Below are 72,089 nucleotides of genomic sequence, written 5' to 3' on the forward strand. Positions count from 1 at the left end.
ATTCCGATTGCCTGGAAGAAATTAAAAAATGTATTAGATATACATATGAGTACTTTGACATTGCTGATTCAGTTTGGTGGGAGTCATTTTTCAATAACCAAAGTGATATCATTTCAACAACAACAAATGAAGATATACCTTTGAAAAATCCATTTATTTGGCCACAAAATGTGTTGAATGAACATGAGGAAATAAACATTGTTGAACAGAAACAATCTCAAGGTATTATTAATTCTTCACAGGCAGAGGAAAGAGAGATGTATATTGGTTCCAGAAGATCTCGTGCACAACGTGAAGCCATGGAAGACCTTTATAGGGGTTCAGTGCATGATATTAGTGAGGGTTGCATGATTGCAGTGCTAGTAGATGGAGATCCCAATGGCTATCCATTCTAGGTTGCTAAAGTTATAAAGGTCTTTACAGAAAATGAGGATGTTACAAGTGTTGAAGTACATTGGTATGCCACAAATACACACCCATTCAATGGTGTGTATAAGCCTGAGATGGCAGTTGACAAAAAAATGGCGGAAAGAGAAAAAGAAATGGTACAAATATAAATCATCGCCGCACAGACATATTAAAATTGGAGGATGTTGACATACTTTTTTATGACTTCAATTTAACAAAGAGAGGAACTCTTCGCTTCAAGACGATAGAGATTCTGAAAAGGTTGTTACCAGAAGGAACAATGTTGAGATGGGAGTCTGTTGAAACTAGTCATAGATCTAGAATAATTTTGAAACCTGAAGTGTTGGGCATGCATGTGGACTCAAATGGGGCACTAGTTGATGAAAGAGAAGGATATGGAACATCTTCGTTAGCATCCAGTCACTCATCTGAAGATGTGAATTCTTAAGGTGTGCAAGAAAATATGAGTGATTTTGAATAATTGTTTAAGACAATTTATATAATTGATGTATGCATCGTATCTTGAAATAAAATTAGTGATTTCCATATGGTGTTAAATGAGAAGTTATGAGGCATTTTTATGTTGTTGGATTATATGTCTTAATTATGATAATTTTTATTGTTTAAAATATCTACAATGCAATATTAAATTAGAGATATAATGTATGTTTTATTCAATATACAAATAATGACTTTTGAATTCATTTAGTGATGTAATTTGTTCATAATGTCATGGTTTTTTAATTTTATAGTTGAAAAAAATTCAACTTCTTTTGTATCTAGCATATATGGTTGAAAACATGTTGAATTTATACTTAGGAAAGAAAAATGATATTCTACCAAAAACATTAATGTGTTTTTTTCCTCATAAACAACTTTGTTTGGCACATAAAAATTTGGTTTTACTGGCATTTTTTAAAAATTTTGAAAATTGATCCTAAAAAAAAAATCGTTGTTCCAGTATCATCACTTTCGTTTTGAAGCTATATTTTGCAAAAAAAATTCGTAGTAAATTTCGTAGTCACTGCCATTTTTAAAACATGTTCAAAATTGACCCCTAATAAATAAAATCATCGTTCCATTATACACACTTTTCATTTTTAGTACTGTTTTTGATGTTTTTTCGGGGTTTTTTGGCCAGAGTTCCCATTTTGAGTTTATAGTTCCCATTTCAAAGTTTACATAGTTACATTCAAACAACAATTCCATGGTCATTCTGGAGGAAGACATGGGCAGCCTATGAGAGCATTCATGCGACAAAGAAGGTAGAGGAAACTTGCGATGGGACTTGCAACCGAGACAGGTGTACTTGCCTGAAGTGTTGGATGAAGATGGTCCATAGGAGCTTATGATGACTTAGAGGAAGTTGGAACTGATGAAGACTTGATGCTATGATGGTCTTGGAGTATCTGATTGAATGAGGAGCTAAGGTCAGATTTTGACTTGAATTTGATGCAATATGGGACGTATACCTTGGGCACAATATGGGATGTGTTCGTGAGGAGTGACTTGATGGATGTGGTAGAGACACTACACCTTGGAGTTGGATGGTGGGTGCAGTGATGTAGGTGCCTTGGTGATTTGAAATGGGGCCTAAAGGCTTCTTTGTCATGCTTACAAGAACCTCTCCCACTCCAAAGCTTATATATTCCCCAGATCTATGCTTATGATTGATAATTGCGGAATTAAAAGTGCTTGAAATAGGTGTATGCTTGTGTTTGCCTTTAACTATTAAGTGATTTAAGTTGATTTGCTTAAACTGATATAAAAACATATAACAATAAATAATGCAAATAATAACCAATACACATAACATAAATATAATTAGGAGTTCACCCAAACCTCTTGGGCTACGTCTCTGTGAGCTCTAGTCAACACGACTAGGCTCTTTGGGATTATGACTTCAATTCTTTTACAAGTGCTACACTTAACTCCATTGGGTTACAACTGAACCAATGGGCTCAGAATGCCATCTCACCCCTGGCTGTCCTTACTCTGCAGACAGATCTAAGCTTCTCTGGACTAGACTCCTTCAATTAGTGCTCTGAGCTATATTGAGCTCTAGCTTGCACCAACTCCCTCAGAACTCTCTTAACTCTCTCTGGAACTCCTTCGTCTGCCTTCAACACACTTTGAACATCAACAATAGCTTGATCATTTGATCTCTTTGCTATTTTGAAACTTCATTATCGCTCTATGGCTCTTAGAAGTCTTCAAGATTTTCTGAACTCCATCTCAATGGATTTAGCGATCCCCTACAGTCACCTCGACTATTGGAACCTTGAGAATGAATGTTGGCTCTATTCTCTGCAACTGCCTCCAACCTATGGCGGCCTCTACTTCTGCTCTCGGCTCTGGCTCTTGGCTTTGGCTCTCATCTTTGGCTCTCACGAGCTTCTGGGTTCACTCGACCTCCAAGCGATCCTCTATCAATTGAGCTCTCTGGTTTCGCTCGACCTCCAAGCGACTTCAAGATCTCCTTGTCAATTGTGCTCTTTGGGTTTTGTGAGGCATCCTTCCGGCTCTGTGTTGTGTGTGGAGCATGATTGTTCAGAGGTCTTTGTTTCAGCCGGATGTATACCCCAGGAAGTTTGTACACCCCTCCACGAGGGGGGGTGCGGGGGGGACTTGTCCCCCCCGCAGGGGTCCGGGGGGGCCGATCCCCCCGGCTGGGGGGTCTGGGGGCTAGCGGTCCCCCGGTGGGGGCTCGAGGGCAGCGCCCTCGAAGCTAAAAACAAATGTAAAATTGCCTTGTAAAAGTATAGTAATTTCTAGTCAATCTGGGCCGTTCATTAGGCAGATGATCTGATGGTAGAACTTATGTTTAGTTTAGGGTTTTTTGCCCTAGAAGGCAACCCCCTCTCTTTGTATGAGGGCATTGTATTTGAGGCTGAGATATAGATGTGTATTCTGTGAGCGAGAAACAGAGAGGTGAGACTATGAGAGAAAACAGAGGATATTACAACGGATTTGTTGTAGGTTGTGTCTCTTCATTTTGCTGGATAATAGAAAGGAAGGACTGGCTGTTCGGGGTGGACATAGCCCAAACTGGGTGAACCACGTATATCTGTGTCTCTCTTGTTTTGTGCGTTTTCTGTGTTTATATTTCTGCAATATTTTATGTGTTCCATTGCTCCGTAATATATAATTTTCTAACAACTGGTATCAGAGCCGAAGGTCTATTTGGCTGATAAACTCGCAAGAAAGAAGGGTTCCTGGTTCGAGTGGGAGCAATGGCGGAAGATGGTAAGTTTAGGGTCGAGAAATTTAATGGCCAAAACTTCTCGCTGTGGAAGATGCAGATGGAAGATTATTTGTATCAGAAAGATCTATACCTACCATTGGGCGGAAAAACAAAGATGCCGACGGGTATGAAAGATGAAGAATGGAACCTTCTCGATAGAAAGGCACTCAGAACAATACGGTTGTGCCTTTCTGCGTCAGTCGCCTTCAACATTTTGAAGGAAACCACAACAGAGGGTTTGATGCAGACGTTGTCGAAACTATATGAAAAACCCTCGGCCTCAAACAAGGTATTTCTTATGAAACAGTTATTTAATATGAATATGTCGGAAGGTGGATCTGTTGCAAACCATTTAAATGATTTTAATATAGTTACAAGTCAATTAAGTTCTGTAGGGGTAAACTTTGATGATGAAGTTAGAGCTCTGTTATTCTTGTGCTCATTACCAGAAAGTTGGAATGGTTTGGTAATGGCCATTAGTAACTCCGTTTCTGGATCTAGTACTTTAAAGTTTGATGATGTTGTCGGTGCTATCCTTAGCGAGGAAATGCGACGGAAAAGCTCCGGTGAGACATCGGGAAATGCTTTGAGTGCAGAGTCTAGAGGAGAAAAATGGAAAGAGGAAAGAGCTTAGGATATCGTAGTAAATCAAGGAAAGGAAGATCCAAGTCCAGATCGGGGATAGTGTGTTGGAAATGTGGAAAGAAAGGACACCTAAAGAAAGACTGTAGATCTCGAAAGGGAAAAGAAGGAGATGCACAACAAGAAAACAATCATGAAGCAAATGTGACAGGTGAGGTGTTACAAGATGCTTTGATTCTTTCTTTCGAAAATATTACTGATTCCTGGGTAGTAGATTCAGGGGCTTCATTCCATGCTACACCTGATAAGAAATACTTTCATGACTATGTTCAAGGAGATTTTGGACAAGTTCGTCTGGGTGATGATAAACCCTGTAAAATCGTTGGAATGGGTAAGGTTCTTGTAAAACAACAGAATGGAAACCAATGGCTATTAAAGGAGGTAAGGCATGTTCCAGATCTAAAGAAAAATCGGATTTCAATGGGGCAATTAGGCGGTGAAGGTTGTGTGACAACTTTCACAGATAAAGCTTGGAAGGTCACCAAAGGAGCCCTAGTAATAGCAAAAGGCGAAAAGGTTGGTACATTGTATTTATGCAATGGTATTTCTAACTCTGTTAATGCTTTAACTTCCAAAGGAGTAGATGCAACATTATGGCATCATAGGCTCGAACACATGAGTGAAAAGGGGATGAAGATTCTTCACTCAAGGAATTTGTTGTGGGGTTTGAAGAATGTTGATTTGGACTTCTGTGAGAACTGCATTTATGGAAAACAGAAGAGAGTCAGATTTCTCAGAGTTGGGAAAGAAAAGAAGAACGAAAAATTAGAGCTTGTGCATACAGACGTATGGGGACCTACTCAGGTATCATCTCTCAGTGGCTCTCGTTATTATGTTACTTTTATTGATGATGCAACTAGAAAAACTTGGATTTATTGTATTAAGAATAAATCTGATGTATTTGATACTTTCAAGAAATGGAAAGCTTTGGTTGAGATTGAGTCAGGAAAGAAATTGAAGTGTCTTAGATTAGACAATGGAGGTGAATATTGCAGCAAAGAGTTGGATAGGTACTGTTCAGAGCATGGAATTCGCAGAGAGAAGACAGTTCCAAGAACACCACAAGAAAATGGTGTGTCAGAAAGGATGAACAGAACAATCATGCAGCGTGCAAGATGCATGAGATTGCATGCAGGATTGCCTTTACAGTTTTGGGCAGATGTTGTAGATACTGTTGTTTATCTAATAAACAGAGGGCCTTCAAGTTCCTTGGATGGTGGTGTTCCAGAGGATTCAGCATGGACAGGTAAAAAGGTAAACTACTCTATTTTAAAGCCTTTTGGTTGTGAGGCCTTTGCCCATATTGATAAAGAAAATAGAACAAAGCTTGAGGCGAAGTCAAAGAAATGTACCTTTATTGGATATGGTGTTAATGATTTTGGTTATTGCTTATATGATTATGAAAATCACAAAATCATTAGGAGCAGAGATGTAATATTCAATGAAAAGGTCTTGTATAAGAATCAGTTGCAGGAAAAGAAGAAAAAAAATGAAAACAAGGAATACACAGTTCTTGATGACATCACTGAAAAGGTAAAGGTGCCTGAAAATAATAATAATCAACAACAACAACCACCACAACAGCAACAGGCACCCCAAACACCTGAAAGTGGTGTTAGAAGATCTACCAGGATAAGTAGACCCCCTGAACGATACTCTCCTTCATTATATTATTTATTATTGACTAATTCTGGTGAACCCGAATATTATGAAGAAGCAATGCAGGTTGAAAGCAGGAAGAAGTGGGAGGTAGCCATGGAAGAAGAGATGGACTCCTTAATGCATAACCAGACTTGGGATTTAGTCAGGTTGCCTGCAGGAAAAACTACATTGAAGAATAAATGGGTTTATAGGCTGAAGGAAGAAGATGGAGGAAAACAGAGGTACAAAGCTAGACTTGTGGTGAAGGGGTTTGCACAGAACAAAGGTATTGATTTGATGAAATATTTTCTCCTGTTGTTAAAATGACTTCAATCAAAACTATTTTAAGTCTTGTAGCAGCTGAAGATTTGCATCTTGAGCAGTTAGATGTAAAGACGACCTTTCTCCATGGGGATTTGGAGGAAGAGATATGTATGCAGCATCCACAAGGATATGAGGTGAAAGGGGAGGAGAAACTAGTGTGCAGGTTGAAGAAGAGCTTATATGGCTTAAAACAGGCTCCAAGGCAGTGGTATCTAAAATTTGACAAGTTTATGTCTGAACAAGGTTATACTAGATGTCACTCTGATGATTGTGTTTATCTGAAAAAGCAAAATGATGGCAGCTATATTATATTGTTATCGTATGTGGATGACATGCTTGTCGCAGGATCTAACATGCAGGAAATAAATGTACTCAAAAGAAAAATTGCAAATTCATTTGCAATGAAGGATTTGGGAGCTGCAAAACAAATCCCTGGTATGAGAATAACTAGAGACAGGAAAAATCACAAATTAACATTGTCTCAGAATGAGTACATACAAAAGGTGTTGAAAAGATTTAATATGCAAAATGCAAAACCAGTTAGTACACCTTTTGCTAGCCATTTCAAACTTAGCAAGGAAATGTGCCCAAAGATCCAAGAAGACATGGATTATATGTCTAAAGTTGATCCAGGTGGATATTGGTGGCCACCTGCGAAGTCCACCTGGAACCCCACCATTGTTTCTCTCAGCATTTTCAGTTTCCTTAATTGTAGCACAACTTACTATTTTTAGCAGTTTTTCGGGTCCTGAACTTCTGGAGCCGTTTTGAGGCCCTAAACGACGTTTTTTTGGGAAATCTGGGGGCAACATGGGTCCATAGACCGATGTTGCCCTTCCCAAAGTGGTAGTGCTCGGATAGATCTTTCTAACGAGCTATTGTACGCGTCAAACGGAGATCGTATGCCAAAGTTACGACCTCGGGAAGTTGATGTACCAATTTACCCAAACGGGGCCCACAGTTTGGCGTTTCATCTCCTAGGGTTAGGTTTTGGAATGTTAAGGGTTTTCCATTGTTTCTAAACAATAAATAGGCCTTCGAGCCTCATTGTAACATAGTTCAGAGGCATGTAGCCACCACATCTCTTCTCAGAGATAAGCTACCATTGCCCTAGCTGGTTTATTTCCATTTCTGTTGTAAGCATATTTCAGTATTTTCCATTAATGAAATGAAGTATTATTTCCGCTGCATCTTTGTGTATATGGTTATCTCTGTAATCTGTTGCGTTCCTGTTTAAATCCGGATCAGTGGTATCAGAGCAGTCTGCTTTTTCTCTGTTTTTCTTTGCATGTCCCCAACAAGGTCGAGATATAAGGAGTTAGGGCTTGAACTGGTCGAACCTTTGCAAGACCAGCCTCAGAAATCCCGACGGCCTCCCATGGCGGATGAGAAGAAAGACGAGGGGGCAGGAGATCCCATCAAAATCTTGCTCGAAGAAGCCCTCGAGCGACAACGGAATGCAATGATGGACAACTTTGCCCAGATCCTTCAGCGGCTACCCAGAAGCGACGCATCAGCTTCCAGCAGCTACTCTGGAAACGCCACGCCCTTTAAGGTACAAGTTAGTTTTGAAATCCCCATATTCGAGGGTTAGATAGACGCAGATGCTGTAGATAAGTGGTTAAATCTGCTAGAGGGTTATTTTTCTGTTCATGAATTTTCGAGTCGAGAAAAGATTGTTTTCGCTCTTCTCAAAGCAGCCCCCCACGTCAAGGACTGGTGGGAAACCTACTGCGAGCAGAAGGATGAAAGTACTGGCTCACTATTTTCAGCGGCACCCACCTAGAATTCATTCCGGGATGCCATCAAGGAGCAGTACTACCCTGTCGGAAGCTATGAGGATGAATACATAAAGTGGACCACGCTGCGGCAGGGAATGGACCAAGACGTGCCGGAGTTCACCAATCTTTTCCATACCCTTCGCACAAAGTTGGGTATCAAGGATTCAGAGCAACATTTGATACTCAAATATCGTGGCTGCCTGCACAAGTACATCCAGGAAGAAATACAATTCCTAAACATTTCCTCGTTCGGCGCAGCATACCGATATGCCGTCAAGGTCGAGCAGAAGTTTAAACAAAAGAAGCGAGACTTTGGATCTGCGAATCCAAAGCAGGGGAAAGGTGCACCTAAACCACAGAACAAAGGACAAAGCCAAGGCGGGACAGCCCAAGACAACTCCCTGAAGCTGCAAGTAAAGAACAACACCGTGAAGCCGAAAAAGGACACGTGAAAATGGTGTGAGTTCCATAAGAGCTCCACCCACAACACAAGTGAGTGTCGGGCCAAGCAGTCACTGGTGGCTGAGCTAAAGGTTTCAGAATCAGATGCATGTTCCGACTCTGAGTCAGAACCCGATAAGGGGAATGACAAAGGGAAGCAGATCATTGATGCAGATCCCAACGCCACTGTTGCTACCGCCAAGATCCAGAAAAATGAACCCGAAGATCCAGAGGAGGAGGAGCGTCTCTTCCACTCCCAGATGTGGGTAAAGGGCTCCCCGATACAGTTCATTGTTGATAGCGGGAGTCAAAAGAACCTCATTTCGACAGAGGTCGTGAAGCGGTTGGGCTTACTAACCACAACACATCCACAACCATACACCATTGGGTGGCTTCACCAAGGACGAGATCTTCGCGTGAGCCAGCAGTGTCGCCTTCCATACAACATCAAGCCCTTCACGGATGAGGTATTGTGTGACATTGCTCCCCTTGAAGTTTGTGATGTGTTATTAGGACAACCATACTTGTGGAAGCGACATGCTGTGTATGAATCAAGGCCCCGTGCTGTTATTATTACATTGGGAAATAAGTTGTACAGGATACCAGAGGTAGCACCACCTACCGCCATCTCTTTGATTACTGCAAAACAATGCAGTAAGATCATTTCCAAAACTAGGAAATTTGTTTTCCTGATGATACGCCCTCAAGGAAAGAAGAAGACGGTGGCCGCGGCCTCTAGACGGGGTCCCTCTGCACGACAACTACAGATGGACAAGGTTGTGGAGGAGTACGAAGACATCTTCACCTCCCCTGCAGGGGTCCCTCTGCACTGTCAGGTCAAGCACTCCATCGATCTGACCCCAGGTGCGCCGCTACCCAATGGACCAATTTATCGGCGCTCCGTTCTGGAGAACAATGAAATCAAGAGGCAGATTCAGGAGCTCCTGCAGAAAGGTCACATCCGTCCGAGTTCATCGCCTTGTGGGAGCCCGATCGTGTTGGTAGAGAAGAAGGATGGGACGTGGAGACTCTGTATTGACTATCGGGCGCTGAACAAGATCACTGTCCGTAATAGGTACCCCCCGCGGATTGATGACCTCCTGGACCAACTAAAGGGGGCGAAATATTTCAGCAATATCGATCTGAAGTCAGAATATCACCAGGTACCAATCGAACCCTCTGATGTGTGGAAGACTACCTTCAAATCCAAGGAGGGCCTTTTCGAATGGTTGGTTATGCCTTTCGGATTGACGAATGCTCCTGCAACCTTCACGAGGCTAATGGATGACATCTTGCGGCCATTCACCAACTCTTTTGTAGTAGTATACTTGGATGACATTCTGATCTTCAGCCAGAGTTGGGAAGAGCACCTCCACCACATCCGACAGGTTCTCCAAACACTGCAAAAACACAAGCTATGTGCCAATTTGGAGAAATGCACTTTTGGCATGACCCATGTTCATTGATGAACAGGGGGTGCATGTCGATCCAGCCAAGATCCAAGTCATTCGGGATTGGCCATCTCCAACCACTCTAACAGAGCTTCGCAGCTTTTTGGGTCTTGCCAACTTCTACTGTAGGTTCGTGTTGGGGTTTTCTCATATTACTTGGCCCTTGAGTCATGTCACCAAGGGAGGGGCGAAAGCAAAATTCTTTTGGTCTGAATCTCAATAGAAGGCGTTCATGGAGTTGAAGGATCGCCTCTGCACGGCACCAGTGCTCGCGTTACCAGATTTACAACAACCATTTGAGGTCGAGACAGATGCCTCTGACTATGCTATTGGGGCAGTCCTTACTCCACATGGACATCTAGTGGCATATCGCAGTGAAACACTTTCAGACACAGTCCGGAAGTACCCCACTTATGATAAAGAGATTTATTCCATTGTACAGGCCTGCCGACAATGGAAGCATTACATTTTGGGGAAGGAAACGGTAATCCACACAGACCATTGACCCTTGCAGTTCATACAGACCCAAGGGAAATTGCAGAATGATCGTCATCAGAAGTAGTCGACATACCTGCAACAGTTCCACTTGAATATCAAGCATAAGAAGGGCAGCACCAAGAATGTAGCAGATTGCCTCAGTCGACCACCGATCATGGCGTTAACCACCGTGCTCAACTCTTGTGGGCACGAGACCTCTGATTGGCCACTTCTCTACAAAAGCGACCCAGAATTCGGCCACACATACCAGACACTCTTGGAGGGTCGGCATGTTCCAGATTTTCACCTCCAGGATACCCTGTTATGCCACTTGGGTCACCTTTGTGTTCCTTCAAGCAAGCGTGCCAAGATGATTTGGGAAGCACACTACAGTCAGGCTGTTGGGCATTTCGGGGTCGAGAAAACAGTGGCAGTATTGCAAAATTATTTCTATTGGCCGAATCTTCGACAGGATGTTGGGAAGTACATCAGATCATGTACTGCCTGTGCCATTGCCAAACCGACCATCAAGAAGAACGGCCTCTATACCCCGTTGCCTACCCCTAGTCGACCTTGGGAATCCATCTCCATGGATTACATGTTAGGCCTTCCTTCCACTAAGCATGGAAATGACTGTGTTTTTGTGGTCGTCGACAGGTTCTCAAAGATGGCCATTATGGCGGCCTGCAAGAAGAATATCTCAGCAGAAGCCACTGCTAAACTCTTCTTTGAACGAGTGTGGGTGCACTTTGGGATCCCACAGTCTATCATCTCAGATCGAGACAGTCGGTTTCTCAGCACATTTTGGTCCAGTCTCTGGTCAATGCTGGACACCAAACTCACGAAGTCCACAGCCTTCCATCCTCAAACTGATGGCCAGACAGAGGTTGTCAATAGGATGATTGTGCACATTCTGCGCATGTATAACACAAAGCATCCATGCACATGGGACGAGAGCCTCCCCTATGTTCAACACAGCTACAACCGAGCTCTTCACAGCTCCACTGGCCATAGCCCTTTTCAGGTGGGTTTGGGATTCCAACCACTATGCCCCATTGATGTGGCCATGCCACTTGCAGCTAATCACATAAATTCAGCTCATGTCCAGTTCGAAACAGATAAGGCCACCAGCTTCATTGAGCGCATCCAACATATTCCCCAGAAGGTCCATGACATTCTAGAGAAATCAAATGCCAAGTACAAGCAGCAACATGATCAACATCGGGTGCCACACAAGTTTCAGGTGGGCGACAAAGTCTTGTTGCATTTGCAAAATGAAGGCCTTACTGGAGCCTATCGGAAACTAAGACCACTCCGATATGGTCTGTACACCATTACTAAAGCTATGGGAGACAATGCATTTGAGCTCAGCATTCCCCCATTCCTTGGCCTGCACCCAGTGTTCAATGTGGACCGCCTTCGGCCATACTTTCCACCATTGCTAGACACATCCGACATTGCAGAACAACTCACACCCACAGAATTAAATCTAGATTGCATGGAACAAGCTGCAACTGATCAGATCAGGGACACAAAGATCAAGAACACTCACCAACAGAATATCCAACTGTATCGAGTTGTCAAAGCAGGCCAACTCCTTCAGCAGGGCAAGTGGCTCACCAAGGAACAAGTTCAGCAAAAGTTTCCTCATCTCATGGAGGAACTCAACGCAATGGGGACCATTGCTTCCTAAGGGGGGAGGAATGATCCAGGTGGATATTGGTGGCCACCTGCCAAGTCCACCTGGACCCCCACCATTGTTTCTCTCAGCATTTTCAGTTTCCTTAATTGTAGCACAACTTACTATTTTTAGCAGTTTTTCGGGTCCTGAACTTCTGGAGCCGTTTTGAGGCCCTAAACGACATTTTTTGGGAAATCTGGGGGCAACATGGGTGCATGGACCGATGTTTCCCTTCCCAAAGTGGTAGTGCTCGGATAGATCTTTCTAACGAGCTATTGTACGCGTCAAACAGAGATCGTATGCCAAAGTTACGACCTCGGGAAGTTGATGTACCAATTTACCCAAACGGGGCCCACAGTTTGGCGTTTCATCTCCTAGGGTTAGGTTTTGGAATGTTAAGGGTTTTCCATTGTTTCTCAACAATAAATAGGCCTTCGAGCCTCATTGTAACACAGTTCAGAGGCATGTAGCCACCACATCTCTTCTCAGAGATAAGCTACCATCGCCCTAGCTGGTTTATTTCCATTTCTGGTTGTAAGCATATTTCAGTATTTTCCATTAATGAAATGAAATATTATTTCCACTGCATCTTTGTGTATATGGTTATCTCTGTAATCTGTTGCGTTCCTGTTTAAATCCGGATCAAAAGTTCCATATGCATCAACAGTTGGAAGCTTAATGTATGCAATGGTCTGCACAAGGCCTGATATTGCACATACAGTTGGAGTTGTAAGCAGGTACATGAACAATCCAGGAAAGGAACATTGGATGGCAGTGAAATGGATTCTCAAATATTTTAGAGGTACCACAAATCAAGCATTATGTTTTGGTGGTTCAAACATTTCTCTACAGGGATATGTTGATGCTGATATGGCAGGTGACAGAGATAATAGGAGGAGCACTACAGGATATGTATTTATTGTTGGAGGAACAACTGTCAGTTGGGTTTCAAAAATCCAAAGTGTTGTTTCACTTTCAACAACAGAAGCAGAGTATGTTGCTGCTACAAAGGCTAGTAAAGAAATGATTTGGTTACAAAGGTTTATGGGTGAATTGGGTAAGGAGAATGATATGGGCACGTTATACAGTGATAGCCAAAGTGCCATTCATCTTGCAAAGAACTCAACATTTCATTCTAGGACTAAACACATACAGCTCAAGTACCATTTCATACGATCAGTGTTGGAAGATGGAGAGTTGAAGTTGGAAAAGATACACACTAGCCAGAATCCTGCAGATATGCTAACAAAAGTTGTAACCAGGGAGAAACTAAGAATATGCTCAGTTTCAATTGGTCTTCAGGGATGACGATGAAGATGAGAAATAGCCAGGTCCAAAGAGGAGTCATTTTCCAACAAATGAAGCAGCGGTGGAGTTTCTACAATCATTCTCCAAGTGGGAGATTGTTGTGTGTGGAGCATGATTGTTCAGAGGTCTTTGTTTCAGCCGTATGTATACCCCAGGAAGTTTGTACACCCCTCCACGCGGGGGGGTGCGGGGGGGACTTGTCCCCCCGCGGGGGTCCGGGGGGGCCGATCCCCCCGGCTGGGGGGTCCGGGGGCCAGCAGTCCCCCGGCGGGGGCTGCCCCCGAAGCTAAAAACAAATGTAAAATTGCCTTGTAAAAGTATAGTAATTTCTAGTCAATCTGGGCCGTTCATTAGGTAGATGATCTGACGGTAGAACTTATGTTTAGTTTAGGATTTTTTGCCCTAGAAGGCAACCCCCTCTCTTTGTATGAGGGCATTGTATTTGAGGCTGAGATATAGATGTGTATTCTGTGAGCGAGAAACAGAGAGGTGAGACTGTGAGAGAAAACAAAGGATATTAGAGCGGATTTGCTGTAGGTTGTGTCTCTTCATTTTGCTGGATAATAGAAAGGAAGGACTGGCTGTTCGGGGTGGATGTAGCCCAAACTGGGTGAACCACGTATATCTGTGTCTTGTTTTGTGCGTTTTCTGTGTTTATATTTCTGCAATATTTTATGTCTTCCATTGCTCCGTAATATATAATTTTCTAACACTCTGTGACTTCCTGTCTGTTTCTCTGTGTGTAATCATTCCTCTGCCTCTGCGTTTCTTCGACTGACCCTCTAGCTCTCTAGCTCTATGGCTCTGTAACTGGCCATCTGGCTTGCTGGCTCTATGGCTATGCATATTACATAACACATCATTGTTACAGAAATGCCCTCTTATAGCGTGGCATAGGTGTGATGGCTATTTCCAAATGGAAATGAACCAGCAGGCACTTTCCAGGACGAAATCCACGAAATAATGCATTCCTGTTCGTAATGGAAATACATAGGAAAAATCATGAAAACAAATCATGAGCCTTTAACCCGGACTTCAAATAATATGTAGCCGTGTTTATAAACCCTTCGGGTTCGTACCTTTATCACAATATTGCAATCGCATAGGCCAAAAAACCAAATACCCGGAAAATACAAAGAAAATCCACAAATCTGGATTTCAAATATTATGAAATCGCATCCATAACCTTATCAGGTCCAACATTTATCGCATGTCGCAATCGCACGTTTCATTAGCATGGCTCCTTTGTGCCGTTCGCCGATCAAATATCGCAATCGCATGTCGTAAGTCACAATGACCCTTGTATCGAGGATTCGCCGATCGCCGATCACCGACCGCTCTATCGGCGCTATCGCTATCGGCCAATCACATTGGCGTATGCCACATGTAACGACCCCCTTGGTATTTGTGCAACCCGATTGCCGATCGCTGATATCGCAATCGCTAATCACACATGTAAACAGCCCGGGGTTCCGATATCGCATGACGCCTTCCTCTAATGCAATATGTCGAAGATCGCTAACCGGGGATCCTTAAGGACTGTTGCTCCACCCTTTAACATTGTGATGCGATATTTGCATATAAAGCCTTACACCCCTTTTAATAAGGATTTGTCTCCTTTTTCTAAGGATAATGGGAAAACTTCTTTTTGCGATAGCTCCTTCATCCGGAGTTCATTTTCGCCCATTCAAATTGCAGTGGATTCAGATTGAAAAGATCTATGCAATGAGACTATTCCCAAGAGCATCCTTTGACTTTCGTTTTTCCTCTGTGAGGAAAATTCATAGACTTAGAATTCTATTACTAGATCCATTTTGGATCACTTGGTGGGAGCACTTACACATGGGTTGAGTTGATGAGACTTAGTCATTTTGATGGACATGGAGGCTGTTGGTCTATGACCATGGGTAGCAAATGGACAAGACTGTGAGAGACTTTACCATTTAACAACGTTGATGGATAACATATCACAGATGAGATGGAGTTTCAATATGAACTTGGATATGGCACACTAACCGTTGATTGAAGGATTAATGCATAGAGATGGGAAGAGTTCTTGATCGAAGTTGGAAGTGTGAAAAAGTGTTGGAAAAACAACTAACTAGGGCATGAGGAGGTGCATTCTCATGGGTTGGATGCAATGGTTGGATTAGCTGCCCAACTAGTTCAAGTCATGGGGGCATGCATTGCGCTGAAATATGTTGGAGTTGAGTTGGAGTATGGTAGAAGTAGTAGTTGAAACGATGCATTGAAACTAAGTGGAAGGAACAACCTTTTGTGAGTTAGAGCAATGTGGATGATTGCAACGATATGTAGCTGATGAACATGAGATTGACGAGTCTTACCCATATAGAGTATTAAGCCTTGATAGAGGTTCGTATGATGAAGGCACATAACTCATGTAATAGGGACGATTAACGTTGGAGTTGGTGGAAGTTTTTGATAGTTTGTTTTGGCGATGAAGTTTGCTGAGATGGTGTTGTTGAGAGGTACAACCTTTTTAGAGTGGGGGACACTACTAAATTTGGGCAAAAATTTCGACAACAGAATTTCAGAGAATGGCTAAAAAAAAAAAAGTATCAGAAGTTAAATGATTTTTTTTGTTTTTAAATATTGACTACCATCGAATATCTGACGACATCTATTTTCCAGTTGAATATTCGACAATTATCCTATCTCATTGATAACTTGCCAATTTTCTATAATCCCCCTCGTCGTTGAATATCCGACCTACATTCTTTTACCGTCAGATATCCGATGATGTATTTGATAGGCCTCCAAATTAAACACAAATTAAGGCCCATATAACCTTTCTTAGACACATGAAGGCTATATTAAACCTATCCTTCTACACTTAATAATGTTTTTCTCAGCTTTAATATGTTCTTAGGAAGGTTTAGAGATAATTGCATATTATGTGCCTAATATTATTTCTTTTTGCAGAATATTGAGAGAATATCGAGTAAATTATGAATGAGATAACATAGGGACTTTCTCCCGACTACAAGATGGACCAATATTGGATAATAAATGAACAATATATTATGAAATTAGTGTACAAATTCTAGAGCTCCAGTGATTGAGAAAATCTAGGAATGTGTTCCCTGTCATTTAATGAAGATTCCTAGTGTTGGGAACTAGATCCACTTTTTAATGGATTTTGTAGGGGAAAACTCCCTTCTTTCAAGGAGGATTCTTCCCCATCAATTTGTATAAGTACCAATATGAATTTTCCTCTAGGGATAGGTATATCTTAGTCTTCTTGTGGAGAAAATTTGTTATTTAACAACTCCTCTTTCATTTCTAGCATGGATGTACTTGGATTGATTCAAACAATGAAGCTTGGTTTCCTTCATACGACCCTGAGCATCCTTGGGCTTGGCCATCCCAGGAGCCTCAGATCCCTCTTGTACAATTTCTTTATTTCCTTTGAATGTTTTTTTCACTTGCATCTCTTATTTCTGCATTTACTATTCGTGCTTCTTTTATTGTAGTTCATATTGGTTAAATGATTGAAGTGAGTTGTTTTTCATGTTATTTATAGAGTCGAAAGAATTATCCATCCTTATAAAAACTTTGAAAAGTTATATTCAAGATTGAGCTACTTGGATTGGTTTACTAGTTCACAAATCTAAAATTTATGAAAGTGTCTTGTAGCAAAATAATAATAATTATCTGCTATTTTTTAGAATGTGTTAATGAGTTTCATTTGAGTTTATTACACTCGTATTAAGTCCTAAAAACATTCAAGTTAATAAGAAAATTTACCCCATAGAATTTTCACTTGATTAGGTTAGGCATTTTGTAGGTTAACTAGCTCACTAATTCTTGAATTTCTGGTTTTTAGAGTAGTAATTTTCTGTTACTTTTTAGCACATGTTAACAAGGGTACTTTTGAGTGATTCCACTTGGAGTGGGATCCTAGGACATCCTACTTATTAAAAAAAAATTTGCCATCTCATTTACATTTGATTTTCTTGAGCATTCGACAAACTATCTCACTCCCGTAGCAATCTTATCACTCTTGTAGCAAACCTGTAGCAATTTGTTTTCAAGATTTTCCTTGCTTAGATTCACTCCAAATTCATGGTAGAAGTATATTTATAGCCTATTAAGGCGCTAAGGCCACTTTGGTTGAGCCGAGGCTTGGTTAGGCCACCATTTATCTCTTGTATTGCTTGCTTCTTGAATGTTGATTTTTGCAACTAGTCTAAATTCCTTTTGCACAATTTATTTTATGCAAAGTGTGATTTCCTTTTTGCAAGGGTACTCTAGGAATTTCCTTTCCTGAAAAATAGAATAGATCTCCTTTAAGTGTCATTTAATTTCAAACAAGATAGATTATATTTTCTTAGTTTCCATTATGATTTACATTTTTTGCAATTAGAATAGATCTCCTTCCCGCCATTTATTTTCCAAGTAGAATAGATTTTCTTATTGTTATTTAATTTTTTGCAACTTAGGATTGGCGACTTACCTAGATCTTTATTCATTTGAATTTGTTTCATTTCCTTCTTTCACTTGCATCAATGGGAGTCAGACTATGAAGAGGAAGGTGTCTGTTGCACATACAATGCTGACCCCTTTAAGTTTTTACAAACCCTTATTTGATCATTTAAGTTAATAGCCTTAGGAGTTGCAAAGTTCTTGTTGCAATACTAAAGCTCATCACTTTTTGGCACCATTGTAGGGGAAGGTGTCAAAGAAAGAACTCTCTTGTTCTTTGAATGATTCCTTCCTTCTTTTCTGCATTCATATTTTCTGCAAAAACAAAAAATTGCATTAGGCATCTCTCATTTTATTAGCATTCTTATTCAAGTTTTTTTTTTATAAAAAAAGAAGAAATTATATTCTTCTATACCACAAACCTCCCCACTTGATCATATGCAAGTAGAATAATATGTGCAGAGAAGTTAGAAGGATGCAGGAAGCAACCCTACTTTGACAACTCATGTCAAAAAGATATGAACTACCTCTCCGCTTTCAATACAAGCTATAATGCACACTTTCAACCTTGGTATCCACCTAGCACCCCACCTTGGTCTCCATGGTCTTATCCTTCCAAATGAGGTGATCCATATTCATGGTCTTATCCTCCTCAATATGTCATTCCTCCATTTTATACATATCAACACCAACCTCCTCAATGGGGTGATCCATATTTCCCTAAATATCATCCATATCCTCCATACCAAACTCAATTCTATTCATGCCATCCACCTCCACCACAACCACATCCTTAATCACAAACATTTCAAATACCCACTCCCACTCAACTAAATACACAACCATTTCCAAACCCATGCAATAAAGTAACTCAACCCACTTATAATGTTGAGATACAAGATATCCAAACAAATCCTCTTTATCAAAATGACATTAATCTTGGATCGTAAAGAGTATTGCAAAGAAGAAATTATCTTGATCTTATTGAAGAACAACATCCAAAAGAATAAGATTCAGAGGATACTAAAGAATCACGGACCACATTTGATGGAGAGAAACCATTAAGGTCTAAGATTGAATAATTTCTACAATGCTTATCACCAAATCCTTTATGTGTTCAAGGGGTTAATAAACATATAGTAGAATATTCGAATGACACAGAAAAATAATACATGAAGAATGATCTAGATGAGCAAGCAAACTAAGGGCATCAAAGCTACATTGAGGCTTGGTTCCAGAAAATCAATAAGATGGAGCATCACTCTCTTCTTCAACAGTGCTTGATATCATAAAAGTCAAAGTAGTTGGTCTATAATATTCAGGTACATATCAAAGCATATCTTTGGCGCCCACACATGACTTTATATATCATCTTTTTATTAACATGGATCCATTGGAAGTATTCCTATAATTGAAAGATTTTTTTTTTTTTTCCAAGGAGAGTAGGATAGAGGAATAAAAGAAAAAAAGGAAAAAGAGGAAAATAAAATAAAAGAAGAAAAATAAAATCTCAGGTGAAAAGCTCCTTTAAGGAGCCTGATATTGGCTCATTTAATTAAAAACCTCCATGAGGTGGTCAATGGGTTGGAAAAAAAGAGAAAACAAAAAAAATCCTAGGTGAAAACTTCCTTTGAGGCGCTTAAGCATACCTACTAGTTGAAAACCTCATTGAGGTAGCTAGTAGGCCTAAGAAAAGAAATGAAAAAAATGAAAAAATGAAAAAAAAAATTCCTTGCTCCATGTATCTCTCTCTGATGAATGAAAGTGCTCTCCAACCTCTACAAGCAATAATAACAAGTAAGCACCATAAGAAAAAGTTGGTCAAAAATCTAGTGAAAGGAAATCAAACTTAGGATTTCTCCTCCTTTTCATAGATGCTCCAACAAGACCAAGGCCATGTCAATCCATCACCCTCATCCATTTCCAATATCCAACCATCATTTCCAAGCCTTTTCCATTCATTTTCCTCATTATCCTAAAATTCCATAGGAAGGTTTTGTTTTACTATAGGACTAGCAAAATACAAAGGGCATAAATTGTATTTACCATATCTAAAAAACCATGCATCATTTTGTTGAGTTGTTTCATGGGGAGATGTATAAGGATGATGGTAACATGCTCAAGGAATTTCAACAAATTTTAGTGCACATGTTTCGAGAAATTGGCCTCCATCACCTACAACCATTTTTATTTTTTCTCGAGATTCATGCATTTGTTGGCCAAGATTTTTCATGGGGAGATGCATAAGGATGGTGGAAACATGCTCAAAAAAATTCAGGTCAATCAAATCTACCATTTGATAGATATGGATAAAACAATTTTTATATAAGAGTGTTCTAGAATTGTAACAGGAGTGACTTGAATTGCTACATGACTGTGATCAACATAGAAAAATGGTTCAGATCATATGTTTTTCATCTAAGAACAAGAGGAGGGGGCTACCATAACCTCATCATTCATTTTCCACACCACTTGACCTCTTCTCCACTCTCGTTTCCACCTCTGTGCATAAAAAACTCCACTTTTCACCCCTTCTCCCATCTCTTCTACCACAGAAAAGGCCTCTGATCCTTGTCAACAGATTACTCATGAATTATTAGTATTTTTAAAGGTAGAACCTAAAACAAATTATGATCCTAGAAGGGTCTATGTGACTGCTACAAGAAGAAACACAATCCTATAATAGTATGCACATCCCCTGTCAGACCATATCTAGAGCATCAAATTTATAATTCAGTCACCATGAGAACTTAATGATTGCAATTTTGATCCTCCAGTAGCCACATGACGCCATATTAGCTTTTATGGGATTCTTGATCACTCAACAAATAGCATCATATAATTGAAAGAGCATATGCATGAAGGAAAAACCTACATCATAAAGCATCAGTCAACAAGAGAACATAAAATAATACATATCATTCTCAATAAATTGTAGAAGACATGCACAAAAACCTTCATTTTGATTAGAAATGACATATTATAAACTACAACAATCAAATCAAGAGAATCTCATGGGAAACAAAATAATAACAGTAAGAAAACCTAGAGGACCTCCAATAGATTATCAGGTGCAACTTCAGGATCATCAAAGGAAACCTCCACAACTACAACAACATCCTACACAAAAAAATCTCATGGTAAGGCACAAGTATGCAACTCTCTAACCTCACCCTTCGAAAATATTTTAGCTTGAAAAACATTGCAAGTATATGAAGGAAAATGTTTTTTTTTTTAATAGACAAAATTAGTAGCAAAGCAACCTCGGCCTTATCTAGCAGTTAACTTCATTGTTTCACCAAGACACCCACATGTGTGGGAGAGAAAAATGAAAAAAGTGAAAAGGACTTGAGAAACTAGGTTGTTATCATTTAGTCATGATGGAGGACAAGGAGTGTGAAGGGGTAAGTGAGGGCCAACTCAGTTAACTCAAAGCACTCTGAGTCTATTTTGCATGCAATGTTTAAAGTGCAATACTACTACTACTACTACTACTAATAATAATAATGATAAAAGGTGGATCCACCACCTCTTGGCATGCAAATATTAGTTTCTACAGGATTGAGGTTGTGCGCTACAAGATCAAAACAAGATGCTACAGGACCATAACAAAATTTCAAGAGGAGTACCAACAATGCTATAGGAGTACCAACAGTGCTACAGGAAGCTAACAAAGTGCTACAAGAGGGAAAATTTCACCCATAGGGAGGTCCACCACTAGATCAGTCACATCTAAAAGGCTCAAAGCACAAACTACCATGATACAGGAAAAAATAGAGGAGCTACACACAAAAAAATGGTTGCTACAAGAAGAAAAATAATTGCTACAGGAGCAACATGGACTGCTACAAGAGCAACAGGGAATGCTACAAGAAGGGGCATCCACATCAAAAGGGGAAGAAGAAGACCTCCAAGACCTCGAGGAACCTGATTCACAACTGGACCTTGGATCATACTACAAATTTGTTGAGGGTGGGAGAATTATACCCACCAAATCTTCAATACCACTCTTCTTTGAGCTAGAAAGGGAAAGAGGCAAAGCTCACATATGGATGCAAATTGCAAAATCGACCTCATGGAGGAAAAAGTGCAACAAATGGGTAAGGAATTGGCTAACTTGAGGCTAAAAGAATTAGTCATGAAGGAGAAGATTCAGTTAGAAAACAAGAGGCTTAGAGAGCAACTACAAGAAAAGGAGGCACAACTTGCGACCTTGGCAAGTTTATCCATGAAGGCCATCCTGTTAGACTCCGTCTTGTCAGTCTTCCATCAAAGTCAAATTCATCAAAATTTATCTCTCATCATTTGCAGTCATTTGGATCAAAAGGAGTTATTTTAAACTTGCACAGGTATTTTGCGCTGATCTGAGAGGGCACCTCAAAACTACATTAAATGTGTTGGGTCCTGTTGTGGGAACTAATTTATTAGCTGTAGAAAATGGACTGAACCACAAAGTATTTTGGTGCTTGTTTTTTGTCTTTCTCGCTGATGCCACTAGGGAGAATAGATGGTTGGTAGCATTAATGGCAGAGTTTGGGAATGATAGCAAGGACATGCTTCTTGACATTGAAATGATACATTGAGAGATTCTATGGCAAGTTGCATTCATTCAGGATTCAAAGGCAGTAATATGTCAAACTCAAGCTGTTGGACCACCTCCTGATGATTCAGCGCCCCTTCTATTGATGAGATATTTTCCACTTGCATGAAATTGCTCCAGGCTAAGGTTATATTATTTCTTGTAGAGAAATTCAAGCATTGTACTTTGGATCATGTAAAGGATGATAGTATGTTGTCCCTCATATCTCATGTTTTGGCTCTAATTTTACATGAAGACAATGCAGCTTGTGAAGTAGGTGCTGACAATGGCCTTGTTAGTGTTTTATTGGATATCTTGTTCAGCTTTTGCCTGCAGGTATCAAAAAGTGAGGGCTAGCCAGATTTTAAGTATGTGACACCCATGCTACTAGTTCTTGATAATTTGCTACAGTTGAAGCAAAAAGTTGATTCTAAATTCTGAACTGTCCAAGAAAAAGATGGTGATGCTGAGAATCCTAAGAACTTGTAATCTCCTTCAGCAAAATCGTACAGAGCACATGTTGAATGTCCCTGATGGGTATATAACTATCGAAGAACAAAAAAAATAGGGACGAAGCCGTGTTTTCATAACAGTGGACAATGATTGAGAGTGGGCGCGCTACCCATAGAGTGGGCGCGCTACCCATATAAGGCGTGCTACTCGTTGGGTAGGAGCGCTACCCATACAGTGACAGAGCTGAAATTTTTGTGTCTTTGTGTCTAATTTCATGCTAAATAGTGGTGGGTGTGGTTACGAAGGTCCTCAACAATCAACAGTATATAATATACTTGCAGACAAGAGGAGATGGTATTTAATCATGCCAAATTGTGGCTCCATCTCGAATTCATAGAAAACAAATGGGTTGAAGTGTCAAAGGGCTGCATGAATTACAAATAGGTATTTTATAAACCAGATCACGGGTTTCCTTAAAAATTATAATCATCTGTTGAATGCAAATTAGTTATGTTGGACGAACGTTGGAGGCGGTAGCTATAGCTGGCTCACGAAACGTGGCCCAAGAGCATCTCCTTCAGCACGGTTTGGCATGGATATAGGTGGCACACTCTGCAAAGTTGTCTACTTTGAGCCAGCTAGAGAATTGATTTCTCCAGGTGTGAATTTTGGCCAGACTAGGAATGATACCAAATCTGAGAAACTCTGTGAAAATGACACTACCAAAATGGACAAAAGCAGAGGCAGGGCCAGTGCATTTGGTAAATCATCTAAAGATATGTTTACAGAGCCACCTTTAGGGAAAGGAGAAAAATCCCATAAGGAGATCGGTGCTTGCCGTACCCAACCTCGTACCAGAATTGAGACACAATCTGATTGCTCTTTCGAAATGAACCCTGATTCGAGCAAATTACTGGAGCCGTTGCAAAATTCAGAATATACAGATTCTAATATGCAGGATGGAAGATATGGAAAAACCTCGCCAGGATGTATTGATTTTAATAGTATTAAAGCTTCTTTTTATGCGCTTACAGAAGAACGGACGAATGAAGGAACACATTTTGCTAGCTATCCAGTAAGGAACGTCCGCAAAATATGGCTATCTAATCATGCTCTTATTCTTCTGCCAGGTCGTGGAATGTTTCATTTCAAATGTTTTGAGACTTGGAGAATGGAGGAATTTTTTGAGACTCACGCGGGAACACTATCTTGTTGATCAGGATAGAGCCATTGGAGCAACTGGTGGCGGAGCTTGCAAATTTCTTGCCAGGTTTTCTGAAATTGCTGGCTTGCGGCTAAAGCACAATGATGAATTGAAGAGCTTGGTGCGGGGGATTGATTTTTTGGTCAAGATTGCTCAACATGAAAGCTTTGAGTATCCTATAGGTTCATATAGAGCAGGACGCATACAGCGGCCTTGGAAGTCATCTGAGAACTGTAGTGATGAAGACGACAATGATTTCTGTCCAAGGGAGAAGGGTAAGCAACATGGTGATGATGAGAGTTTTTTCAACAGTAATTGTAAGGAGGATACCATTGGAGGATGTAATGGTACAAAGAATATGAGCACTACGACTGTTTCAAAGAGTCCTCTTCTTGAAAAAGATGTCAATGCTGTAGTATTAGATGGAAGCCAGAGTTTGTACCCATATCTTGTGGTAAACATTGGATCAGGTGTTGACATTTTAAGAGTTGATTCTCCTGATCAGTTTGAGCGTGTTGGTGGAATAAGCCTTGGTGGAAGCACGTTTTTGGGGCTTGTATCAGCATTGACAGGATGTAACAGCTTTGAGGAAGCCCTTAATCTTGCTACACGAGGAGACTCAACACAGATTGATATGCTAGTTGGGGATATTTATGGTGGTGATTATACAGAGATGGGTCTAGCAGCAACCACAGTGGCCAGCTCATTCGGGAAGCTTGTCGAACCAAGGAAAAGGGATGCTGCAATGCAAACACCAGAGCATCTAGCAAAAGCATCATTGCTAATGATTACAAATAACATTGGCTCAATTGCCATGTTTCATGCTCGTGCAACAGGAGTTGATCATGTTTTGTTTACAGGCAGTTTTCTGCATGGTAATAAGGTAGCTATGAGGCTTTTGGTAGTTGCCATGCAGTTTTGGTCCAAAGGCCTGATTAAGGCAATATTCTTACGACATGAAGGACATGCTGGAGCAATTGGGGCAATGCTACATGATTTAGATCCAACTCCCAGGCACAAATTCAGCAACCGAAAATCAAATTGCAGATCTTCAGGGAGATAGTACACGGTCGGCAATAAAATTCCAAATATTTAGACAGACAGTTGGGGATTATTTCCAGAATTAAAGCCACCGTCCTTGCATTCAAAAGCAGGTGGAAGTCTATGACAAATGGTAGCTTTGAAGATGCCTATTTCAAAAGAGTTTTGACCAGCAACCTTCACAACTCGAGACATTTTGCAATCTGATCCAGATTTGGTTTATTTTTTGGAATTTTAATTAGTTTTAATTCCTAGAAGTTAGTTTTTTGTTCCTAGAAGCTAGTAACAACTTGAGCATGTAATTGGTAGTTAAGCAATACTTTGTACTTTGGGGGGAGAGAGTTCTGAGAGCGGTGCGTGGAGAAAAATAGAGTTTCATTGTACAGTTTTGACAGGGATTCAATAAAAAAAAAATACAGCTCTGACTCCTGAGATTCTTGTGGTATGACATTTGACATATGTTGCTTCTCTGTCTCATACGTTCCTTGTTATGTTTACTGTTTCATTTCATAATCATTTCTATTGAATACTTTTAAGTGAGAAGGCAGCATTCAATTTATTTGCTCTGTCTTGAGGAAGTGTTCATATTTAATGTTTTCTTCTGTTTGACAAGGATCCATCTTCTATGCTCTTGTCGACTTCTCAGCAGTCTTGCCATTCCATTTATCTCAATTTAATTGTTAAAGTTCTTGCCTACCTTGCCTCAGGAGATAATCTGTGTTTTTGATTACATTTCCCTGTTCAAGCTGTTCTTTGCCCCATGTAGCCCAGAAAACCCAATCATTCATTAAAACCCCTTTTCATATCTCTTTACTAGCCTAAAATCAATATTCTTTATCGGTCATCTCAGCCCCTTTGAAAACTTGTCTGCCGAGATAGACCCGGAGAGAGCCCTCTCCTGTCCTCGTAGGGCTAGCTACGAGGCTGAGCGTGGTTTGATGTGGCCTCGAGTTTTGCCTTCCTCAGCCTGAGGCAGTTTCGAGCGTTAACATAGTGGCGACCATACTGGGTGTTATCACTGAAAAGTCTGTTGCCAATTTTTTTTTTGCCTAGCTTAAAGACAGGGTGTTTTCGCAGCGCATAAATCCGTTAGCAGTTTCGCAGCGCCATCTGTTTTAGTGATTTCGTAGCGAAAACACTGACCTTGCACTGGCTGCGCTACGAAATTGGGAAATGACAAATATTTAAGGTGAATTGATGGAAACACTGCAGGAAACGAGGTTTGTCAAGCTGTTATATGTGGGCCTGTACTCCATTGAAGGAAGAGGATTATATGACCTTGGCAGTCTTTATGCGATTGGTATTGCCTTGTTCCTTTATGTCCTTATCTGATCCAAATCAAATGAATCTCGGACTAGCAGATTGAGACAGGGGCATGGAATGGAAGATATTTCAAATTCCAAGAAAAGGTTGCGCCTGAGTGATGCATTAATAAATATATATATGTGTGTGAAAAGGGGATAGCGGTAATATAAATCATTATGAAGTCGAATGGAGGTCAAGGTTGCCGTTGTCTGCATATGCTTTGAAGGGGAACATTCCAGTGGTAGTTTTACTTTGCGCTCACAGCTGTTGTGCCATTCTATATACATTTTCAGGATAAAAAACCCCTTGTCTTTGCAGCTCCTTATGACACATGGCAAGATTCTGAAGGAGGAGTATTCTTTTCATTTACTATTTTGACTACACGTTCCTCTAAGGCATTGGCGTGGCTTCATGATTGAATGCCTGTTATATTGGGGACGGAGGGCGCAATTGATGACTTGTGGAATGACCTTTCTGGCTTTACATTTGAAATAATTACTCAGCTATACGAAAGAATGGATTACAGGGTTTGTATCCAGTTTATGGGCCAACAGGGCGGCTTGCCAAAAGATGGATTTGTTCACATATGTTTTCTAGAATTTTGGCAGGTGAAGCGGTGGAGCTATTAGTTAAATATCTGTTTGTCAGGCCATTCCCATTCTCTCCTCCTTGTTCACGAGTGACAGGCTTCTTAAGATTTTTGCGCCCTGTTGCTTATCATGACTGGGCCTTATCTCCTTTAGTTGTTGATGTCAACGGAGTCTTAACAATGAAGGAAGCTCCCTTTTCAAAGGATTGCGGCCTAAAAGAGAACATCCAATGCAGAACCTTCAGATTGTCAAACAGTTAGAGCAGAATCAATGCGTGCCAATGGTTTTATCCCGGCAAAGATGGTTCGTGTGAAACTGCTGCATCAATTCTTGTGGGGTTATGTGAGCAGCTTACTAGATTGGAATGCTGCTCTGTACTCAGGAAAATATGGTTACGACATAAAGAATCCTAACAGCACATGTAAATTGTTTTCTTTGGATACTGTCATTAAAGCGATGCCATTGGAATTGTTTCTGCAAGTCATTGGGTCTGTGAAGAAAATTGCAGATTTGGTTGAAAGTTGTAAGCATCGAGTTTGCCTACGTGACCTCCCAGATGAGGAATTTAACAGTCTTATGGAGATGCATGCAACTGGTTGTCTCTCTTGGCTCATTGATGTAATAAGGCGCTTAAAGTTACTCCGCCTTGTGATGGTCAGATGAAGTGGAATAGAGGATGTTAACACAGTCCCACAAGCTGTTCTGACATATGCTATGGAGCTCAAACCTTACATTGAAGAGCCTGCACCTCGTGCAATTCCTTCATTGACAGTCAATGTCTTTGACCTACAATCAAGGGTGCGGCATGATTTTGTCTTCTCTAGCAGGGAGGCAGTGGATGCCTACTGGAAAACTCTTGAATATTGTTTCTGTGCTGCAGAGCCAGCTGTTGCATCACGTGCTTTTCCTGGATATACTGTACCTGAGATTTTTGTACAGCGTTCATGGACATCTGTTCGGGTTATGAGTGTTGAGCAACGCACAGAGTTACTCAAACGTGTTGCAAATGATGATCTCCAAAAGCGTATGCCATTCAAGGAGTGTGTCAAGATTGCCAAGGATCTAAACCTTACATTGGAACAGGTTCTGAGGGTATCTTATGAGGAAAATAGGAAAGCTCGTCTATTGCAGAAGGAGGCAATAAAGCCTTCTGATCCTAGGGATGGAATGCAAACAAGCATCAATAATCAACGGGTTAGTCCTTTGAAGAGAAAGAGACTTTCTCAGGAGGACACTTCTGAATATGGTAATATAGAAGTTCAATTGAAAAAACCATCTGTTCAGAAGGATAGTTTTTGTGAAGGTGCTGGAAAAGATTTGGATTTCTACAAGAATAACCAAGCTGTGAGAGAAGAACAAAATAATTACAAGAAACCGCATTGTGAGAGAAATATGGGAGAAAGTAGCAAGAATGCAGAGAAATGATGAGAATGTGTATGATGCAATTACACAGCAGTTTCGTAGCGCGCTACGAAACTGCTGTAGCTGCATGTTACAGTTCAGTTAACCTATTATGATTGACAAATCAGCCAATCGATTGAAAGGTGTTGTCTTCGCACATGGAAAAATGGCCAGCACATCGAAGACGTGGCAGCCTATGCTATTTTGAGTAATCAAAGATAAAAGGCACGTTTCTTTGGATTCGAATATGTTGAGGCAAACCAAAGACCGACAATCAGGAACAGTTTCCTATATTTCAGGGTGTTGGAGAACATGTTATATTAAAGGCCAGCAAGCAACTACAGACACCTGTCACAGCCAAACTTAAAGAAGCCATTTGTCAGAGGATGAACCTGTTCTCTCATTTTCCTCGCAGGAGCACCAGTTTGATTGTAATAAATGCTATTTCCAGCATGATGTAGAAGTAGAGTTTTAATTGTTTTAGGATTCCAGCGCTGTCAATGAATAGTCAGCTGTAATTATTAGTTAGTTAAAGGTTAGTAGGTGTCATCATAGGTAGAATCGAGCTCCCCTCCTGCTGGAGGAGGAAGCTCCAGGTAGTTAGAAGCATATTCCTATATATGGCTAGATCATCTATGTATTCAGGGTTGGAGATTTTATACAAAAACAGAGTTTATTTGGGCCAATGTAAAGACTTATTACAGTAATAGTAAAGCAGTGGTTGTTTCTTCTCAAGATTCTCAATGGATTATATTGTTCAAATATGATGGTGGTTTATTCTCTTAATGTTCTTTTACAGCCTTGTTATAGCATAATCACTCAGAATTCATTTTTAATGCTCTGACTTCCTGTATGTTTGGCAAGCTGTGGTTTATGTGAAATATGTTTGAACATCTGATGCAAAGAGCCTTGACTTCCATGAAATGACTGTGATTTTGTTTACTAAATGTGTGAGACTCCATAGCCCAATGAAGACCAATTTGATATGTGTCCAACCAGCTTTGTTTTCATGAATGTGTGAAGAGTTAGCCATCTGTTGTTGTGAATGATTTTTATCAAAATTTTGTGAGAGAGCCCTCTCTGACTAAGGAGGCTAATCCTTAGTCTAAAGTTTGGTTGAAAGAGTTACATGAAATCTTGCTTGGCTGCAGCCCTTAGTACTGATTTTGTGATAACACTGGGGAAGATGGTTTGCTGTTGATGTGACATTCGACTTGTAGATTGTCTTGCTCCAGTACATGAAATCAAGTTGCAGATCTGATGCTGATGGTGGACAGCAGTCAGACACATATGCAGGCTGAAACATTCACCTGGCCACTCCAACTCGATCCAGACAGTCCAGTGCCCGCTGATCCATTTATGCAATGGTAGGGTATGTGGCAAACCCTGCACTGTGTGAAGCTGTAAAAGATGTTAGAAATTGGTTAGCGGATTTTGAAATTAATGAAGATTTTTTCAGTGCCTTGCTTCAATGTTTGAAATCTTCGAAGTTTCCTCTTGAAGCTAAAAGTGGTGTCTGTGAGTTAGTGGTTGAAAGAGTTGAGAAGGAGATTCAGTGTTTAGATGAGCAGATCCAGTCATATGATTTCCAAGACCCTAAAAAGTTCTTGGAAATCCTTCCTCCTTCGCAACAAGAAATCATAAAATTGCCTACAGATGTTTGCATTGACAGTGTGCAGCTGGAGGTATGTATTGCAGAGTTGGGGCAGCCAACAGAGTCTGGCTTTCGTTATCCAATGGAAACATACATGGAAATGTTTTTCAGTTTGATTGATAGATCAGGCTGTCTTTTATGTGACCAGGCTCATTACGTGCATGAAGGGCTGCCAGCAATTGCATCTATGATCTGGTTGAAGCACTCTCAAGAGGCATCATGTTCAGGTTTACTTGAATGGTTAATCTGGCATTTCAGAATTACCTGATCTATTGTTTTTGCAGCAAAGTAGGGTAGATTTTGTAAATAAATAAGCAGCCAAAAGGCAGCGTTTCGTTCTGAGTTTCATTTACAGTTGTAGTGTGAAGTTTGCTGAGCAAGTTTTTCAATCATTTCAGTCACGTTTCCGCCCATAAATGAGTCGGAAGTCTTGTGTTGTCTGTTGAAATAATGACTCCATTGCCTAATGGACGGAGGCATTGTCTGCTCTTCCAAAGCTCTGCGATTCTTGGCACCTCCAAGAAGCGGTAGCTGCCATCCCCATTGGAGCCAATGTTAGACTCTGTCTTGTCAGTCTTCCATCAAAGTCAAATTCATCAAAATTTATCTCTCGTCATTTGCAGTCATTTGGGTCCAAAGGAGTTATTTTAAACTTGCACGGGTATTTTGCGCTGATCTGAGAGGGCACCTCAAAACTACATTAAATGTGTTGGGTCCTATTGTGGGAACTAATTTATTAGCTGTAGAAAATGGACTGAACCACAAAGTATTTTGGTGCTTGTTTTTTGTCTTTCTCGCTGATGCCACTAGGGAGAATAGATGGTTGGTAGCATTAATGGCAGAGTTTGGGAATGATAGCAAGGACATGCTTCTTGACATTGAAATGATACATCGAGAGATTCTATGGCAAGTTGCATTTATTCAGGATTCAAAGGCAGTAATATGTCAAACTCAAGCTGTTGGACCACCTCCTGATGATTCAGCGCCCCTTCTATTGATGAGATATTTTCCACTTGCATGAAATTGCTCCAGGCTAAGGTTATATTATTTCTTGTAGAGCAATTCAAGCATTTTACTTTGGATCATGTAAAGGATGATAGTATGTTGTCCCTCATATCTCATGTTTTGGCTCTAATTTTACATGAAGACAATGCAGCTTGTGAAGTAGGTGCTGACAATGGCCTTGTTAGTGTTTTATTGGATATCTTGTCCAACTTTTGCCTGCAGGTATCAAAAAGTGAGGGCTAGCCAGATTTTAAGTATGTGACACCCATGCTACTAGTTCTTGATAATTTGCTATAGTTGAAGCAAAAAGTTGATTCTAAATTCTGAACTGTCCAAGAAAAAGATGGTGATGCTGAGAATCCTGAGAACTTGCAATCTCCTTCAGCAAAATCGTACAGAGCACATGTTGAATGTCCCTGATGGGTATATAACTATCGAAGAACATAAAAAATAGGGCCGAAGCCGTGTTTTCATAACAGTGGACAGTGATTGAGAGTGCGCGCTACCCATATAAGGCGCGCTACTCATTGGGTAGGAGCGCTACCCATACAATGACAGAGCTGAAATTTTTGTGTCTAATTTCATGCTAAATAGTGGTGGGTGTGGTTACGAAGATCCTCAACAATCAACAGTATATAATATACTTGCAGACAAGAGGAGATGGTATTTAATCATGCCAAATTGCGGCTCCATCTCAAATTCATAGAAAACAAATGGGTTGAAGTGTCAAAGGGCTGCATGACTTACAAATAGGTATTTTATAAACCAGATGACGGGTTTCCTTAAAAATTATAATCATCTGTTGAATGCAAATTAGTTATGTTGGACGAACGTTGGAGGCGGTAGCTACAGATGGCTCACCAAACGTGGCCCAAGAGCATCTCCTTCAGCACGGTTTGGCATGGATATAGGTGGCACACTCTGCAAAGTTGTCTACTTTGAGCCAGCTAGAGAATTGATTTCTCCAGGTGTGAATTTTGGCCAGACTAGGAATGATACCAAATCTGAGAAACTCTGTGAAAATGACACTACCAAAATGGACAAAAGCAGAGGCAGGGCCAGTGCATTTGGTAAACCATCTGAAGATATGTTTTCAGAGCCACCTTTAGGGAAAGGAGAAAAATCCCATAAGGAGATCGGTGCTTGCGGTACCCAACCTCCTGCCAGAATTGAGACACAGTCTGATTGCTCTTTCGAAATGAACCCTGATTCGAGCAAATTACAGGAGCCGCTGCAAAATTCAGAATATACAGATTCTAATATGCAGGATGGAAGATATGGAAAAACCTCGCCAGGATGTATTGATTTTAATAGTATTAAAGCTTCTTTTTATGCGCTTACAGAAGAACGGACGAATGAAGGAACACATTCTGCTAGCTATCCAGTAAGGAACGTCCACAAAATATGGCTATCTAATCATGCTCTTATTCTTCTGCCAGGTCGTGGAATGTTTCATTTCAAATGTTTTGAGACTTGGAGAATGGAGGAATTTTTTGAGACTCACGCGGGAACACTATCTTGTTGATCAGGATAGAGCCATTGGAGCAACTGGTGGCGGAGCTTGCAAATTTCTTGCCAGGTTTTCTGAAATTGCTGGCTTGCGGCTAAAGCGCAATGATGAATTGAAGAGCTTGGTGTGGGGGATTGATTTTTTGGTCAAGATTGCTCAACATGAAAGCTTTGAGTATCCTATAGTTTCATATAGAGCAGGACGCATACAGCGGCCTTGGAAGTCATCTGAGAACTGTAGTGATGAAGACGACAATGATTTCTGTCCAAGGGAGAAGGGTAAGCAACATGGTGATGATGAGAGTTTTGTCAACAATAATTGTAAGGAGGATACAATTGGAGGATGTAATGGTACAAAGAATATGAGCACTACGGCTGTTTCAAAGAGTCCTCTTCTTGAAAAAGATGTCAATGCTGCAGTATTAGATGGAAGCCAGAGTTTGTACCCATATCTTGTGGTAAACATTGGATCAGGTGTTGACATTTTAAGGGTTGATTCTCCTGATCAGTTTGAGCGTGTTGGTGGAATAAGCCTTGGTGGAAGCACGTTTTTGGGGCTTGTATCATCATTGACAGGATGTAACAGCTTTGAGGAAGCCTTTAATCTTGCTACACGAGGAGACTCAACACAGATTGATATGCTAGTTGGGGATATTTATGGTGGTGATTATACAAAGATGGGTCTAGCAGCAACCATAGTGGCCAGGTCATTCGGGAAGCTTGTCGAACCAAGGAAAAGGGATGCTGCAATGCAAACACCAAAGCATCTAGCAAAAGCAACATTGCTAATGATTACAAATAACATTGGCTCAATTGCCATGTTGCATGCTCGTGCAGCAGGAGTTGATCATGTTTTGTTTACAGGGAGTTTTCTGCATGGTAATAAGGTAGCTATGAGGCTTTTGGTAGTTGCCATGCAGTTTTGGTCCAAAGGCCTGATTAAGGCAATATTCTTACGACATGAAGGACATGCTGGAGCAATTGGGGCAATGCTACATGATTTATATCCAACTCCCAGGCACAAATTCAGCAACCGAAAATCAAATTGCAGATCTTCAGGGAGATAGTACACGGCCGGCAATAAAATTCCAAATATTTAGACAGAAAGTTGGGGACTATTTCCAGAATTAAAGCCACCGTCCTTGCATTCGAAAGCAGGTGGCAGTCTATGACAAATGGCAGATTTGAAGATTCCTATTTCAAAAGAGTTTTGACCAAAAACCTTCACAACTCGAGACATTTTGCAATCTGATCCAGATTTGGTTTATTTTTTGTAATTTTAATTAGTTTTAATTCCTAGAAGTTAGTTCTCTGTTCCTAGAAGCTAGTAAAAGCTTGAGCATGTAATTGGTAGTTAAGCAATACTTTGTACTTTGGGGGGAGAGAGTTCTGAGAGCGGTGCGTGGAGAAAAACAGAGTTTCATTGTACAGTTTTGACAGGGATTCAATAAAAAAAATACAGCTTTGACTCCTGAGATTCCTGTGGTATGACATTTGACATATGTTGCTTCTTTGTCTCATACGTTCCTTGTTATGTTTACTATTTCATTTCATAATCATTTCTGTTGAATACTTTTAAGTGAGAAAGGCAGCATTCAATTTATTTGCTCTGTCTTGAGGAAGTGTTCATATTTAATGTTTTCTTCTGTTTGACAAGGATCCATCTTCTATGCCCTTGTCGACTTCTCAGCAGTCTTGCCATTCTGTTTATCTCAATTTAATTGTTAAATTTCTTGCCTACCTTGCCTCAGGAGATAATCTGTGTTTTTGATTACATTTCCCTGTTTAAGCTGTTCTTTGCCCCATGCAGCCTAGAAAACCCAATCATTCGTTAAAACCCCTTTTCATATCTCTTTACTAGCCTAAAATCAGTATTCTTTATCGGTCATCTCAGCCCCTTTAAAAACTTGTCTGCCGAGATAGACCCGGAGAGAGCCCTCTCCTGTCCTCGTAGGGCTAGCTACGAGGGTTAGCGTGGTTTGATGTGGCCTCAAGTTTTGCCTTCCTCAGCCTGATGCAGTTTCGAGCGTTAACACATCCAATGTAAGAAACCATCCAATTCATATTCCATTGACTTATGGAAGGGAATTTCATGAAAATACATCTGAGGCATAAAAGAAGAACAACATGGCAAGAAAATGAATAGGTTGCTTAGAGGATGAGCAATAGTTTCAGTAGGGGGTATGATGGGCCTCCAAATTAGACACAAATTAAGGCCCATCTAACCTTTCTTAGGCACATGGAGGCTATACTAAACCTCTCATTCTACACTTAATCATTTTTTTTAGCTTTAATATGTTCTTAGGAAGGTTTAGAGATAATTGCATATTATGTGCCTAATATTATCGATTTTTGCAGAATAATTAGAGAATATTGAGTAAATTATGAATGATAAAACATAGGGACTTGATCCCTACTACAAGATAGACCAATATTGGATAATAAATGAGCAAGATATTATGAATTTAGTGAAAAAATTTTGGAGCTCCAGTGATTGAGAAAATCTAGGAATGTGTTCCCTCTGATTTAATGAAGATTCTTAGTGTTGGGAACTCGATCCATTTTTTGAGGGATTTTGTAGGGGAAAGATTCCTTATTTCAAGTAGGATTCTTCCCCATTAGTTTGTATAAGTACCAATTCAAATTTTCCTCTAGGGGCAGATATTTCTTAGTCTTCTTGTGGAGAAAACTTGTTATTTAGCAACTCCACTTTCATTTCTAGTAGGGATGTACTTGGATTGATTCAAAATAATGAAGTTTGGTGCCATTTTAACTTCTAAAGCTTGGTTTCATTTATAGGAATATGAGTATCCTTGGGATTTTCCATCACAGGAGCCTCAGATCTCTCTTGAATAATTTTTTTATTTCCTTTGAATGTCTTTTTTACTTGCATCTCTTATTTCTGCATTTACTACTTGTGCTTCTTTTGTTGTAGGTCATATTGGTTAAATGATTGAAGTGAGTGGTTTTGCATGTTATTTATATAGTTACAAGTATGATTCATCCTTAGAACAACTTTGAAAATTCATATTCATCATTGAAATTGGATTGGTTTACTAGTTCACAAGTCTAGAATTTCTGAAAGTCTTTTGTAGCAAAATAGTAGTAATTATCTGCTATTTATTAGAATGTTATAATGAGCTTCATTTGAGTTGATTCCACTTGTATCAAGTCTTAAAAACATTCAAGTTAATAAAAAAAATTACCCCATAGAAATTTCACTTGATTAGGTTAGGAATTTGGTAGGTTAGCTAACTCACTAATTCTTGAATTTCCAGTTTTTAGTGTAGTAATTTTCTGCTATTGTTTAGCACATGTTAAGAGGGGTATTTTTGAGTGATTCCACTTGGAATGGAGTCCTAGGACATCCTAATTAATAATATTTTTCCCATATCATTTAAATTTGATTTTCTTGAGCATTCAACAAGTTATCTCACTCCTGTAGCAATCATGTCACTCCTATCGCAGTCCTGCCACTCCTATAGCAACCCTGTAGGAGACCTGTAACAATTTGTTTTCGAGATTTTCCTTGCCTATATTCACTCCAAATTCATGGTAGAAGTATATTTATAGCCTATGAAGGCTCTGAGGCAACTTTGGTTGAGTTGAGGTTTGGTTAGGCTTCCATTTAGCTCTTATATTGCTTGCTTCTTGAATGTTGATTTTTGCAATTAGTCTAGATTCATTTTCCGCAATTTACTTTATGCAAAGTGTGATTTCCTTTTTGCAAGAGTACTCTAGGAATTTCCTTTCCTGCAAAATAGAATAGATCTCCTTTAAATGTCATTTCCTTTCCAGCAAGATAGATTAGATTTTCTTAGTTTTCATTATGCTTTACATTTTTGCAAATAGAATAGATTTCCTTCTTGCCATTTACTTTCCAAGTAGAATAGATTTTCTTATTGTTATTTACCTTTTTCAACTTAGGATTGGCGACTTACCTAGATATTTGTTCATTTGAATTTGTTTCATTTCCTTCTTTCACTTACATGAAAGGGAGTCAGACTAGGAAGAGGAAGGTGTCTGCTACACACACAACGTCAACCCCTCTTAAGTTTATAAGAATCCTGGGTTGATAATTTAAGTTGGCAGGCTGAAGAGTTGCAACATTCTTGTTGCAATACTAGGGCTTGGCAGTATCCAATATGAAAATGTGTAGTCCATTTTCCTACAAATGGTAAATAACCATTGCATAATGTTCAATTCCACCATTAATTCCTTTTTTCACTCACAACGTCTAATTAAAATAAATATAACGTTAATATTATAAGTAAATATAATATTATTAATATATAATTAATAAATATATTAATATTAATATGTATAATATATTAATATTAATATTAATACCTATAATATATTAATATAATTTTATATGATTATAATGTAAAAAATATATATAAAGTTATATGTGTGTGTGTGTGTGTGCGCGCTAACATCATATAACTTTGATGTAGGTTCTATATGTATTAGTTGCGATTGTTTTAGAAGGTTGTAGGCTTATTTTGATGTTAATTTTTGAACAAAATCATCACTGAAAATTTGGTGACAAAAAATGTCACATAACATTCCTCAAGGAGACCAATGGTATGTGGGATCAACAACGAGGACTTATAAGGATGGGAAATGTTATTTCCCTTGTAGAAAATGCAATGGCTTGAGGCCAAGGATAATTCTAATAAAATAAGCTAAAAAAAATTATAGAGACGATGGACACGCTAAATGCAGACATGAATACCATCCATTTGTAAGCTATTTATTATATGTATTTGCATTGTATATTATTTTGTAAATCTTTATATGTATATTGTATTTTAGATTGTATGTATTTGTATTATAAATAATAGTATCATTCTATTGTAAATGTATTTTATAATATTCTTTTCGGAGTTGTTTGAACTATGTTGTCATCTTGATGTGGACTAAAAATATTATTTGAATATTTTTGTTAGGGTTGTTTAAGGGGTTAGGTTGAGTTAGGGGTTAATTTATTTATTGGCTTAGGGATAAGGGGTTATTATTCAAGGGTTTAGAGGTTAGGGGTTAAGGGTTTAGGGATTTAAGGGCTTAGGGGAATGGAGTTAAGGTATTAGGGGGTTAATTTATACCTAGAGGATTTAGAGGTTAGTCATGGGTTTTTATAGAGCATTATTAATACGTTTTTAAAGTATATTATGCGAAATATGACATTATAATGATGAATGCAAAATAAGATCAATATGTTTTTTTATTATGGTCTTGGCTATATATCTCAGAAAGTGTCTCACTTCCTACATGTTAAGAAAAGTAACATATTTCTTATATTTTTTCAACATATTCTTATATATATTGATAAATTGCACAAGCATCATCATTGATTTGTTGTCTTTGTATCTTGGTCTCATCTAAGTTGTCTTTGTCTTTGTCTTTGTTGTCTTTGTTTTCCTTATATATTATATTTGTAAACTATTGTTATATAGACGTTTCAATATTTACTATATATACTAATATTACTTTATTGATTGTAATTGTATAGTATCATCCCCCTAGGGCATTGCTCGACAAGGAAGAGGTGGTTGTAATACAAATACCTATTTAAGGACATGGAGTGATTGATATTGAGGATCAAGCTAATGATCCTATGGAAGAAGAAAATGATGCTTATAACATAGTTGAAGGAGATGGGACAAATAAATTGATCCAAGAGACATTTAATAATGTTGGAATGGATGAGGATGACAAACAGTATGATGACCGTGCTTTTTATTTACCTATACTTGAGATGACAACTAAACCTCTTTATGAAGGCTCAAAAAAATATCTTCTCCCTACTCTATAGTTGTAACTTGTCACCTTAAAGGTAATGAATGGTTTGTCAAACGCATGTGTGACATAACTCCTAAGTCATGTAATATATTTTGTGACATTTAGTACTATATACATGATAAAATAAATAATTTTCTGTTGTTTTTAATGTCAGTATGTTGATATGCATCATTTAATTAATTTGTAACCTTTGGATCAATATGTACAATTAATATTGTTTAGTACATTAACAAATACTATTTTTTTTATGTTGCAGATTACTAGGTAAAATTCTGTTACCACCATCAAATGTTTTACCTCGTACTTACCCAGATTTACACATCGTTATTAAAGACATTGAAATGGAGTATCACGCTATTCATGCATGCCCTAATGATGATTATATCTATTATAAATAACATGCGTTAAAAGAAAAATGCTAAAAATGTGATGAGAGTAGATATCAAACTGATAAAGTAACAAAAAGGGTGCCTCACAAGATTCTTCGTTATATTTCCATAATTCCATGTTTGCAACAATTGTTTAGGTGAAAAAAGTGTAGCAAAACTTATGGATTATGATGCAAGGAATAGAAGTGAAGATGGTGTTCTTCGAATACCTGTAGATGGATCTACATTTAGGATTATAGAGGAAAAGTGGCCAGTGTTTAAATAAGAACTTCGTAATCATAGGCTTTCATTAGTAGTTGACGGTGTCAATCCATTTGGAGAGGCCAGATCTACTTACTCGGTGTGGCCCATTTTTGTTATCAACAATAGCATTTCTCCATGAAATTCAATAAAGAGGGAGCACATAATGTTGACAATGATTGATCGAGGTATTAGTTTGCTTAGAATAAGTTTTTTTAGCACAATAACATCTTATTTGTCTTGTTTTTTTCATAATTATGTCTTATATTTTTTTGTTAATTTACTTATATATGTTCAATTATGCCTTATATTTATGTCTTATAATTTTGTTTTTCTCATATATGTAGTAATTATGTATTGTATGTTCAATCAATTAGGTAAGTACTAGGTCAAAGATATGAATGTATATATCGAGCCTTTTGTCGATGAGTTAGTGGAGTTATTGAATAGTGTCACTATGTATGATATCTCTAGACCATTAGTTGCACAAAAGGAATTTGAATTCCATGCAATGCTTGTATGGACAATTCATGATGCCCCAGGGCTAACACATTTCTGTGGTATGTTATAATGTTACCCTGCACTTTAATAATGTTTAATTTTATGAAGTTCATTTCAAGTATGTTTTTTAAATAGTTCGACCTTCATTGTACATAATTAAAATAATTGATATAAAAATTATTCCATCTCTTGCAGGTCTTCAAACAAAGGGTAAATTTTCTTGTCCAATTTGTGGTCCTAATATTAAATATCATCATTCAAGAAGCTTAGGAAAGGAGGTGTTTGATGAGTATAGGCACTTCCTTTCTAAGAACCATAGGTACCGAAGTACTGAAAAACATATTTTCAATGGGAAAGAAGAGACTGGATTAAGACCACGAAGAATGACACCTCGTGCATGGAAGTTGCAATATAATAGAGTCTCTCAAGGTATGGATCGAATTGTCTATGTATCAATATACATTATATGTTTGAATTATTTTATCTTTTTATGGGATTTTCTTCATTGTACTAATTGATAGGTTATATTGTTGTTATAATATCTTTATCTATGATTCACATTGTAGGTCGTGAAGGCATTAATAACAGGGAACTTCCATGAGGAATGAAAAGTTATCCCGAGCAATTCAATAGACTCCCCTACTATGAACACCTAGAAATTATTCATTTGTTTGATACAATGCACATTAGGAAGAATGTAATAGAGACCTTATGGCGAATCTCAGATGGAAGGAAAGATAAAGAAAAAATGGTCAAGATTTGTAATGCCATTAAGGAGGCCAACCATGCATTTGAAAGTGCGATTCATTCAAACAGCGACGAAGAAGACCAAAATATAAGCACCCTTCCATGGTTATTGATAGAGCAGAAAAGAAAGCATGTTAAAGAGGTTATCGAAAAAATTAAATTTCCAACTGGATTTTCTTAAAACATAAAGAATATCCTAACAAAGAAAGGTGAATTAGGTGGGGTAAAAGCTCATGATTGGCATATGTTCATCAAGGTAATTATTTTGGCGAATATATATTTTATACATTGGTGAAACAACTTGTTAATTAACCATTTTTTTCTACTAATTTGGGAAAAAATAATGATCAATCATTGCTTTTGTTATAATATGTTGTACCTTTATTTCTCCCAAAAAACTTTGACAACAATGTCAAACGAGTTATATATGATCTTAGCAAATACATGAGGTAAGTGGAGATTTATGTGTGAAGTGTTATTTGTTCAATAAGTTGGTGTGTTGCATATTTTTCACTACATGTGTTTTTCTTTTCATCATGTACTATATTTTTCTTTTTTTGTTGAAACCTGTGATTTTATTGCTTCATTTGTAGATGGTTTTCATATAAAGAAATAAATAAAGAAGATATAAAGTATTGGAGAAAACAAATTCCTCGTCTAATGTGTGAAATAAAAAAGTATCTACCTCCAACAATTTTCAATGCATAAGAACACTACCTCATGCACCAAGTCGAGGAGATTGAAAAGTGTGGACATATACACACAAGAACAATGTGGATGGTTGAGAGAGACTTGAAATCTCTGAAGGATTTGGTTAGACAAAGATCATGTCTTGAGGGTTCTATGGTATATCAAACCATGGCTTATATTCATCAATATAGTGATGAAATAGGACAAAGTATTAATGTATTCTATTGCATTTGAGAGGTCAACTCCATGACATACGATTTTGAAGGGGAGCACCTACTGGGGAAAGGTAGAATGAGCAAAGTGAGATGTAAGTAGATAGTGGATATTTATAACACATTTGAATTATTTATTTTTATGTATATCGTACTTATTTAATTTTTAGTCTTCCTGCATAATCCATTATTATGACGGTATAACATGATAACTAATATAATATATGTGAATTGTTTTATTTAAATACAACCGGTCGAGAGTGGGATGCAATACATTTATACATCGCAAACATTAAAGATTGGATGAAGGTATGGATTGGGTGATGCAAACAAGCTAATAATGGTAGGTTATCATGGTATGGTGTGTATTCATTGGTCAAAGAAGCTCAATGTAGTGGAGATACCAATCGTACACAAAGGGAAACTGATTTAGCATATGGTTTAAAATATTATCAGGAAAACATATTTACCCATACTAAGTTTTTTTACAATTATATTGATTCATATGGTGTGGTTTTTTCTTCATTTTCAAAATTTGCAAGTATGAATATGCATGCTTATCAATTGACAATTCGTTTTTTTATGTGTTTGATGTATTGCAATTGAAACACCACAACAAAAAGTGGTGCAATGGCCGCAAATTTCGCATCAAAAAGTTGGATGAAAAAAATGAAAACTTATGATAGTGGGATAACTTTAGTATTTCAAGTTATTAATGTTTCCTCTATAGATGAAAAACATATAGAACTCTCTAAGAATCGATACTATGGATATCTACATGATATACTTGAGTGTGACTTTGAATCCTTCAAAATAGTTATGTTCGATGTCAAATGGTTTAGGCTATGAATCCATGAGTGTGACCGTGATAGAACTGTTATTGAACATGCTAAAGGTTTTACCATGGTTGATGCAAGGAACCTTGAGGCAGGATCAGAGTGATATGATCTTCCAAGAAATTGTGAACATGTATTTTATGTAGACATTTCAAGTAAAGCAGGTTGGCTATATGTTGTTAGATATGATTCCAGAGGATGGCCTATAAAGTATAATGTAGCGGAAGAATATGAAATTGAAGAATTAGATGATGTAGAGGAGAAGGTGGGTCATGTAGTGTCAGACGAAGATGCTGAAGAAGTTCAAGGAATATATGTTAATCGAGACAATGCTAATTTGGATGACGTATATGATATTGACATTGTGTTAGACGAAGAACTTGAAGAAGTTGAACCGAATGTAGAAGAGCATGTTCCGGATGATGATATAGACGACGACGATGATGATGATGATGCCAATATGGTGAATCCTTTGTACATGAATTATGAATTGGATGATACAGATGATGAGATGGATGAGGAAGAATATTAATGACATCAAAATGTTGAAAAGTATGAGGTATGTATTTATATGTTTTTAGTTGGTTTGTTCTATTTCGTTCACCTTAAATTTTTATTTTCTTAGTTTTTCTGTTTTAATGTTACTGTGTTTCTTTCAAATATATTATAGTAGATAGATTGGGAATGGGGAATTGAGAGTGATGTGGGGGGAGAGGCCATATGAGATTCCACCTTCACGTGGTTGGCATTGTTAAGTAGAGAATATATTATTCTTGAAATGAATAGAAGTTCATTTACTTTTATACCATAACTTCCAATTTTCACTTTAATGGTTAAGCAGATGTACTGGACGAGTTGGGCAACGAATGAACCAAGTGACACAGTGGTTGAGAAGACATCCAAAGTAAGGTTAGTCATGACTTCCCATGAATTGAGTTCCCACCAGGGTGTCTCGTAATTATTTTTAGAAAATTGACTAAATTAATGTTTAGGTGTTAAAACTTGATTTGTAGTTGATTGATTATGCAGCATGGGTGTACTAACAAATGACAATATTTTTTTGTTATTGATGAGATAATGATTTCTGCTAACTTATTTGCACAACAAGGCAAACACCCGTGCCCTAGAAGCACCTACATAAAGGCTGAGCACCTAAGCGCCCTTATGGGCGTCGCGAGCTGGGCATGCCAGGAGGTCCACTGGATAAGGGCACCTGTGCGATGAGTTAGTGGGTTGACCTGATTTAGAAAGGGGCTCCCACATAAAAGAAGTAAGGTCGGCCCATGACTACCCATGAAAAAAGTTCCCACCAAGGGGTCTCATAATGATTTTTAGAAAATTGACTAAAGTAATGTTTGGGTGTTAAAAATCAGTTTATAATTGATTGATTATGTAACATAGTACTAATAAACTATAATATTTTGTTTTTATTGATGAGCGAATGAAGGCGGGGCACTCGAGCGCCCATGGGGGCGTCACATGCTGGGTATGACAAGGCGCTTGATGCCCATGGGGGTGTTTCTTTTTGGGCATGCCAGGGCGCTTGACAACCATGGGAGCATCACGTGCTAGGCATTCCAAGGTGTCTGATGCCTATGGGGGCATCGCTTGTTGGACACGCCAGGGTGCCCACCCGGTAAGGGTGTTTGTGTGATGAGTTGGTGGGTCGTCGCGACTTGGAAAGGGGAGCCTGCACAAAAGAAGTAATGTCGGCCCATGACTACCCATGAACAAAGTTCCCACAAGGTGCTCTTATAATGATTTTTACAAAATTAAGTAAATTGATGTTTTGGTGTTAAGATTCGGTATACGTATCTTTTGTACTCTTGGTGTCAAGCTTATTGTTACTTGTTTCGGGCCTACCCCTAAGTACCAATCCACCACTTAATATTTACCAATTAGTTGAAATTATGCTTTAATTAATTGACCCCACATATACTGACCTATGAAAGGGGCCAACATTGAATTTTTTCCAATTTATGCTTGTATCCATTGAAATTGACATGGTTATAGTAGATACGTGCATTGGCATTATGGGAGGGTTTGAAGACTCATAAACGAATATGGGAGGGTTTGGAAAATTGTATAAGTTATTAATATGTTTTGAATTAATATTATTTTCTGAAACAAGTTTTGGATTATTATTTTCTAATATGCTTTGAATTATTATTATCGCCCTAGCCCAAGCCCACTTCCGCCCACCTCCAAGTTGCAAGAGGAAATCCTGCCTTTTCTCACCTTCTTGATGCAAGAGAAAAGCTATAATAGATAATATTGGTCTACACTATGCTATAATAGATAGTACCGCGAGGAGGCCCAAAGTTTTATGAAAAAAAGTGTGGTAGAGTCCCACCCGTAGACATTAACACCTATCGGACATTGTATTTTTTTCCAAGGTATTTGAAACATTGAAGAGTCACTTATCGTGGATGCTTCTAGTGGCTCGAATTCCCTACCCTGGGTATGTACAATACCTCTGTCATTTGAAACCCTTCTCTATTGGTTCACCTTTGCATCATATACTTCTATGGAGTCCCTATTGTGGAACCTATGATTAGACACTATGAGTGCTCCATTTGAACTATGAATGTGCCAAAGTAGGCTGACATATGATGTATCCTTCCCCTAGAATTGGAAATTAACATGAAACATTTCCCATAGTTCTGATCAATAATGCATAAGTTGCCACATTTTTATAAGTAGATACTAGTTCCTTGGAAATGGAGGTGTGGTTTGAGTAAATTTATGCACTAATTATTAGAGTGGAACATCATGTGCATAATTTAGTGGTTTTCACAACTAGCTAGAAGCATGGGTGGATTAGAAGTTCCACTAAACTATAGAAAACATGACTATTATTACTACAGATACTAGTTTTAAGAAGATGATCCATTTTACTGGTGAAATACATGAAGGGTATTATCTCACCCACCATTTTCCACTCATTGATGAGATTCAAGAGTACTTAGCTCAATGGGGTTCCACATCGCATGAACCCACTATTCTAAAAAAATTGTTTCCTCCACTGTAGCAACAACTTGTGGTAGCTAATCCCCCCACCCCTGCAGGGGGTAAGTGTGGAAATATATCAAAATGGGAGTTCTACCTCAAGTGCATTTATTTATTTATTTTCAAAGACACTAGTTCGCAAACTCAAGCTTGCAATTATGATGCATTAGGAAATATTCCTCTTACAAATAATCCTTTGACTTCAAAAACTAGTTCCCTCTCCATATAGAGAAGCCACATATTGACCCTAGTCTATGTGTCCCACATGTATTTTGAAGAAGTCCTCCAAAATTTCATTCTACCAAGGAAGGCATTGTTGAATGCAATTAGTGACGTCAACATATCCGACACATTTCATTCGACTTGGACTGAGAAAGACCCGCGATTCATTCGAATAAACATTTATTGTTGTGTGGGCGATGAATGAGCCTCAATTTGTGTCATGTCTTCATATTATTGCAAATCTTTGTGTTCTCAATCTTTTTTTTCCTCATGCACCATGTTGTAGGCGTTTGATAGCCATTCATTTCAGCTAAAGGGACTCATATCATTGTTTCCCTTTGAGTTAGGAGGCACATCTATTAATGTAGAAGTAAATGTTGCAGATTCACCTTTGGATTACAACCTTATATTGCGAGAAAATTGGACCTATTCTATAGTTGTAGTAGTCTCATTAGTTATTAAGCTCATTGTGCCAACAAAACCAAACTTTCTAGGCAATTTTATCCCTTCATTACACTACGTCTTAGCGAAATTAAATATAAAAATTAAAAATAAATAAATATAAAAATATTGTTATTATCATTTTATTTAAAGTTTAATTATTATTAAAAAAGTTAATTATTATTAAAATTATTAATAATTATAATAATTAAAAAAAACAAATAAAAACAAACAAACAAACAAATACGAAATACAAATTAAAACATAACACATTCTTGATTAAACCATTCATAACCTCTGTCTCTGGCTCTCGAACCCTCCATCACGCCTTTGACTCTCGAACCCTTCTATGCTGGCTTCCAGCTCTCGAAGATATGAACTGATATCTCTTTGTTGAACCCTCCTACGCCGTGCCTCTAAATCTCGAAGATCTGAATCGATATGTCGCTACCAAACCCTCCTACAGCACGCCTTCGACTCTTGAACCCTGCTATGTTGCACCTTTGGATCTTGAAGATCTAAATCTATATCTTTCTCTCGAACCTTCCTATGTTGTGCCTCTAGCTCTCGAACCCTCCTACACCGCGCCTCTGGCTCTCGAAGATCTGAATCTATATGTCGCTCTCAAACAATATATCTCTCATCAAAATCTTGAGAAGACGTAACACTGGAAGAAATCCATAAGAAACATTGATTGAGTAGTTAATTGGTCCTTCTAGAAGATCATGAATGAAGGGGTTCGCTCTCCTAGTTTGTGGGCCTTGGAGGTATGCTGTAATTTTTATTTTAAGAAAATGCATCATCTTTGGATCATAAAGCATAATCAGATATGAGTAATTAGCATAGTTGTGGAGATCATATACAATCCCCAAAACCCATCGATGGTTGGAGAGATGACAAAAGATCACTGCATGTTTGCACCTATCTTATCCGACTCGAACTATCTATGGAGTATTAGGGATGCATAATCTTGTTTTATGAAGAATAATTGGTCCTTTCCATTCGCTTCATATCAGATGGGAATAACCGTATGTTCAAATCGTTGCCTTGACATTTCTTCTCTGCCATTTTCCCTTTTCCCTTGATATTGGCCAGTCAACAAAGGTAGGTGGCAGATGCTTGATAATGATTGATGGAAAACATATTTGTAGAGAAGTTTTCTAGAGGCAAATCAAGGAGGCAAATTGGTTTCTTTCCCCTCACGTAAAGTATCGAATGATGCATGCATACCCATAGGCATGTTACCATCTCTCATCTAAGGATGTCCCCAAGTCTAGGTCAACCATTGGTACAATATTTATTTTACTAGAGGTGTTGGTGCGGGAAAATAAAAAGAGAAAAAAATAGTCCAAAAAGCAAAACTCTTCCAGTTTTATTCCCATCAAATGTTTTCAATTATTAATTGCCTCCATTTTCTTGTTCCTATTGTTTATCTTCCCAATCATTTTTTCACTCACACGAACACCAACGAAGCTTGCACCTCCTTTTCAACAAATGGATTGAGGATATTAGAAATATTTTAGCTCGAAATTCTTATGGAGGTTTCATATATTTTTGGGCCATTTTCTCTTGGCTGCAAGTCTAAAGAGGTATTCCTTCTTTGCTGGTGTGAAAAGATTTCCTTACTTAGACATTTTGTAGTTGAATCATTAAATTTTGAGGGTCTTCAATCTTGAATTGGGATTTTGTAATTTAAAATTTACCACTATCGCCCTGTTGTTGATGGCCATTACAATTTGCATCTAGATTGGATAGTATTTCAAACCCCATTATGGTAATCTAATTTGAGTTAACATTTTGCATCAAGCTTGAAGTTTAATTTGAAGGCTTTCTTTATATTCATTTTTTCTACTGTATTTTATGGGAGGCTACACAACCCCACTTGAAAAACCATCCAAGGGTAAGCTAACACTACCTACACCGTGAAGGAGTGATTAATAGACCCAAAATGGTAAGTTTAAGTAAATTTCTTCCATTTTTAAAATTTAAATTTCAGTTATTTTTTGGATGCTTCTAAACATCAACTTCTTTCACTTCATTAAGAGATCAACAAAAATTGATATTTATTAAAGTATATATTTCACTTAAAATATTCTCTATGTTCTTGCCACATATAGCATAATCGTTGAGGAATTTAAAGGATTCTTCAGACCCATATAAATAAATGGATTTTATTTTTTTGGTCCTTCAAGTGCTCATGCAAGTTAAACTCTTCAAATTTTCCCCCAATTTTTGAAGTAATTTTCCCTCCAATTAGTGCCAATTTTACTGTTATACATGAAAATACCTCCTCATCAGCTCAGAGGAGAATACTATGTTGTTGGTTGAAATACCCATTTTTCCTAGCCTATATAAGACTATAATACAAGTTATGTACCATGAGGACCACATTATCCTAGTCTATAACAAGTTGTTCCCTTCATATAACTTGTGTTACCAAAATTCTCACTCAGTCACGACACAAAAAGATCGAGTTAACTAAATTGTGATACTCTTGTTCACTTTTGGAAACTCATATGGTGGAATGTGATCTCTTTATCCTCATCTTCAGATTTTTGCTAAACAAGAAAAGCACAGAAAAGCGGGAAAGAGCCATAATGCATGGGGAAGTTTATTCCTAAGTATAAAAGCATCTAAAAAGGGGATAAAAACATTTTTATACGAGGAAACATTATTCAGCCAAAATGTTTTTCCCAAATTGAACTAAGGAGGAATTTGGGAATCTTCATAGCCTTTACTTGCCTATATATTGGAGGCTTGGCCATTGAGAAAGAGATGGGAATTCTTGTATTGTTACACTATCGAGATATCACTTCAGAGAGAGATTTTTGGAGCTAGGAGCTGGAGGAGGTTTTGCTGCAACTACATCTGATGGTTGTAACTTTTCTTCAGCTCCTTAATTAATATAGATTGGTTGTTCTTGTTTCCATATATCGTTGTTCATTATTTACTTCTTGTATATGACTAATGGATGTTTAAAAGTTTGGTTTCTTATAATGCATTCAATTATGTTTAGTTGTTTCTAATGGTTTTGATTGATAATATTATTATGCTGTGAATATTTTGTTTGCTCTTTCTTATGTGCAATACAAAGCTTTGGAGCTAGCTAGGAGTGCTTCCCAGCTACACTGAAAACTCCAATAGGCCTGCATGTGAGGACTTACAGGATTATCTTCCACTTCTCTTATCAATCTCTTCCTTACTTCTTGCATCATTGAAAGGGTTCTGGGAAACTTGAGAGGGTTTTTTGTTTGTCTAAAAGAGCATTAAATCCTATAGCAGAATTGGCGACCCTACTGGGTATGTTTTCTGATTCCTTATTTTATTTTTCCTCTCCTAAATTCCCTCTCTCTGATCTTTCCTTTGCTTGAATTCCCATCCATTGTTTGCATGCTTAATAATCCAATTGATCTGAGCACTTTTCTTGGACCCAAACCCTCTTGTTTTGAGTTAAACCTATGTAAGTATGTATACAATGGACAACAAAGCATTATAACGTTGTCTAGCCCTTATCACGACGCATTACCTCTTCCTATAACACACTATATTGGCCTGTTAGGCTGTGTTAGTGCTTAAAACCTCTAATTTGTCACTTTTCTAGTTATTTCCGCAGCTTGTGTTTTGTTGTTTTGTGTCTTACGGTTTTTGATAACTTAGGTTATGATTTTCATGGTTGCATTCATGTTTTATTTTGGAATTTAGTTTAGCTTGCGTTTGCCTGCATCCTAAAAGAAAAAAGAAAAAAGAAATCATTATCTACTTAATCTGCTTAATATTTTGTACATTAGTGTGCATGCACTTTGGAGTATCATTGTTTGCATCTTTAAAGGTGAAATGGAACTTGTATTTTGTTTGTTCATTTTGGAAAAGGTGTATAGTTACTCTCTCCTTGTAAAAAATATTATTCATCAAACTAAAATTGAAAAGAATATTTTTTGCATGTTTTGAGTTAGAGTCTCATAAAAATTCATACATCAACACCCCTTTCGAAGACATTAATAAAGTACCTTTAAAATATATCTCGTAATAAAAGTAATCAACAAATATTTTTCTAGCACACACACATATTAGTTTAAGCTAGACTCTTGGGATAGGCTTTTATGAGTAAACTTCCCAAGAATTCAAAACTCAGACTAGTGTCATTAATGAGAGTAAAATCCTGTTGCAATCACATCATCTATGACTGCTCCTCTTACAAGGGAGTTAAGCACGAGACAACATCAAAGTGTAAGAGAAGGTATCTCGCCTTCGATTGCATTTTGGTGGGTATTCTATGTACTGGGGATCCTCTCGAGGATATCAGAGCTGAGTCAGGGACTCATGTGTCCTACCCATACAACATATTGTCTTCAACCATGATCCACCCCGGTGGTGTTTGTCATTTGAGGTGATCGTAGTAGCTAGAATTTTAGAGATGAACACAAGGTGACTAATGCAGGATGCCCTAGTACCTAAAAAGATGAACCTACTTCTCCTTTGGTTTGTTGTGAGGGTGATCATTTTCATGAGAGTACTTGACCCCTTCTTACCGAGGTTTAGAAAAATATCATGAGTAATCGTAACTATACATTTGGCCGACACTCTCTTTTACCCCCTTTGATACTAGGTTTCATATCCAACTAGTTATGGCTATCCAACAAAGTTATGTTCCCTGGCTTCTTGATGATTACCTTTAGAGTTTTCTAATTTTTAGGTGTGTGCTCTTTGCTACTTATACTTATACAAATTACACTTAACTTAAAATTTTGTAAACTGTATTCACCATGGCTACCCTAGTTTCTCACTGTTTGTCTTAATACTTGCAAGGCCTTCCTCGAATTTTTGTGGAGGAATTTTTTACTGAATCAGATTCCCTCCCTTCTTAAGGGAGTTATCCTCCAGTTTTAAACCCTGAATCACACCCATACTGACCCAAAGTCTATCATGTCCGAGGATCCTTTTACTGAAGGTCTAGTACCTCCTTGTAATCCTCCACTTGTTGATCCTCTTGGGCCTATCTTGGTTTAGGCAACACCCTTACCTTTAGTGTATTTTTTGGTTTCCCCTTTGAACATCCCAATGGCTACTAGTGATTCATGGTCTTTTTTGGACATGTTTTCTCCACCACTATTCAACCCACCTGTCTCAAGTTCCACACCTATTTTGGGTTATTCTAATTTACAACCTATGGTTCATCCAGGAACCTCAAATACACCCAGTTGGGGTGGTTCTCAACATTTTTTTTCCTCCACTGCCCCTACTCCTTTCATTTTGGATCATGGTGTTGTGTGTATGTTGATCTTCAACAACCCATTTGGTTGGAATCCATTACTTAGTTCAACTCCCCCACCACTACAAAGTGGGGGCAATGTTTTTGGTACTTATCCACCCACTAGGGGCATCCCTACACCCATGCATTCTATGGATTAACATGGTCCATATCTAATTTATTATTTTCCTATCGGTGGTTACCTCATTGGTGGTGGTCTCGTACCTAAATCGTCTTATGTTTCCAGTGGTGTTCCGTTCCTTGGACCTGCTGCGTCTCCTTGGGGCCTCCCAACTTAACCATCTACATCTATTAGGGGAAACCTCTATCATGGGGGAAACTTGTTAGATGAAGCCTTCCTCAGGCTAGGGGCATGCCTTATGGCCCATAACTCTACATGACCCCACCGCTACCTCATGGAAACTACTATGCATCACAATCTATGTACCGTACCAGAAACTTGTTGATGGGAGGACCTATTGGTCCCTCTAGTCATTCTGCTCTTCCATAATCTGATTCAGCTGCACCTACCCCATTTCCTTTCTTGGCTACACTATATATCTTATATCTCTTCAAGTTTACAAATGATTCCATCAACCATAACTTTCTATGGCCTCCAACCTTGCACAAAAGTTTTGTAGACATTCCCCAGTTTGAAGGAACGTAGGAAGATTGACCATTCTTTTTATGGTATTTTTCTTGCTCGTTAATCCAAAAAACATCAATTTTACTTCTTCGGGCACGTTAAAATTCAATGAAGAAGAAAGAACATTCTTTTTATGGTATTTTTCTTGCTTGTTAATCAAAAAAACCTCGAGTTTACTTCTTTGGGCTCATTAAACTCCTATGAAGAAGATCTGAGAATATTATTTTTAGGGACTTTTTCTTTCTCTTTAAATGAAAAACCACCAAGTTACCTTCTTCAGGCTCGTAAAACTCCTATGAAGAATATTTGAGCGATCCTTTTTCTCGTTCTTTAAACTCAAAAATATACTACAAGTTTTCTTCATTTGATTCGGTTAACAAAATCTATGAATATTATTGAGTTTACTCCATCCCCTTGTAGTCGTAACAAAATGAGGAAGATGTCTATTGAGCATAGGTTTCTCACTTTATCTGGACTCAATGGACTAAATTTTGGAAAAGGAACTAGTCCGGGTATACTATTAACCCTTTATTGCACCCGATCATCAACCATGACCAAGGTAATCCCTTGGAGTCATCTTTAAAATATTTTCAGACTCTCTAAATATGAAAAGACCATCGATTTTACCCTTTATGGACTCATTAAACCTAAACGGATTGGGAAAAAACTGGAATAAATAACAATCATTGTTTTCCATATTGGTTGAAAGTTTTATGGTAGCAGTTTACTGTACATCCCTTGAACATGACACTTATCCAACATATTCCTCTTTTTTCAGCTTCTCTTTAAGCCCTACAATATTATGAGTTTATCCTTGATACCCTGATGTCCCTACATCCTTGTATCCTAACACTCTTTGGTGTTCTTGAGTCTAAGTTGCCTGGTCTCTTTAGTGTCATGCCTTCTATTGTTCAAGGGATTGTCTACTATCTATTGACCTTATCAACCACTATATCATGTGTCCATTTGACTTGAGTCAGTTCACCTTGTTGTTCTAGATCACTGTAAAATCAATGACTTTATTACCGTTTTGTGTTGAATGATGTGGGACTCCTTATTGCCCACCTTCGACAGATCCCTTCCTATTGACTTCAACAAATTATCTAGGAAGCGAATTGAGAAACACCACAGTACCATGGAGCTTGTAGTCCTTAGTGTCGGGTTTCCGTGTGTTTGATCGAGGGTTTTCATTATTGGTTCCCAATTGAATGATTCTACAAGTGTTTGACTTCAAATCATTTATTCACACTCACTAGATTGTACTGAGTATCTTGGAGACCATCATCCTAATCGGTGGCCATCATCGCGTCTGTTAATGGTTTTATTTTTGACTGGTCATCAGATGGATTCTCACATGTTTGAAATCAAATCATTTATTACAATGATGAAGACCTTGGGAATAGGTTTACATCAATCAACCTTGATTTCTCTCCCAAACTGTGTATTTTGTTTTTGGAGATAACTTATCTTAGTCTGACTACTCTGTGACAAATTTCCACATTGTACTTAGTAGTGGACATGATATCTCATCTTCTACATGGATCCAAAGTGTATTGTTAGCGCTACTGAGCATGGGAATGCCCGACTTAGGACATGATTTATATATGACATGTGTTTGATGTTGTTTGCATGCCTCCTTTCGTTACGGTGCTCTGAAAGTATCTCTCCTCGTTACTTTATAAAGTATTTCGGCCATCACCTTCTTCTCGACCTCACACTTTAGGGCACATATGTTATACATCAAAATACCTCCTCATCAACTCAGAGGAGAATACTATGTTGTTGGTTTAAATACCCATTTTTCCTACCCTATATAAGACTATACTACAGGTTATGTACCATGAGGACCACATTATCTTAGTCTATAACAAGTTGTTCCCTTCATATAACGTGTGTTACCAAAATTCTCACTCAGTAACGAGGCAAAAATCTCGAGTTAACTAACTATCACACTCTTATTCACTTTCAAAAACTCATATGGTGGAATGTGATATCTTTATCCTCATCTTTTTCTTTTTCCTAAACAAGAAAAACACACAAAAGGGGGAAAGAGCCATAAAGCATGGGGAATCTTTTTCCTAAGTATAAAATAATTTAAAAAGGGGATAAAAGCATTTTTATATGAGGAAACATTATTCAGCTAAAAGATTTTTCCCAAATTGAACTAAGGATGAATTTGGGAATCTTCACAGTCTTAAATTTCCTATATATTAGAGGTTTGGACATTGAGAAATCCTATGGGAATTATTGTATTGTTAGGCTACTGAGATCTCACTTGAGAGGGAGAGTTTTGGAGCTAGGAGCTAGAGGATATGTTGCTGAAATTACATCTAATGGTTGTAATTCTCCTTCATCTCCTTAATTAATATAGATTGGTTGTTCTTGCTTCCATATATTGTGGTTCATTGTTTACTTCTTGTATCTAACTAATGAATATTTGGAAGTTTGGCTTGTTATAATGCATTCAATTATGTTTAGTTGTTTCTAATGGGTTTTATTGATAATATTATTATGTTAGGAATAGTTTGTTTGTTATTTCTTATATGAAGGACTAAGCTTTGGAGCTAGCTAGGAGTGCTTCCCAGCTACACTGAAAAATCCAACAGGCCTACATACAAGGACTCACATGATTATCTTCCACTTCTCTTATCAACATCCTCCTTACTTCTTGCATCACTAAAAGAATCAAACCTTGGAACAACCTTACCCTTGTTTCTGTTTGCCTTAGGTTATGGGAAACCTGAGAGGGTTTTTTGTTTGTCCAACTGAGCTTTAAATCCTATAGCATCTACCCTACATTATCATATTTCATTTGTATTCTATTATATTGCTTATATTGTCCAAAAGAATATGATAAGCCTATTGTTATCAATAGTCACATGGATCTACTTAAATTTGCTCCAAAGGATAACCCATTGCACAAAGGAGAAACCAACAAATTGTTGATACATGTGGAGATCCAAGCAATGGAATTTGGATTAAACCCAAATTTCTAAAGGAATCCAAACATGAAGTTATGCTTGACACAATTAATTACATTTTCCATATCCAACTTAAGTATTAGCCACTTTTCCTCATTATTCCTACTAAAGTGGATAGATTCATGCATAAGGATGGTATTTTCCACAATTTGTCTCTTCCTCACAAAACCACCTCAGTTTTCTAAGATAATCTTAGGGAGTATACTTTTTGATATATTAGCAATGATTTTAGACATAATCCTGTAAGACAAATTACACTATGATATCATCTTGAATGTACAAAGGATGATGGAATTACCTCTTTTGAGATTATACTTAAGAAATATTAATTTGTCCCTCGTCTTAGGTGTAAGGAGTGATGAACATATTGAAGAATTCACACCATCCACACCAACTCAAACTTAATAATATTACAAAAATAGTTGCAAAAATGAATGTTGAATTCATCTAGACTTGATACCTTATCAAGTTCAAAATGATTGATTATGTCCAAGATTTCCTCTTCTGATATAACCTACATTAGACAAGCATTGTCTTTGTTTCTTATAATATATGGATTATTTTCTTGCATAATATTTATACTCAATCTATATTGGCTCCTAGTTTTAGTATATATGGCGGCATAGGGGTTATATGCTACTTCTTTGATTTTTTGATTTACACTTAGTGTATCTCCTTCATTGGTCGTGATTTCTTTGACATTGTTACACTAGTGTTGTACTTCAACTTGTTTGTGAAAAGAAGTAGTGTTTATATCCCTTAATTAGAGCCATAGACTCATGGAATTTTACCTCCATTTTTATTCTTCTTCCTTCATCGTAGATTTTTAGCACTAGAAGGTTTGTTTTTCTTCAATCATTAAAAGGAGTGACTTATTCCTACTCCATGCGCCTTTGAGTTCCCGCTAGTTTATATTTGAGGTAGTTAATATATTTACTCGCTATTTGATATCAATCCCTCATACCAACCTTTAGAGTGAGCTTCATATTTTGAAGATTTTGTTCCTAGATATGCACCAATGAACCAACCACCCACTTGCTCCGAACTCAAGAAACAAGCTACAGAATGAGGGTGCTTAGAGGAAAAAAATATTGAAACGAAAAAGAAAAGAAAAAAAGAGGACAATAATATTCTTGTTTAATCATAGAAAATGTGACGTTTCAGTGATCTGATCCAACATAAGATATAATTTGAGAATAAAGAGAGATGTTACTTTCTGTGAAGGAACTATATACCAATAACTGATCTAGCTTAATGTGTCTAGGGATGTGACATCTATTGGTCCATGTAAGTTTCCATTTTTCAACCAAGATATTCACTAAATGAAGCAATGGAATTGGTTCTCCATTCTCTATATGAATGGATACCAAAACATACCCCCTCACCTCCCCCAACTTTACTTATAGTGGTGAAGTGTGGTGTTAAAGTCTCTTGCTACAATGTAATTTGAACTGAAATCTCAATCCCTTAACTCCATAATGAATTTCCAACATTCTACTTTCTCATAATAAATTAGAGGAACATAAATATTAACTACATCATAATAGAGTTATATGAGAGATAACGAAGTCAACCTTTACTCCACTAAGTCAACCTTCCATAACTAAGTAAAATTGATAAGCATCAAGACTAGAGTTTCAATTTCTTTCTTCATCTTTCTTGCAATTTTCAGTCTCTTATACTTTTCAACCCTGTAATACTCTAGAAAAATTTGCACTAAGTCAACCTTTACTCCACTAAGTCAAAATTCCACAACTAATTCAAATTGATAAGCATCAAGATCAGAGTTTCAATTTCTTTCTTCATCTTTCTTGAAATTTTTGGTCTCTATTTTTTGACCCTATAATACTCCAGAAAAATTCATACCTTTTTGGCTTGCTTCTCTTCTAGGCATAGGAAATGATTTTTATTTTATTTTGCTTCTTGCTTCTGCACTATAGATCAAATGTCGTGTTACCCTTCAATAGGCTGAATTCACTTGTTTATTTATAGTGGTTTGAATCTTCAACATAAGGCTAACTTGTCAAGTTGTTTGAGGCCGACTTGTTAAATTGTTTGAGGCCGAATTGAAGGATTAGGAAGTTGACTTGGTGGAGGAGGAGAAAATAATTTTCTTTCTTGACAAAAATATCCCAAGAATGGTCTATCATATAATAATAATGATCATGACTTAATATATAATCCTAGAAGGCTACAATGCATTCTTTGACCTATTGACCAATGATCCAAGCATGAAACCCATGCACAAATAAGTGAAATTTCTTTTACAATAAAATTTTCTTTTTCTTTCTTTTCCCAAATACACTTATGAATACCGACACTAGTTACATTCTTCAACACCATGAACCTCTTCCTCCCCAGTACTTTATTCGTATTGTATCTAATAAATTTTTGGGGTCACAAACAATACTGCTAGTTTGATTTAGACATCTTATTTTGCCAAAGAAATATCCACCTCCATCTAAGTTACTAGACTTACATTCGCTTCCTGTGTCTGCATTAAGAAATCCTTCATACGAAGCACTATATCAACAATTTAGACACTTAAATCCTATTCAAACTCAGGTATTTGTAGTGCTTTATAACTTAGATGATAATGTTTTAGTTGCAGCATCTACTAGTATTGGTAAGACTATTTATGTTGTGTTTTCTTTACTACGATTGCAAAAAAGGCCCGCACAATGTATTTTGATCTGTCTATATTACTCCTATAGAAGCTCTTGCCAAAGAGAGATATCAGGATTGGGAGCAGAAATTTGAAAGAGAGACAAAACAGACAAAAAATTTCCTCCTACACTTGACAAGACTCCTTTAGGATACGACTACTTTAGATACTCTCAACTTATGATGAATTTCACTTGGGTTGGGGAGAATGAGGCTTCTCCTCACTCTAATTTATAAAATTATCAAGGGCTTCATCTAATTTTTTGTTGTGGGCTTGAAAAATCATAAAATTACACAAGATGACTTCATCAAATCATGTGTAAACCCAATAACCATATAGAAATTGAAAATCTCATCATAGACAACTCGAATTTTGATTTTTGTTGCCTCTAGTTTCTTTCAAAGTCTTCTAACACCTCCATGTGTTAAACCATTGAAATGTCCGATAGTTCTACACCCACCCACTTGCATGCAAATCCCAAGGGCTTCGGTTCTTAGCCCACAAGTCACTTTTGTGTGCAAATTCCTCCAAAACCCTATAACCTAGGTCCTAGAGTTTAAATATTACTTGAATATTTTAAACTCAGAAATTCCTTATAACTCACCTATACTAATATAATGTTATTGTGGTTTTGTCAAGACATTTATGAACATCCCTTATGACACTTGCTAACAGTTTCTCTCATTTGATGGAGTGTTATAGGATGTTCAGTCAAACATGTATTTGTCAGATCTATCTTCATCAAGTGGCATAAGTTCAGGTAGGATAGAAGAAATTGAGCAAACATCTGCTACATCATCTAGCAGGTGAAGATCAACTAAAGGTGAAAAGATTAGAAGAAAATTCTATATGCACATGGAATTTTTTCTCTCTAAAGGGGGTTCATGTTCTTATTATAATGAGAGCATAGATGACATCTAGGTGACCTTGAGGTACAAACATCTAGTGAAACAATGGGAAGCTAAGTATCTTCCTGAAGTAAACGCTGATTTTTCTGTCAATGAAAGGATATACCACATTGCCCCATCGTCATTACATGGTTTGAGACTATTTTCCATGGATGGCATAAAGATATGTTATAGAGGATTATTAGAATTGATGGAGTATGTCAGACCCTATTACAACTACAATGATTGGGTACGACTAGTCCAATATACCAAAATTATATGAAGATATGGAGTGACCGCAAATTATATACAACTAAAATACAATGATGAAAATAAATGTGCAACTATGTATATTAATGGAAGGCCAAAAGCAACAGGAAATATTGCAGGGTTTATTAATAGTACACAGTCCATCACAACAAATGAGTAACCCAATCACATATTTGAGGGGCGTGGATGTGTATTCGTATATTTGTTCCATTAAATCAATAAGTTGCAGGGGAAGAGTTGCTTACTGATTACAATTTGAATAAAATAAATACAAATATTTCTATTATGGGGTGGTATGTATTAAATTTTACTCAACTTGTAAGCAATGTCTGTTGTGTGTTATGACCGTCATTTACTACGTGAAGTTTCTATATAAATTTAGACATATGTTAATAATGGTTTTCTTATTAATATAATAATGATTACTTTTGGATGAATTACAAATTACACTTATTAGATAAACAAGGTGATAAGGTGAAGGCACCAGCCTTAGAGCATTCCAAAGATGCTCGTGAGGAAGAGGTTATTGATGATGCAATTTTTATGTCCGTCAATCTAATGCAAGCAATAAGGAAGCTTAAATTCAAAGCAACCAAGAAACTTAATTCTTTAGTTTTGGTTGAGCCTCAAACAAATGAGATAAAAGGAAACATCAAAACCATGCTGCAACAAATTCGTCGGTATGTGGTGAGAAACTCATTTAATTATCCCAATTATTTGTTTATGATTTGTTTATCTCATCCTTTATAAAAAAACTCATTATTTTACAAGACTTTTTGGTGTAGTTCGATCCTCATGCTACAATTATGTGTCGGGCCAACATTGGTAGTAGTGTTGATGCTCCACCTATGAGTGAGTCACTAGTCATTGAGACCGGTACAACCACTCAACCACCCATAAGAAGATTTTCACCACATTGAATCTCACTAGCAGCTGATCCAGAACCAGAACCAGGGAAAGAAGCAAAGGCATTAGCCAAGGCGGGAACAACAGATTCATAAGCAGATGGCTCACTACCCTTTGCCTCACTACCCCTTATACCTTTGAGTAGTATAGTAGTAGTTTCCCATCCTTGCTTACCCATTGCCCTATATATACATTCCAGCCTAGTTGCTTCTATTGACTAAGTCTTCCAGAGCATGGACCGGGATTGAAGCATGGATAGGGCCTTTATATCCCTTACTCGGGCAAGGAGGAGAATCGCACAACGTACGTCAGGGTCTACACATGATGCTGTGGATGCAGAGCATGATATAATTGCACAATTTGAAATGAGCTTTCTTGGATCTTCCCAAGTTACTAGCATGAGATCACTATCGATCACGTTTTTGGTAGATGATGACAATGTCCCTATGAAAATATAGAAACTTCCAGGTATTTAAGAAGTGTTTTAAATATTAAGTACAACCTAAATGAAATTAACGTATAGTCTGTGATTATTTTAAACTAATGATAATATCATTTTATAGGAAATGATGTATTTTATAGGCGTTTGTATGACATAACCTTGGAAATATTTAGGTTGACCATTCGCACAAACTAGAAATCTCAAAGTTCTAAGTTAAAAGAGGAACTTATTAATAGGATGGTTTGCCTATTCGGTGATGGTACCTTCAACAAATATGGAGTTACCTCAAAGGTAGGTCTACATTTAAAATATTTGTGGGACCAATATAGGTCTCAATTGGAAAGGGCCAGGTCATATGAGCACCCTCCATCAATTCTAGAGATGGAGTGGAGAGAACTTGTGGTAGATGCACATGAAAAAGCACTTTGAAAAGAAGGGAAGATCCCACTCGGACCAAGAAGGTATGAGGCACATTTAATAATGTAATTATGATGCTTTATCATCATTGCGACATCTAATTAAGTTTTTCAATGTTTTAAATATAGGCTCCCAAATACTTCCAAAGCCACACAAGTTAGAATAGACAAACATGGGCAACATCATCTTGGCCCGGGTGGTTACTCAAAACTGGCCACAAAAATTGTAAGTATATAAAAAAATAATTTGCATCCAAATTATAAATTGTTAACAATTTTAATTTAATATCACAAAAGAAGAAAAATTCATGTTCTAATGCAAAATTGTAGGGGACACAATTCAAAGAGGCTCCTACTCAAGAATACCTAAATCTTGCTTTCAAGTACAACTATCAAGTTGTGATTGAACGAAGGACAAGCTTGGCATCTTCATAATCTTCCAGCATCGAACATAACACTCAGGCAAATAAAAGAAACTAATATCATTTATAAATCATTACTTGTACAATTTATTTGTTATTATTTTCGGCCATAAAGTGATGTTATTGATTGTAAAAAGCAGGCAAGCAATGTACATATGACACATGAGGCTACTGATAGTGGAGTGCCTGATCTTGAGACTAATGTTAAACTTGGTACTAGAGGAATTTCATGTGTTATAATTTTTTTTTAGTATGGAATACATTTAAAAATATTTAAATTCAAATGGTGTATTAATTATAACCTTTCCTGTTTCTACACTAGAGTATGTACAAGATGCAGAGAGAGAAGAGGAAGAACATATAGCCACATTTGAATTTATTATGCTTCCCTCCACTACTGAAATAAGTAAAGAACACTATACTACTCTTTTTATTAATCAAACATTTATAATAATAATAATAACCATAAATATGAATTTAACATTTCTTTCTTATTGCAGTTGATGATTGACCCCACTTGCAGCAGCATAGTCGTATGAATAGATCTACAACAAGACATATTACACCAGAGACCACAACACCTAAAGGGGGCCAAGATCAATAAACACTCGCTAATTACATGTTAAAAAGGATAAATAAAGATGGTAAAAAATGATAGAACTTGTTTATTTAGAGCCCTTTTTTTTTAGTACCACATTTTTAACTGAGAGGTTGAATGCCTCATGGCATGTGCACATGTAACTTTAGACCATCTTAGTAAAAAGTTGTGATTTTTCCATTGCAGAAAATTAGATCATTTTTGTTTCATATTGTGTATACATATTCTTTTCATACAAGGAGGGTGTAGAATACCATATATTTGATAAATTTGTGGTATAGTTCAATTAACTCTATTATGAACACCAAGAGCCTATAATCGGATTCCCATGTTAAACTAAGCCTTTACACAATCCATGCCCATGATAATTCAACCATCTATTAATTTGTATACCTATCCCCCTCCACCATACACTAACATACTCCTAATTTAGGTGCCAGCTACTCCTGCTTCAATGCCTAATCACAATAATTTGTGATTATGATGACAATGTAAGTACATATGTGTATAATGTCCATGGTGGGGCATATGAATTTTTTCCCTAAATTTCCCATCAAATATTATAATAACCTTGAATGGTCTAGCACTGATCTATCATCATCATCTCAAAATGACTCGACAAATGAAATTTTACCATGTCTGTCATCATCACTTCACACTATCTCGTGGATGACCCTTTCTACAAATTATATGCATGAATATGGAAGGCCACCTTGCTTCAATGCCTAATCACAATAATTTGTGATTATGATGACAATCTAAGTACATATGTGTATAATGTCCATAGTGGGGCATATGAATTTTTCCCCCAAATTTACCGTCAAAGATTATAAAACCTTTAATGGGCTAGCACTGATCTATCATCATCATCTCAAATTGACTTGACAAATGAAAATTTACCATGTCTATCATCATCACTTCGCACTATCTCATGGATGACCCTTTCTACAAATTATATGCATGAATATGGAAGGCCACTCCCTCTACCTATCCTATGATCGATTGTGATAACAAGTGAATAAAGGAAAATTGAAAAATCTTTGTTGACAAGATCCCCTACTTATAAATTGTACTTTGTTCATATGTTCTCACAACCAATCATAAGCTAGGTAGAGGGGATGGTTTGCCAAAAATTCATGCATATAATTTGTAGAAGGGGTCATTTATGAGACAATGTGAAGTGATGATTACAGACATGGTAAATTTTCATCTTCCAGGTTATTTTGAGATGATGATCACATACCAGTGCAAGCCCATTCAAGGTTATAATTATTGATAGGAAATGTGTGGAGGACAATTCATACATCTCATAATGGACATTACACTCACGTGTAGTTAAATTGTCATCATAATCATAAACTGTTGTGAAATGAAAACTAATATATGTTAGAATATTTTTAGACTAATATAGATTAGAAATTCTATTAATATATAGATCCACCCCTCTTGCATAAGCCTCGAAAACATCATGAGTACACGACCATGCCATCAAAAATAAAGAAAAAGAAAAAGAAATTATTGTAATAGTTATATCATTAGAAACATCACATACCATATTATGAAAACATATTTTTGATGATAATTTTTTTTGAGATGAAATATTTTGTGTCTATGATTAATGAATGAATGAATGGATGTTATATGTTAATGAATAATTGCTATATGTCTCTTTATGTACATGATGTTGTTTCATATTATGTAAACATATTTTTTTATGATAAAATTTATTGAGATGAAATATTTTGTGGATTTATGAATGAATGAATGAATTTTTCTATTTGTTTTTTTATGTATCTTAATATCTTTCTTTCAACTATTTCCTATATAGTAGATAGATTGGATACTAGGGAATTGAGAGTGATGTGTTGGGGGGTTAGGGCCTAAGGGCAGGCAGTGTGGGGGGCGGGGGGGGGGGGGGGAGCGCATGAGAGCTTCCACCTTCATGTGGTTGGCCCTATTCAATAGAGAATAAATTAGGATTTGGATAATATTGGAGAAAAACACCCTCAATCCAATAGAGAAACAACAAAGTCAATGTTGACTTCATTGTTGTTTCGTCGAGTGGAGGGAGGTTTGCTCCAAGATTAAACTACTCCAACAATTTATTCTTGAAACAAAGAGGATCTCATTCATGTATTCATGCAAACAAGTCTTTTTAATTATTATTTATTCATGCAATTAAATTCAATATTTGGTCAGTTTAATCTAAGTTTGCCTCATTGGTCTCATGAATATGTGTAGGATAATTAGTTTCAATTCAAATGTTGAAGTGGAATACCTAACTGAAGAAAATAGCTCAAAATGGTAAATGTTTAGGTGACGCAACAAAATTTGTTTGATATTTGTCCTGTATGTCTTGGCCGAGTGCGAGTTACATATAGTTTTATAAGATAACAAACTTTTCCATGAAACAAATTCATGTAGTATTTGTCTTTCTTTGACACTTGTGTTTTTATTTGAGCGAAAGACCATAAACTATCATTTTTCATGTAGGGCAGTAGGAGAAACTCTTACTCTATTAATTGGATATAAGGAACTGGTATGAATTTTCTCTGTTTTATTAATTATTCATCACATCTAACTTCTCCTCCTTCCTTTTTTTTGTAGGTACTTTCATTCACATATCTGTATTTGAAAGATTAACTATGGTTGGAGTCATATACATGAAAAAGTCATCGACGTACTACTCAAATTTAGCCCACCAAGCCTTGGCTACCAGGTGCATGATTTAGTTTTGTGTTGCATTTGGTTTCAAGCAATTTTTTATTTCTACATTTCATTTCTTCCGAGGCCATAAATGTTGAGAAAAACTAATGCAAACAAAATTAGGGTTTCTTTTATAATTCTTTCTCTTGTTATGTTGACAATTCTTGTGATATAATGTTAGTTCATCATCATCATAATTATTTTGTGTTCATCATTAAGACAATGCCAATAAAGAAGATCAAAATGCAAACAAGAACACCAGAAATAGGCTCCAGGCCAAGGAACCCCCCCCCACAGGGGAAAAACCCAAAAACTTCTCTTCTTATATAAATTCAAGGAATACTTCCAAGACCTTTGATCAAGAAAACTCACCAACTGATAGTCCAACCACCCAAACAATAATGGTTCTCTCTATAACTCAGTTTTCTACTATTCTCTAGCTCGAAATCTAAACATAGATAACTTTCTTCCCATACATGCGAGATTTCCAAACAAAGAATTGATGCACAATCCAAACAAATAGACCTTCTTGCTTTCCTCGCTATCCTTCACCTCTTTCTCGCTATGAATTTTCCTCATACTTTTTGAAGAGACCAAATTACTTGTGAGACTAAAATGAGGTCCAATACCTCTCCTTTGTTGAGAAATCTAGGGCATTATGTGAGTTAGATTCTTCAATTTGAGTTCTCTTATATTGACATTTACTATTTTGATTATGTTAGTGTTCCTTTTATCAAATAAATGCCAACATAAAGATAAAAAAAGTTAAGAACACAAGATGTAAGTGCACAACTAGGGCAAAACCCCTATGAAGGAGAAAACCCAATCAAATCTTTCTTTAGTAGATTAAATCAGGTTGAGATACACTTGACCCTTTGAATGAACAAACCGAATTACTCCAACCACCGAACTAGTTCCTCCTACAATTATCTCTGTAATCATGGTTCTTGGCTCCTTTTGTTTCAACTTTAAAATTTTGACCCTCATTTTGCAATAATATTGACCCTCCTAGTTTATAAATCTCGGCCTTCCTGCTTTAGAAATATCGACCTTCCTTATGCAATGGTCACAACCCTTTTTGTAATCATCTCTGCAACAAGGAATTTTAGCCTCCCTGTAATTATTTCAACAATTCACATTTTTGGCGTCCTCTCTATAATAGTCTTCTAATATTCTATGTTTCCTCTCCATTTCGGAGTCCTGTAATAGTTTCTCTTACTTATTGAATGGATGCTTCACTTCTCTCCTTCAAATGGTGAAATAGTAGGCTATTTATACTTATTAGTCACTATGCATTTGATCTGACATGAACAATTTGACTTAAACCTAACTTGTAGGCTTGTAATAAAGGTTTACTTGATTATCTTCTGTTTAGAGGCCAAATTTGAAGGATGAATTATAATCCTTTTGGGAGAAGGAATTTATTTGGTGGAGGATATATCTAGACACAAAAACATTTTTCCTTTCTTGACCTTAAGGAGCCCAAGAAGGGTTTCTTACAAAAATGACTTTGACTTTCACTCAAAAAAAATTGGCTTCACAATGCCCAAAAAATGTATTTGAAGGCAAACATTGAAGCAATTGGATTTCAAAGGCCTTTCCATTTCTCACTTAGTGTTTTCTTTTCTATAATGGCTATGCAGTCAAAGGAACATTTTATTTAACAAAATATTTCCATGTAAAACGATCCATTTTTGAGATTCGATGATAAAAGTTGAAAGAGATGAAAATTATGTTCGTTACCCAAGTATCAACTCCTTGGAAATCCATGGAATGAGGTAATTCGAGCACAACATCCCTTTCAAAATGTTTTATCACATTGCTTACTTATGGAGAGGTTCTGAAAGATTTATTTATTAAACTTGTAATCAATGATATAGGAAAAATTCATAATGAACTTAAAGATGAAACAAAAGCTTGGAAAGTTGTAAACCAATGTAGAGATTCAGATGATGACCACATATATCTTAGAATGTTATCAAGTGGAATTAATTTGCATGAATGAATGCTTATTGGATTGACCAGAACCACCCTTGGGAACCATGAATGAAATGTGAAGCAACAATATCAAAATACGTTTCTAGAATAAGCACATGCTCCTAGGGGCGATGCAAGGGAAAATATATGGATGGCTATATAAATAGAGCCTATTAGAGTTTACATAGAACCAGGCCATTAGATAGTCCCTTGATGTCGATAGGAAAGAGAGAGGAAAAGCATATAAGCCCAAAATCAATCCAAAATAAGATGTGCTCCAACTTATCCAAAGTATGGCAAACCAGTGGTTGAATGAGCCCATGATGGGATAACAACCCATGTTTACCTCCTTTGTTTCCTTGGAAATAATTCCATTTATGGATTGTAGGAGGAAGTATGACACATTTATGGTCTCTATAATTTATAATTGTGGTTGGTGTCTAGTTGGTATAGAAGTATGACTTGATAAACATAAACTATACTTAGCCTTCCTTCATAGGAGATGTATTTTAAAAATGTGATATGCTACCCAATTTGTACTAGTGTATGTTCATCCAAGCCCTCATTTCAAGAGCACCCAAATTTCCCATTATGGAGTCAAAAAATCCTTAGGTTGATGAAAATTATTGAAACCTCCTCAAGCATGCATAACCTCTCACATCACTAGACAAAATCCAAATGTAGGATTCTTCCTTTTTGTAACCATTGTAAGTCTTTTATTATATTACTAAATAGATCCAATTTTTTTTAAATATGGGGTTTCTCTTTTAAGATAAGATCAAGATACTTGATCTAGATATCCTGTACAAAACAAATTTATTTGGGAATTTAAATATCTAAAATTTCTTGTATCCAAAACTATCAATGAAGATTAGATCTAGATCACAAAAGTTTGAGACGTTTGGATCTCATGTCTCCTCCACATATATGCATATTTCTTTACAATTGGATTATTGAATGGGATGTGGGGACCACATTTTAGACCTTATAAGTGTTTAGCTATGGATAGAATCATGAAGTGGAATATTCGGTGTAGAAATTTGGATAATTTGTGTTTTCACTTTGGGCTACTCTTTTTTATGAAGTCCAAATCTAAAGGGAGGCATCCGTTTCTTCCAAATCTTTGAAGATGCCAAGGGAACTTAATAAAGAGCAAGAAACATGCTTCAATTCACTCATTCTCCATTCTACTAGTGTTAATTCTATGGATATTTGCAACAATAGCATGTTGAACAATAAAAAATGATGTCCATCATGCAGGATTTCTAACAAACTTGGTTGAAGGAGTCTCATAATTTTCCAAACCAATCATTAGATATTTTTCAGATTGACTTTACTGAATATCCTTTCCTTGTGTTATTATAAATAATTGTAAGCTTCATGCCTTCAGTACATACTAAAATCCCACATAATGTCTCACCAGATATGACCAAGAAATACCTCTTACATTACTAAATTTTTTCACCCTTGTTGTTCGTACAATAAATTCTACTCACAACATAAACAATTCTACATGGCATATCATTACCAGTAATCCCCACAGGAACATAGTCCATCCTTAAAATTATGAAAATGACTTGCATCCCTCACAATAATTTCTCACTTGACAATCCCGAAGATGAACTTGGTGGCGTGGTGGAAGTCTCCACGAACACGAAGGTTCTTTGTGATCTGAATAGTTGTCCCAGGGCATGTGTTGACAAGGCCAAAAGAAACTTCCAACTTTTCTTTATGACTAAAAAGCATGTGTCCCTTCTCCTCCTCAACATCATGAAACACAAAATTTGTGTTAGGTATATACCCTAAATCCTCCATCTGCCTAGTTAAGGTTCACAATGTTGCATAATTTTTCTCAAATTGAGGACGAGATGTGTCCCCTATAAGGAATGCATGTACCCTATTGTTTAGTTCAATCACACTACATCCTAGTGTCTTTTTCAGACCCATGTATTTATCAATAACCTTACCTTTTCCATGTTTTTCCACCTTTCAACCACTACATAGATGTTTAAAACAATACATAATATCTAACATCTTTAGGCTTCCAATTCAAAAGATGTTCAACGACATGTTCTCCAAGCTCTATATTAAAGTGAATTTTGTAGGCATCAAGTAAGGCTCCCCAAACAACAACATCGAGCTCTACCGAAATCCTTTTGATGAATTCAAGTGCCTCATCTAAATGGCTAGCATGGCTAAGTAAGTCAACCATGCATGTATACTGCTTCACTTGAGGTGTGATTCTATACTCTTGGTTCATGTAATGAAAATAGTGCCAACGTTCTTCTATTAAACCTGCATGACTACATGCTAACAAAACCACGCCCCCTTTATATATATATTTTTAATTGTTTTATAATATATAGCCCCTTTTTGAAACTCCGAAATTTGACCATAGGAATCATTCTAATGAGGCAAATATTTTGCCTAGAATTTGGTCGGAGTTGGCTGGATTCTGTTCGCCGGAAAAAGTCCAAATTGTGTCTCCCTTAACGTGTTTAGTCAGCAAAAGTCAACCGAACTTTGACTGCTTCTAACTTCCTCATCCAAATTCGGATTGATGAACCGTTCGCACCTCCATGATCAAGATGACGAGATATTTAACCTGAACTTGGTTCAAGCATAATCCAAACACTTTGATTTTTGAGCTTTCATAAGCCCTCTTTGTCTTGTGTGTGTCTGGAGCCACCTGGATCATTTCTTCGAATGTTTCCCAACAGTTCCCACCAAAAGAAATGGTCATTAGGGGAATTTTGAGGTCTAAAATGGGCCTCCTTAGGAAATTATAAAATAATAGTGGAAATAATAAATTAAGATTTGATTATATCATCAAAATTTAGAGAGAAAAAAGAAAAAACTGCTTTTCAACCCGTATTTTCAACTTATTTTCTTATGGGTTTACTCAAATTTCAAGCGGGAGCACTTTTTGGATTCAGAATTTGATTCCTCATCCAAGGAGTACTCATGTTGCATAATTTCGATGGACCCTTCTACATGAAAAATGAGAAATACATGAAAAATGTGATTGCAATCATGTTTCTCATGTATTTCTCATTTTGCGTATAGCAGGGTCCATCAAAAGTATGCAAGATGGGTACTCCTTGGATGATGAATTAAATTTTTCATCCAACGAGTACTCCTTCTCGAAATTTGAGTAAAACCTTAGGGAGATAAGTTTAAAATACAAGTTGAAAAAGTAGTTTTATTATTTTATTATTTTTTAATATTTTTACTTTTTTACCCCAAAAATGGTGAATCATCCCCCATGGTTGACATCATCATCTTGAATCCTATTGGTTCTTATAAAGTTTATTTTGGTTGTACAATTTTCTTAGGAGGCCCATTTTAAACCTCAAAAGTTCTCTAATTATGAAACAATAGTGAAAAATCTTTTCTTGGCTCGATTTGCATATGGTACTCTCGACAACACCCTTATAAATTTCCTTTTTTATTTCTTCAGGAAAAAAAGATCCATGCATCTTATGGTCAAAGATGATCATTCCAAAAGTGGTATCTTAAAGGAAATGTCCCAGGTTACCCTCATGAAGAGGATGTAGGTGGTCAGATGAGAACGAAAGTGTACTCTTCTCTTGTTGGAAGTTGGCAACTTGAGGATGGTCAATATGGTGGGAAGGGATCCAAATTTCTTCAATGTTCTAAAGGAAATATGACATGTTTCATTGCAACACTTAAAGAAGCTACTTGGATTCAAGGGTTGACTTGTGATGTTGGGAATTCACATCATAATTCGACTCTAATGGAAAAATAATTTGTCACTTAGCCTTCTAGTGCAAAGGTAATTCAATATCTTAAAGATAATTTTTCAAAGAGGAGATTGAAAAGCTCTAGGAAGATGTCAAAATTTCATGCACTGAGAGTGATTGTATTTGCAAATTGGTATAATGTAGAGATAATAGAAAAGCTGAAGTTTTTTGATGAAAACACTTGTAGTTAGTGGACTCCTTTAGCTTCAACTCTGGGTGATCAACAATGAAGGATGTTATATGTGATTCCATTTTTATAGTCTTCAAAATAGTATTGTGTATTATATATAATTTTTTAAACGCATATATCCATCGAATATTCGACATCAGAGACATGCCATTGAATATTCGACGACTTCTGGTTGGAGTACTTGTCGAATACTTGAAAACTGAATTGACAGACAGAAGTGTCGGTACCACAACACTTCTGTCGGACAGAACTCTTGTCTGTCGAATATTCGAAGATTCACCATCAGCTGGAAAGCGTGGGAGCGACAACACTTGTGTCGCACAATTTAGTTATGTCATCAATTACCTGACACATCAACATCGGTTTTTTCTGTAGCACAAAATGAACTATCTATCATATATTTGACGATTCAACATCGGCTTGAAAGCGTCGGAACGACAACACTTTTGTCACATAATTTATTTATGTTGTTGATTACCCGATGCCTCTGGTCTAAGTGGATATTGGTGGCCACTCGCCTATTCCACTTGGACCCCCAACACTGTCTCTTTCAACTTTCACTTTCCTTAATTGTAGCATAGTTTACTATTTTTGGCAATTTTTTGGGTCCTGAACTTCCGAAGCCGTTTTGAGGCCCTAAACGACATTTTTAGGGAAAATGGAGAGACTAAAAACATCCCAGACCATGTTATAAAGTTGTTTTCAGCCTTCTCTTCAAGATCTTCAAAATGAGGTATTATGACAGCCAAACGGAGATCGTATGCCAAAGTTACGGCCCCAAGAAGTTGATGTACCAATTTAACCAAACGTGGCCCAGAATGTTGGTGCTTCATCTCCTAGGGTTATGTTTTTGGATGTTTAGGGTTTTCCATTGTTTCTCAATAATAAATAGGCCTTTGAGCCTCATTTAACACAGTTCAGAGGCATGTAGCCGTCACATTTGTTCTTAGAGATAAGCTACCATCGCCCGAGCTATCTTATTTCCATTTTGTTTGTAAGCTTAGTTCAATATTTTTCTATTAATGAAATTAAGTGTTTTTCTGCTGCATCTCTGTATTTATGATTATATATGTAAGTTTTTGCGTTCATGTTTAAGTTTAGATCAGTGGTATCAGAGTGCTTTTCTCTTTCTCTGTTTTTATTTTCATGTCCCCAACGAGGTCAGGGTATAAGGAGTTAGGGCTCGATTTGGTTGAACCGTTGCAAGAATTGCAAAACCCAACGACCTCCCATGGCGAAAGAAAAGAAAGACAAGGGAGCAGGAGATCCTTTCAAAATGTTTCTCGAGGAAGCCCTCGAGTGGCAGAGGGATGCGATGATGGAAATTTTTTTCCAGATCCTTCAATGACTACCCACAGGCAATGCATCTTCATCCAATAGTCACTCTAGAGGCACCACTCCTTTTAAGGTACAAGCTAAATTCGATATTCCCATATTTTAAGGCCTGGTAGATAAATGGTTAAATATGTTGGAAGGATATTTTTCAGTTCATGACTTTTCCAATCGAGAAAAGATTACTTTTGCACTTCTCAAAGTCGCCACACGTTAAGAACTGGTGGGAAACCTATTGTGAACAAAACGACGAGAGTGAACCCTCGCTGTTTTCAGCTGCACCCACTTGGGATTCTTTCCGAGATGCCATAAAGGAACAATATTACCTTGTCGGGAGCTATGAATATCAATACATAAAGTGGACCACGCTACTCCAGGGAAGGGACCAAGATGTGTCGAAGTTCACAAATATTTTCCATCCCCTTAGCACGAAGCTGGGTATCAAGGATACTGAGCGGCATTTGGTGCTCAAGTACTGCGACTATCTACATAAGTACATCCAAGACAAGATGGAGTTCTTGGACATTTCCTCCCTCAGCACGGCATACCGATACGTTGTCAAGATTGAACAAAAGTTTAAACAAAAGAAGCATGACTTTGGATCTGCGAATCCAAAGCAAGGAAAAGGTGCCCCCAAACCATAAAACAAAGGATGAAGCCAAGGTGGGGCTACCTAGGACAACTCACGAAAGTTGCAAGAAAAGAACAACACCATGAAGAAAAATAAGGACACGGGAAAATGGTGTGAGTTCCATAAGAGCTCCACTTACAATACAAGTAAGTGTCAAGCCAAGTAGTCACTATTGTTGAGCTAAAGGCTTCTAAATCAAACGCATGTTCCAACTTTGAATCAGAACCTGATAAGGGAATTGATAAAGGGAAGCAGATCATTTATGCGGAGCCCAATGCCACCATGGTCACCACCAAGATCCAGAATATTGAGCCTAAAGATCTAGAGGAGG

The 72,089-nt window shown here is 37.4% G+C and overlaps 2 pseudogenes; both read left to right on the plus strand.

The window, feature by feature from the left end:
* Positions 1–23,468: 23,468 nt before the first annotated feature.
* Positions 23,469–25,143, plus strand: LOC149201704 (uncharacterized; annotated as a pseudogene).
* A 6,834-nt stretch (positions 25,144–31,977) lies between these two features.
* On the plus strand, positions 31,978–33,652 carry LOC149201705 (uncharacterized; annotated as a pseudogene).
* Positions 33,653–72,089: the final 38,437 nt, after the last annotated feature.

This window comes from Pinus tabuliformis, chromosome 2_1 (genome assembly GCF_031772625.1).
Source record: "Pinus tabuliformis cultivar Carrire ecotype Pingquan chromosome 2_1, CPIR1, whole genome shotgun sequence".
NCBI classification, from domain to species: domain Eukaryota; kingdom Viridiplantae; phylum Streptophyta; class Pinopsida; order Pinales; family Pinaceae; genus Pinus; species Pinus tabuliformis.